General features: G+C 44.0%; 1 protein-coding gene and 1 pseudogene across 1 annotated transcript; both read left to right on the top strand.

Annotated features, from left to right (window-relative positions):
- Positions 1-30,963: 30,963 nt before the first annotated feature.
- On the top strand, positions 30,964-31,677 carry LOC121330154 (sericin-1-like). The gene is made up of 2 exons (XM_041276461.1): positions 30,964-31,072; positions 31,424-31,677. Exons 1-2 carry the CDS (start codon positions 30,964-30,966, stop codon positions 31,675-31,677), a joined length of 363 nt encoding a protein of 120 aa, XP_041132395.1.
- Positions 31,678-65,070: 33,393 nt separating this feature from the next.
- LOC121330152 lies at positions 65,071-66,044 on the top strand (annotated as a pseudogene).
- Positions 66,045-67,492: the final 1,448 nt, after the last annotated feature.

Here is a 67,492-nt window from a genome sequence, read left to right as displayed (position 1 = left end):
TTATTCTAAAGGGCTTTTAAATGATGTTCAATTACCCATTTGGTAATGGAGACATCAAAATCCTTGTTCTTTTCAATAAATACAGACAGAAGTGGGAACATTTTATAACGGCATTCTGTCATTCGTTTCTGCGACACTTGCAGGTTTCCTTTGAATTCCTCAATTTTGCAGTGCTGCTCAAAAATATTACCACCTTTTCCTTGCATTGCTAAATTCAATTAGTTTAGGTGAGTGAACACATCTGCAAGGTATGCCAGCGAAAGAAGTCAATTCTTATCATCAAAAAAATCAGCAAGGGGGTGCTTTTTTCAGTGAGCAAGGTACGAGCTGCCAGTCATTTTCCCATGGGAAAGGCCATTCGCCCACCCAGCACACTTCCCAAAACGCATACAACACGCCACGTCATGATCAGCTCCTAATTCACAGTACAAAGCCTAAAAGCAACGTGCATTTAAAGCACTGGTCTCAATATAGTTCACAACCTTAACTGCTGCATTTAAAACATCATAAAGTTCATCAGACATGTTCTTACATGCCAGGGCTTCACGGTTTAGAAAGCAGTGATGTCACACAGCTTCAGAGGCACGATCTTCGTGCTCAGAATAATGCGGTTTGAGGATGGTCAGGAAGTGGCGTCGTGGTAGCAAACGTTAGGGGGCGTCAAGATGGTAAGGTTGAAACAATGACGCACCGTTCACCAAACATCACGTGCCACAGCACCACAACGTACGAGTCCTTACTGCGTCTTCTGCGGCCACTTTTCGTGAGAAATAAACTACTGTTATTATTATGGACGAGAGGTTGGACACAAGTGAGTTTTGTTGGTGTCCCAAGTCAGGGCTTTTATTATTTTGTGATTGTTCTGTGTGTGTTTGTGTTGTAACCAGTGGTCAGGTCTCACTCACAGATATTGAGTGCTCTTAGTGAAAGTGGTGATTTACAGGTGTATTCGTAAACAGTTGTGAAGTGTAGTCCGGGTTTAATTGATGACAGTTTAGCTACAGCTCCCGGAGGTTAGCCTTCTATAATGACAAGCACAGACAGTTAGAAACAAACAAACAAAACACTTAACACTCACGATATGCTTATCACAGTCTATTTCCTTTCTTGATCATTCCCATAACCACATCAAAGGAACAGACTACATCGTCACACCCCGAAAATTATACCCTTAGTCACACCCCCTGTGATAGCTAGTTCAGTCATGTCTCCTCCAATCCATGACCGACACATCACATACCCTTTTAGAGGGATGACTTCAGGCATTGTGACTCAACCCTCTTCCTGGATGGTTGGCTTCCAACTGACCCTGGAATGAACAGCCAGACCAACCAGTACAAGTCACTCTATTCCTGTTATACAGCACCCTCACAGATCGGGAGGGAGATTGTTGACTCACAGCTGAAGTTTCGGATTCAACGGAATGACGCGAATAGTTTAACAATTGATTGATTAACTTTTTTTTGTTTTTTCTTTTTTGGAAAAAAAATTATGTGTTTTTAAAGACAAGATTTATACTTTCCACCTAAAAGTGAACAAAAATAGAAAAAATAGTTCCATATACATTAACTTTAAAAAATGCATGATTTAAAAAATAAGCGATTTATAGATGTTGAATTGAACATTGCCCTTGAAAGTGCAGTTTCTTTATTTGTCTTGTCAAACTTCTTGTAATTCTTGCTTTGTTCACACAGACCCTTCTTCACAAGATCTGTGACAGTTACAGCTGACTCAGGTTTTTTCTTTTTTTTTTTTTTTTAATAGTGCTTTATGTTACCTCACTGGGCTAGTGACAGGAGGTATCCATACCAGATTAGCACTACCGCTTCACAGTGGCGAGAAAGACGTTATTTGCATTATGGAATACTTGGTCACTTGTCAGACTGACTTTGCGGTTTATGGCTGGAAAACTTGGAGAACAACTGTGCCTGTGTTAAACAATTAAAAAAAGAGATACCATCGTACCTGAAATAATTTATGTGGAGAGAAAGGTACAACTGTGTAGGTGGGGCAGGAGATGCAAGTGACCGAACAGACACACAGCAGACTAGGAGCAGCGGCAACTAAACATCCATTTAACCACAAAAGGCTCTTTTAAGAGCCACCCAAATCTTTTTTAAAAAGCTGAAAGTTTAAGATATATATTTTAGAACTATGCATTTTCAGTACCGATCCCATTGGACATTCAAAACCTAAGAAGGAACAGAGCGATCAGAATGGAGAAATTTTGAAATTATTTGAATACTTACTTTTGCTTTTTTTACTACCTGGTTTAGAGTCAGTGATGTCCCATTTAGACTCATTCAAAATGTCACCTATACTTCGATTTGCCAAAAGGTCAACATTTATATACATCTGGTTAGTTGTTTTGATTATGAATTTTACGCTTGTGTTTTTTTTTATTTATTTATTTATTAATTTTTAAAAATCTAGATCACCGTACGGATACCTACCAGTGATTGGCTCACTAAACGAGGAAAAAAGCCCTTTTTTTTTCTCACTACTGGATAACCTATAAGATAAACACCCCCATTTGACCTGTTTTGACCAATCAGGATAGAATATTTAAAATACATACTTTATAAAAAGTAGTTATCCAATGCATAGAAAATTTCTTTTGATGTTGTTCTTGGTGGAATTTTGTGGCACATTAAAAGATCCTCATGAAAGTCTCCATCCCATGTGCAGCGTACAAATACCAGATGTTAGGTCTTCAACCATCTGGGTCGTAATTAAAAACATAAGAACATAAGGAAGTTTACAAACAAGATGCGGCCATTCGGCCCATCTTGCCCGTTTTGGTTGTTAGTAGCTTATTGATACAAAAATCTCATCAAGCAGCTTCTTGAAATATCCCAGGGTGCAATCTTCAACAACATTAACTGGGGAGTTGGTTCCAAACCCCCAAAATTCTCTGTGTAAAAAAGTGCCACCTATTTTCTGTTCTGAGTGCCCCTTTGTCCAATCTCCATTTGTGACCCCTGGTCCTTGTTTCTTTCTTTGTTCAGGCTGAAAAAGTCCAGTGGGTCGACACTGTCAATAAATTTTAACATCTGAAGAGAAGAGAGAGTCGACGGAGATAGTCTAGGAAAATCTTAAACTTACGAACATTAATCCAGCGGTGCATCAGAAGGATCGACAAGGCTGCTTGTCTAAGTTAAGAAAATCGGAAGACGTTATGACATGCCTTTTAAGCCCGGGGGAATATTTTTGGTCGCTCTTCTTTGCACTCTTTTTCTAGAGCAGCAATATCTTTTTTATATATTAGTTGACTCATCCAGCTGAATAGAAAATTTGCCTGAGGATTGTACTCAATTTATAAGCGGACATTCTATATCCTGGGATAAATCATCAATCCATCAACTAATCTTATTGTTGGACAGTGGAATTACTTTCAACTTTTCTACAGTACTGGCACCTAGGATTTCGATGCACCTGTCAATTGCCGCTGGTACCATTAGTGTCTCAGCAATTGTGTGCGTTTTTTAGTTTTTTGCAATATGCTTTGCAACTAGGTCGGATGCATTCATCGTCTTCTCTGAGACAGTGCCTGATTTTTTATGAACATCTTGCTGTTTAGCTAATTAATCAGCTTTCTTCTGGAAAAACTTGTGTCCTTTCACAATGCAATCTGAATGCTGGGTCTCAAGATGCCGCTTCAGTTTGGACTGCTTAAGGCTTTCGTTAGTCAGTACTTCACAACAAATGACACACTGTTATATCCTATCCTCGTAATCAATGTAAGAAAAAAACAACGTTAATAGGTAGGTACTTCTGAGCAATAGTTTTTGTTTCTTAGAGCTGCAAGTAGGATAGGGATTTTTTCATTTTGCATCCATTTTAACAACTGAAGGGTAAGTTTACTAAATTGTTACAATGTTGCAATAGTCTCAAGCCAGTTGCAAATGAGTTGGAAGTCTTGGGTGAAATATACTAAGCAAGTGCAATGCTATTTACAACTTTTTAGGAAATGCTTTGCGCGTGTCAAAGACGAACGTCAAGGGTTCGCATCTACTTTACTCAAAATATCCGCAATATGACGGATATAAGCCGGTTTCTGCATTAGATCTCGCACAAAGGTGGAGATCCCAAGAATGGGGTTATGATTTTTGTAAAAAAAGAGATGTACTTACATTGACATTCGACGCCGTTGCAAGTTGTGATTGTTAAGAACATTTGAATGAAAGCATGTTTTAAACTGTTGCACTTGTTGCTGGCATTTCCCAGTCGGCTTCTTCTGGTGCATTGCCAGTTGTGCTCTATGCATTTTTGATGTGAAAAGTCCACAAATATCCATTTTTCCCTAAAAGCAGGGTTTACTTACAAACCTTGATAACACATTTCTATGACATTTCTGGTTATCTCAGTGTGTTGGGAACTATAGACTGCACACATGCTCTGCTAACCCATCCAGCTCATTCTAAAATATGCATTAGGAATATCGTTTGTTTTGTGTTTTTACGTTCCCTGTTTGCCTTTCTGACTGGCCAATCATAGTACACCTACCCCTGACTGTTTCAAAATCACAAGTAACCGCAAATCCTTGCACCTAATCTAGTTAGGTAGAGTATATGGGTGACTAATGTGGAAGAATATTCAATCATAACACAAGATCATAATATGGTTCACACAGTGCACGGTGAGTAAATCATAGTACACGAACATTTTTACAGTCCAACTTTAACCTACCTCACATAACGAAAGGACGTTAATATTCGGGAACCTGGTACCCAAAGACAGACTTCGTTCTAACAACTAGTGGTGTCAGAGTTATCTAAACGACCATATGATGCACGAAGTGACCCCCCCAAAAAAAAACCCACCTCCACACTCGCCGACACCCCGTCTCGGAATCATTATGGACAATTTTGGATTAGACAATCAATCTCATATACCCACTGATTAATACCTGCTTATAAGTTAGTATTGTGTTCTAGATATTAACAAGTGTGTCCGTGCCACTCATTCTATTATCATGTGCTTGTAAAAATGTAAGTTTGAAATTGTGATGGAGTGTATATGCATTCCTGCAATTATAAGCAACTTGGACCATGGGTTTCTGAGCAAGATTGTTGATCACCACAGTTCCATAGATTTGTGGTATACATACTTGCTTCACTGTGGGTGGAGTTGTATTCCCCCCCCCCCCCCCCCAAAGTCAATGACTTTGTAGAGCCACATTTTTGCAGACAATTACAGATGCAAGTATCTTGGGGTTTGTATCTATAAGCTTACCACATCTAGCCACTGGAAGATTTTTTTCCAATTCTGAAAGGCAAAACTGCTCCAGCTCCTTCAAGTTGGATGGGTTCACGCTGGTGTAAAGAAATCTTTAAGTCATACCATAGATTCTCAATTGGATTGAGGTCTGGCTTTTGACTAGGCCCTTCCAAGACATTTAAATGTTTCCCCTTAAACCACTCGAGTGTTGCTTTAGCAGTATGCTTAGGGTCATTGTCCTGCTGGAAGGTGAACCTCCGTCCTAGTCTCAAATCTCTGGAAGACTGAAACAGGTTTCCCCTCAAGAATTTCCCTGTATTTAGCGCCATCCATCATTCCTTCAATTCTGACCAGTTTCCCAGTCCCTGCCGATGAGAAACATTCCCACCGCATGATGCTGCCACCACCATGCTTCACTGTGGGGATGGTGTTCTCGGGGTGATGAGAGGTGTTGGGTTTGCGCCAGACATATTGTTTTCCTTGATGGCCAAAAAGCTCAATTTTAATCTCATCTGACCAGAGTACCTTCTTCCATATGTTTGGGTAGTCTCCCAATTGCCTTTTGGCGAACACCAAACGTGTTTGCTTATTTTTTTCTTTAAGCATTGGCTTTTTTCTTGGCCACTCTTCCATATAGTCCAGCTCTGTGGAGTGTACGGCTTAAAGTGGTCCTGGTTGGTCCTAAGGACAGATACTCCAATCTCCGCTGTGGAGCTTTGCAGCTCCTTCAGGGTTATCTTTGGTCTCTTTGTTGCCTCTCTGATTAATGCCCTCCTTGCCTGGTCCATGAGTTTTGGTGGGCGGCCTTCTCTTGCCGGGTTTGTTGTGGTGCCATATTCTTTCCATTTTTTAATAATGGCTTTAATGGTGCTCCGTGGGATGTTCAAAGTTTCTGATATTTTTTTTATAACCCAATCCTGATCTATACTTCTCCACAACTTTGTCCCTGACCTGTTTGGCGAGCTCCTTGGGTCTTCATGGTGCCGCTTGCTTGGTGGGTGCCCCTTGCTTGGTTGTGTTGCAGTCTCTGGGGCCTTTCAGAACATGTGTGTATATATACTGAGATCATGTGACAGTTCATGTGACACTTAGATCGCACACAGTTTGACTTTATTTAACTAATTATGCGACTTCTTAAAGTAATTGGTTTGCACTAGAGCTTATTTAAATGCTGTCATAGCAAAGGGGGTGAATGCATATGTACACACCACTTTTCCGTTATTTCTTTTTTAGAATTTTTTGAAACAAGTTTTTTTTAAACAAGTTTTTTTTTCATTTCACTTCACCAATTTGGTTTATTTTGTGTATGTCCATTACATGACATCCAAATAAAAATCAATTTGAATTCCAGGTTGTAAGGCAACAAAAAAAGAAAAAATGCCAAGGGGGGTCGTGATGCCCGCCCCCCCCCCGCAAGCCACTGTAGATTGGCAGGGTTAAAACACTTGATAGATTAATTAGGCCCTGCCAATCATTTTGCTTTTTTTTCAACAAGCCAACCTCCCATCCTATGTCAAGCTGCCTCTCTTATGTGAGTTTGTCCAGCAGGGAAGAGAGCTAGATTTTTTAGAGGAGGATCCTAGTATCACCACATCATTACTATTAATATTAAAAAGAGCTTGCTTTAATTTTTTAAAAAAATAAAATTCGTTCCCCCCCCCTCTATTGGGGGCATAAATATTAATAAAAACATACACTGTACTGCCCAGCCTAGCTCTTACTTTTAAAATCCTCCCTTTCTTGATTTTTTCCATATCTTTCCTTCTGGATTGCCTCCTCCTCGGTCAGCATGGGCTCGCTCTGCGGCTGCGCTGCAGGAGCCGACTCTTCCTCCCGCTCACCCCCAACACCCCCGACTTCCTCCCCACCAGCATCGCCCTGATCCTGCCCTGTCTCCGCTCTAGCCTCCCTTCTAAGGGCAGAACTGACAAACACCACACAATTCGTCCCTTCTACATTAAAATTCCAGGCTACATTAATGACTTGATTTGGATCTTTTAATAAGACAAACGCCTGCCTTCTAAATGACATTGACGTGCCTAACGCTGTTATTTTTACAACCAAGCGGGATTCCCTTAATTGGGGACACAAGTTTACCAAAACGAGCTAAATTATTTTCTAATTGCTCATTTTTTAAAAACGGAGGCACATTAGAAATAATAACTTTAGTATTACCGTGAGTTACTTGAGGGGAAACCTGAACAAATTTACCTTTCACTGTAAAGCGTTCCTTTACCAGCTTGTTTACCAGCGACACCTCCACTAAAGATATTACCAGCGCTTTATTCATTCTTGATGCTGACCTAATATTTTCAAACCCCACCACCTCTCCTACTGCCAGCAGGCATTCCTCCACCGAAACCCTGGGGTCAGGCAGGCAACGGACCCCGTGTCGGCGGGTGAGAGCCCCCAGCCCTCCTGAATGAGACCCCATTACGGGATCTCCAAACACACACCACTAACCTACGAACAAACAAACACACACCACTAACATATTAACAAACAAACACACACCCCAAAAAGAAGAACTAAGTAACTATCAAAACAAACAAATAATAAATAAATAAATAAATAAAGTTTTACATTTCCTGGACCTACAGCACCTGCGTTCCAACTCTCTGCAAGCCCTTCCCACAATCCTCCGAGAGAGAGAGAGAGAGAGAGAGAGTTTTGAGTTTTAAATCCCTTTATTGAATCAATAACAAGATTACAAAAAACAATATAGCCACAAAACGAAACCATCACAGCACAAAATGCAAAAAACACTTCAAAAATTAACAAAACCTATAATATAAATATTGTTTAGTGTGAAAGGGTTACATCACACAGCCCACTCCGCACACCACTGCTGTGTGAACTTGTCCAAGTCTTTCACCAAACAATAATAAAAAAGTCCACCTGAATCCTACTAACAAGCAGGACTCTAAAAATACTCCAGGTATCAGTAAAACCAGTGGTTAAAATCTTGTTTTTTTGAGATTTAAAAATGGCTATCTTCGCTTGACTTCCCTGTTTTGAATTATAGGGAATACTAAAAATAAATAATGTATTAGTAAAAACAACATCGAGATGCCAACAAGTCTGTTAAAAGTTTGGGCAGGGGTAGTTTGCACAGAGGGTGCTAGCGGGGTATCACTGCCTCGCTCACACCCAGGTGTGCCCTCCACTTGGTATCCACTAGGTCTCTCAACTGATTTGACACACAGGTGGTATAACTGTTTCTTCTCTGTGGCATGAAAATGCAGCTCAGTGAGGTTGTACACTGATTGTACACTTGACAGGTTGTACACTCCCAGGCTGCCCCTACTCAGCCAGGGGGTCCAAGGGGGAGACAAGTACTGTGGGTAACAGAGGATCAGGTTCGAGGGCCACACGCTGATAGGGACACCCCTCCACATACCCAGAGAGAGCTGGGCTTAAGGAGGCCTTCAAGTCAATCACCATCTTCTCCAGTAACCTCTCTGATCTGATACCCAGCAGCATGCTCAGTTCCCTGTTGGACCTCCACCTAAAATCTGTGAATTCAAAAAAGTGGCCCAGTTTTGTAAAACCATTTAAAAACACACCACACAAAGTGACAGAATTAAAGGGAACAATTAAAAATAAGATTAAAAAAGGGGTTCTCCAAAGATCCATTAGCTGCATAGAGAGGAATCAGTCCTGCTAGTGTGGAGAAGGTTTCCAGGCATTGAACATAGTACTGTTAAATGTGTCCAGTTCTGAGTTGGGGAATCTGTCAGGGGAAATCAGAAAAATACATCTGTCTAAACCCAGCCTGCCTGCCCTGTGCAGCAGAGAAAAAGCCAGCCCCTGCCAGCACAGCCCTGTGCAATACACAGCCGCCGAGAGAGAGAGAGAGAGAGAGAGAGGAGAGAGAGAGAGAGAGAGAGAGAGATTTAATGATTTAACAAACATACAACTATTTACACAGAGTGGGGGAAGATCTTACAAAAAGTATAAATTCATGGATAAAGTAAACAAAAGAATGTCATTCACAGCAGTAGCAGTCACAGAGCACAATTTCACAGTTCTCTGAGCTTTATATCATTTCATAAAAAAAGGTTGTGTTGGATGGAAACCTATTATTATTAGAAGCTGTATTTAACAGACTTTAGCGATGCTGTGAAAATGTAAGTTAAACTCCAGTTTATTTTGAATATTGAGCTCAAATAAAGAAAGTGAATGAAATTACAAAATAGTAATTAGCCCATAACTACTGAGGCATGGTAATGAACATTCTGTCAGCTTCTGCTGCAAAGTAACTAGGGAACTCTCATCTCATCAGTCGCTTCTATCTGCTAGTGAAACCGTTTCCCCAATGATATTAAATCTACCTTTAATTCATTTAAATATATTTGCAAATATAGACATCCTTGGAAATAAAATGCCTGTAAAATGGATACCTCAGCATCTGCAGATGGAAATGGGAGACAAATATTCCTGAAAATCACAAGATCTACACATTCTGGAATCTGTTAACACTAGAATGACAAAGGTGGTCATTTTGACAGGTTTTGGAATTTAAATTTCAATTGCTGTGCATATGTTTAAGATAAGGAGCTGTGCTTTCCTGACTTTTCGTAAATATATGCAATAATTCCACTGACAAAGAAAGTTGCGTAGCTACAAAAATTAGGGAGATAAAATACTGTCTTACCTATTCCGACCAGGCGCGGTCAAATTGGCTGATACATGTAAATATTGTGGTATTATTTGTGTTTATCAGTTGCATTCCTCAAGTGAGCTGCCTGCTGGTATTGCTATTGTTTCAATGAGCTGCTGATAGCCCATCAATCACCCATGATAGCTCATGGTGCCAGGATGTCTGTCTGAACTGGTTACTACAAGTCACAGTCTAAGCAATTCAGTGTTACCTCAATACACATTGCAAATGGATCGCTAAAGAAGCAGGACAGAAAAAAGTATTTGGAATTACTGCAAGTTTTACCAAACAAGCTTCTGATGCAGCAGAGATGGACAATGAGGAGTGCACTGCATATTTTGAAAAGCGCAGGATCTGTGTGAGGAGGTGGATGATCAGCTGCTCCTCCCATCAACTGCTATGGATTCTGACATGCCGGTGGCACAGCTTTCACTTTCGGTCGAGCTTATGCCTTTAAGCCTTGCAGTCCATTTATTCAGTGCTCATCAGACACGTCAGGTCCAATTTATTTTCACATGTGCTGTTTATTTTTTTCTTTTTTAGAGTAAAACAGGTTTAAAAGGCTTTGAATCGCAAAAGAACACTCAATATTGTATCTCCAGCCAAGCCCAACTCCTTGTTCTAGGTATTTTTACATACCTCTTTATAGACGTGCATACTGATAAATCCTCTCCTGATCACTCATTTTATCACCAAACTCCTCAATAATGCAACCCAAGTCATTATTTTATTACTATAACATTTCCAAAAAGCTCTGCAAATGTCTGTGATATTCTGTGAGCGCAGCATGCAGAAGCAGCTACTTCCTTTGTGTATGTTCGTGTTATCTATGTGATGCATGGGGAGATATGTCAATTTTTCGGCTTCATTCGGCTTCTATCAGTCTCACTCGGTCATTGAAAGGTTTTCTCTGCTTTTTCTGGAGAAAAAACGACGTCTGTGATGAACAGCTGACAGTTGTCCCTGCTGCCCCTCCGGTCCACCCGGACTTCCTGTACGAGTTACAGTCCACTTGGGAATACCCAGTCATGGCTGTGGCAGTTTCCCATTCAATGGACTCACTGTACAGGGTTTCTGATGCAGACAAGCTGGGTCTTACCCACTTTCCACCAGTAGAGGCCCCCATTGCTGCACTTGTTCAGCCTGCTAGCTTGTCCTTGTTTTCCAAAGATGCAGCATGCCCAAACAAGCAATGCAGAATGGCTGAGGTCATTCTGAAGAAAGCATACACAGCTAGTGCTTCCTCTGCGAGACTTGGAAGCTACAACAGCATCCTTGTAGCTTACCAAGCTCACCTTATCAGGGCCATTGCTGAGACCCACAAGCACTCGTCTCTCCAGTTAGACAAGTTGCACTTGATCTCAAGGAACCTGCTTAGGCTGTCCAAGCTTAGTTGACAAGCAAGAGGCAGGAACCTGGCAGCATTGGTTGCTGCATGCAGACAGCTTTGTCACTCTGGATGGGGATAAGACTGCTTTGCTGGATGCTCCCATCTCCCCGGGTAACACATTTGGTCCAGCGGTAGACGAAATGCTAAATCAGTCGCAGCATGAAAGGGAGTCCTTCAGGGTGTGGGTGCGCCTTCTTCCAAAGCGCCCACCTCCACCACACAAGTCTGCAGCACAGTGGCACCTTACACAGCTGCAGAAGAAACCAGCATCACAGGCTGTTGCCTCTACAGACGTCCCCATCCAGAGACAGCCTGCTACCGCTTTCTGCAGGGGCAGGCACACCTTTCAGGTCCATGTGCCTAGTCAACAGACACAGGCTGCACTGTAGGCAAGGAGACCAGGAGACACCTTGGACTACTGGAACCAGTGCATCACGAACCTTTGGGAGAAGGGGGACCTCTGGGGATAGATACACTGGCACGCCTGTGGCCAGCATGTCTTCTGTACATGTTTCTACCTCGCACTGCTCCAGCTGTGCTTGAAGAAGGTCAGACAAGACTGGGCCAGGGTGCGTCTATAGCCCCGTTCTGGCCCAGGCAAGTTTCGTTCATCTCTCTGATGCAGCTCCTGAGTGGCCAGCCATTGGAACTGCTGATGCTTCACGACCTGCTCAGCCGGTCACGGGGCACTCTATGACACCCCAACCCTTTGAGCCTACAGGTCTGGATTTGGCCCTTGAAAGGCTGTATTTGAGCCACATGGGGTTATCAAACAGGTGGGGCGTGTAACAGACATGGTGTTTGACTCGTGGGTTTGAACCCACAACATGCTCTGTGGCAGTCTATCTGGCAGCCTTGTAAAAATCGACTCACTCTCCCCAGGAGCTTTCTTCTTGGTGGGCTCATTTTTGAAAGGCACCCGGCCACTTAGGCTACCAGTGAAGGATTTATTTCCTCGCTAGAGGTTAAATGTGGTGCTTAATGTATTGACAAAACCTCCATTTGAGCCTGTGCATTCAGCTGAGTTAAAACTTTTGTCTTTCAAGACAGTTTTCTTGCTTGCCATCACTCCACTAAGTGGGTGAGTGAAATGCAAACACTTTCAATTTTGAAAGCTTTTCTAATTTTTTTCAGAAGCCAGACCGAAGGTCACCCTTCATACTAACCCAGCTTTCCTGCCAAGGACAATCTCGGCTTTCCACATTAATCAGTCGGTAGAATTGGAGGCTTTCCACCCCCCTCCTTTCCAATCTGTCAAGAAGCGCCGGCTCCATATACTTTGCCCAGTACGAATGTCAGCCTATTATGTGGAGAGCACTAAAAACTGGAGGCAGTCGGAACAACTGTTTGTTACAGGGCTAAGTCCCAGAGACAGGCTCTGTCTAAACAGCATCTGTCCAAATGGTTAACAGGCACAACTAAGCAATCTACCTCTGCCTGAGAAGCTCACCGGCCAGTCTGGCAACTTCATGGGCATTGTTCCACGGTGAATCTATTCAGGACATATGCAGTGCAGCGGTGTGGGCTTCTTCCCATATATTTGCCAGGTTCTATTGGCTGAATGTCGTGGACCCGCAGAATCCTGGATTTGGCTTCCCAGTCCACCCTCACAACAGAACATTAGAGGTTCGTCCATCTTAATGTTTTTAGTATGTAACATTATTGTGACACAAGTGGTCCTAGCTTGCAACTGGTTGTATGCCATGTCTTTGCAACAGTTTGGGTATACTCACTCATTTTGTAATGGTTAATATTTCCTACTTGAAAGGAAACTGTCCTGCATATTTACATTGTATATCTAGGGTATATCTCCTCGCCAATTACCATTAAAAAAATACCCATTATAGCTCATAATGTAATTATTAACCATAATAAACACAATATCTCAACTAGCCATTCTGGCTTAATTATCCCTAGATTCATGATGAAAAGAGATTAACAATTAATATTATGCATTGTTAGATGTTCATAATGAAGGAGATCACGTGACCTGCAGAAAGGAATGGACGCCTGAGTCTGCTGTTCCCTTCCACCTGACAGTTATTTTTTCCTTTAAACTTTATCCAGGCATTTTTCAGCCACTTAATTCGATAAAAGTTATTATAAAATATCGGAGATGGCAATGAAATGTGATAAAAACATGAGTTCCTTACCATTAAAGAAAAAGTTAAAGGATATGAGTACCGACCTTCCCGAGTCACAGCTGCGTGCTACCGTTGTGGATTTGCTGAAACAACAGCTTGGGGATTTGCAGCCCCTAATGAGACAAGTGATTCGGGAAGAGCTTCACGGTTTAATGGAGAGGCTTAGATCCTTGAAAAAGGATTTGAAAACATTTACTACTAAGTTTGACAATATGCAGGTAACTGTTCGGGCGGTCAAATAGGAGTCAGCTGAAACTAGACTCACTGTTGATAGATTGCAGGAGAAACTGGTCCATTACAAGGACAAATAGTGCCAAAATAATCTAAGGCTTGTTAGGTTAGACGAGGGCGAAGAGAAGAATGACCCTATCAAATTCTTCCAACGCAATCTTCCTAAATGGATTCCGGCTTTGGAGGGCAGATCTATTGAGATCGAAAGAACCCACCGCATCTACACGGAAAGGAAGGCCATAGAAATAAGCAGCACACCTTGATTTTCAAGCTGTTGTGTTACAAAGACTGCCAGGCCATTCTTGCTGGAGCTCGAACCAGCTCCACCCTGCAGCACGGTGGCTGCTCACTTCGCTTTTTCCTGGATTACAGCAATGTCACAGCTCAGAAGAGATGGGACAGGGTGCAAGCCAGGAAACATCTGATTCAGAAGGGGATCAAGTCTTTCCTGATTTATCCAGCTCTGGTTAAGGTGTTTCATGGGGGGAAACACTGGCTATTTAAAACACCTATGGAAGTTGAAGATTTCGCTACTTCTTCCCTGAAGTTAACTGGGATTTAAGGTTTGACAACACTGAAATTACAGATTGCTCATTGCTTATTGACAAATTATTTGTTAATGTGGTTGCATTTGTGCTATACTGTAAAGTGACTCAGGGTGGGGGTTTAGAGATCAGAGCGTTACCTTTTTTATGTTTTAGGCAGATAAGAGAGTAATTTCTACCTCTCTGCTGACTGCCTTGTGTTTATTGTTATTATATCTCAGTCTTGACTTTCTACGAGTCTGTTCTTTATTGTTGTTCTATTTGCCACCGCTTACCTGCAATTACATTGTACTGTTTTGCATACCATATCTGTCCGATATCTATTTTAATTGGTGTATTATCTCTTTGCTATGGTATATTATGCTCTTTGCTGCAACTAGTAGAATACACCCTATGTCTGTTCTAATTTTGTTTGTTTTCCTGAGAGAGGTTCCCTTTCAATTTGAATGACAACCATTACCGAATGGGAAGAGCCTCTCTGACCATCAATCTCTGACCAAATATATAAAAGCTGCCCTATCAGGGCCCTGCTGTGAGGGGGAAGTCCCACCCACCTCCTGCTGAAGAGGGACTTCCTCACAATAGCACATCACTATTTTCTCTCTCATCTCTCTGAGACAGGTCGTACACTGCTTTTGCTTTTACTAACCAAATTTGGCTAATTTGTTGGATTTATCCCCAAATTAAAGATTAATTCAAGGTAAAAATCATGCTCAAGCGTGTCTAAAAGAGTGCTCTTGCTTTATTCTCGCATTGGTTTTCTGGCTAGAGCTGATTTCGACCTCTCTGAAGAGATTAGCGAGTGGCCATTGCTCTATTGACTACACAAGGCCTTGTGTAGTTGTTACACTGTGTGAGAGCTGTTGTGGTGCTGTAAGGAGACCCCACGGGCTCGTGGCATCGTCCAAAGGCAGACACGGGGGAGCTCCAGGCAGTGGCTAAGGCCATGATCGACGTAATAGGGGATTTAGGTCAGGCATCAGGGAGATCATTGGCAGCGCTGGTGGCCGCCGCTGGCTGATGCAAGCCAAGGTCAAGGAGACCGAGAAGGTGGCGCTACTGGACGCCCCCATTACACCGGGGCAGACATTTGGGGTGACCATTGATGTAAGCCTTGAGAGGTCCAACAAGGCTACGGAGGTCGCCTCAAAGTTTTTGCATCTTCTGGCTTAGCGTTAGTGCCCAAGGTGGCATGGGCAGCCTGGCTTGTTGAAAGGGTCTGAACATTGCCCTCCACACCAGAATAGACAAGCAGGCAGAGGTAGAGGCAGAGGCAGAGGCAGGGCCAGCAGCAGGTGACCACCGCAGTCCAGGGTTAACCGGTTCTCCAGCTGGAAACCAAGGCCGGGGCCTAAGAAAGACCCACCTCCTCCCAAGCCCAAGGGAGACCACCCCAGAGGGGCCCCGGCTGCAACAAACCCCCCCCCACCCCCCCACAACCAGACTGACCAACGGCAATGACCATGGCAAGGCTAGTGAGGTGGGTGCTATCGACAATGAGACATGGATACACTTTAAAATTCTGCATAGGCCCGCCACCCTTCAAGGGTGTGCTCATCACCACCGTCGAACTAGCGAGGGCAATACTCCTTCAACAAAAGATCACCAATCTTTGAAGGAAGAACGCTGTACACTTGGTAAGTCCAAGCGATGCCCTCAGCGGCTTTTACTCAAGGTACTTCCTGGTGCCCAAAAGGGACTGCGGTTTCAGAACAATTATGGACCTCAGGGTCCTCAACTTGTTCCTCAAACAAGTTTAACATGTTGACAGCACAGCGTCAACCTCATAGTCTATCCAACTGGGTGACTGGTTCACATTGATCGACCTGCAAGATGCCTACTTTCACGTCCTGATCCATCCCGTGCACAGAAAATATCTGCGCTTCGCTTTTCAAAGCAACGCGTACAAATTCAGCGTGCTACCATTTGGCCTGTCGCTGGCCCCACACACATTTTCAAAGTGAATGGATGCAGCAGTGGCTCCACTCAGGCTGTGGGGTATTTGGATCCTAAACTATCTGGACGATTGGTTTATGGCAGAGGGGCACACAAAACAGATCATAGATCATGTGGCGAAGTTGGGGCTCTCAGTACATCAACAGAAGAGCAACTTTGTACCGTCTCAGTCCACAGTGTTCCTGGGGATCAAACTGAACTCTATGAGCATGCTTGCCTCACTGTCGGAAGACAGGATTTGGTCAATGGAGACCATACTCTTCCCAGCGACAGCGAGTGGAAGCGACAGCGTGGGAGAAGTACAGGCATGAAAAAGTGCAGAGCAGTGTAGAAGCAGTTTGAAAGCAGGTTGACGGCTTGAGAAAAAACTAAACTTCAAAAAACCCCATCAACATGGTCTTCAAGCCAGTAATCTGTGACACCTGTTTGATGTGGGAAATCCGAGAAAACCCAGCGGAGCTAAACCAAGTGTGCGTAAAGTGCCATGCGATCCAGGACTTGCATAAACTAGTAAGTATGCTAGAAATGGAGCTGGAAGAAGTGAGACAGCAACAGGATCTTGAGGAGCTGGCACACCCACAATTCATGGAAGTCTGCATCACCCCTAACAGACTGAAAGCCACCAGGGAGATAGAAGGTCAGAGCAGCTGGGTTCTTGCAAAACAAATTCAGAGAGCTAGGAAGGAAATTAAAAGACAAGACCAAAACTGTGGCATTTTAGAACATAAGAACATAAGAAAGTTTACAAACGAGAGGAGGCCATTTAGCCCATCTTGATCGTTTGGTTGTTAGTAGCTTATTGATCCCAGAATCTCATCAAGCAGCTTCTTGAAGGATCCCAGGGTGTCAGCTTCAACAACATTACTGGGGAGTTGATTCCAGACCCTCACGATTCTCTGTGTAAAAAAGTGCCTCCTATTTTCTGTTCTGAATGCCCCTTTGTCTAATCTCCATTTGTGACCCCTGGTCCTTGTTTCTTTTTTCAGGCTGAAAAAGTCCCTTGGGTCGACACTGTCAATACCTTTTAGAATTTTGAATGCTTGAATTAGGTCACCACGTAGTCTTCTTTGTTCAAGACTGAACAGATTCAATTCTTTTAGCCTGTCTGCATATGACATGCCTTTTAAGCCTGGAATAATTCTGGTTGCTCTTCTTTGTACTCTTTCTAGAGCAGCAATATATTTTTTATAGCGAGGTGACCAGAACTGAACACAATATGAGGTCTTACTAATGCATTGTACAGTTTTAACATTACTTCCCTTAATTTAAATTTAAATTTAATTTAAAAGAGAACATTCAAAGAGGATGTTAAATGTCTAAGAGATACAAATTGCAAAATTGTAGATGAAGAAAAAAAAAAATAGCAAATATATTAAATGATCACTTTTCACAAGTTTTTACAAAGGAGGATACGGACAACATACCCCACATGTCATCCAGTTCCTATCCTGTTTTAAGTAACTTTAGCATAACCGTGGCAGAAGTGTTAAAGGGACTAGGAGCTCTTAAAATAAACAGACCCCCTGGGCAGGATGAGATCCTCCCAATAGTACTCAAAGAAATGAAAGAAGTTATTTACAAACCGCTAACGAAGATCATGCAACAGTCTCTTAAGACAGGGATGGTACTGACAGACTTGAAAATTGCAAACGTAATACCGATCCACAAAAAGGGAAACAAAACTGAACCAGGTAACTACAGACCAGTAAGCCTGACTTCTATTATATGCAAACTTATGGAAACTATAACAAGATCCAAAATGGAAAATTACCTATATGGTAACAGGATCCTGGGAGACAGTCAACATGGTTTTAGGAAAGGGAGATCGTGTCTAACTAACTTGCTTGATTTTTTTGAGGATGCAACATCGATAATGGACAATTGCAAAGCATATGACATGATACCTCATTTTGAATATTGTGTGCAGTTCTGGTCACCTCACTATAAAAAAAAGATATTGTTGCTCTAGAAAGTGCAAAGAATAGCGACCAGAATTATTCCGGGTTTAAAAGGCATGTCATATGCAGACAGGCTAAAAGAATTGAATCTGTTCATTCTTGAACAAAGAAGACTACATGGCGACCTAATTCAAGCATTCAGAATACTAAAAGGTATTGACAGTGTCGACCCAAGGGACTTTTTCGACCTGAAAAAAGAAACAAGGACCGGGGGTCACAAACGGAGATTAGACTGAGGGACATTCAGAACAGAAAATAGGAGGCATTTTTTTACATAGAGAATCGTGAGGGTCTGGAATCAACTCCCCAGTAACGTTGTTGAAGATGACACCTTGGGATCCTTCAAGAAGCTGCTTGATGAGATTCTGGGATCAATAAGCTACTAACAACCAAACAATCAAGATGGCATCCTCTCCTTTGTAAACTTTCTTATGTTCTTATGTTCTATTTGGAATAAGAACCATTTACTGACAGGAGGTAAACCTTTTATTTACCCTGTCTGGTCAAATAGCTGTGTGCATAGTTTTAAAGATATTTTTAACAGTAAAGGCCTTCGAACGTTCCAGGAACTCAAGGAAGACTTCTCTCTCCCAGGTTTTTCTTATTTTCTATATTTAAAACTAGGGTCTGCTTTACTTGCCTATGGGGTTCCTTGGGACTCAGATGTATGTCCTCATCCGTTGATAGACTGGCTGGTGACAGATAGCTGTTCACGAGGGACATTCTCAACTCTCTATGGTCAATTGTTAAAACAAGCATGTAATACTCTGCCAGTTACAAAAATTTGGGAGAGTGAAATGGAAGAGCTGGGCTTTTCTCCTGATCGGGACAATATATGGAACAATACGTTTTTAGCTTGCAAGAACCTAGCTCACCAATTAATACACTTTAAACTTATCCATAGAGCATATGCTACTCCATATATACTGTTTAAAATGAAAAGGTCCCCTAGTCCGCTCTGTGCAGTTTGTCAGACTGGTGTAGTGGACACATACCTACACATGTTTTGGGAATGTCCAATTGTGGCTGCATTTTATGACACCTTAGGAGACCAGATCTAATCATTTTGGAAGGTGAGCTTCAAAGAGTTAACACAGTTTGTGTCCTGTGCCTTATCTAATCAGCTTTGAAGAAACAACCTATTCCCCACAGCATGACACACAGACGAGTTAGAGCTAAATATCTGGAAAATGCATATATTAAAATAAATTTAACCATGAATTTCCTTGACAGAACATTAGGTTATTATCATAACCCTGGTCCCCTGAAATAGGAATCGTAACCATTAACTTCAGGGTCGCAGCGTTCAAGGTCGCAATATCTGAAGAAAATGGCAATGCTTGCAGGGCTGCTGTTTTGTGATTGTGGGGCAGTTCCTCAGCAGCACCACCCTGCTCTAGCGAGAATCTTTGGTATAGAGTTTTCAGTTTGGATGTCTTAAAGGGAAACACCCATTTTTTAATGGTTAATATTCCTATTTCAGGGAACCATCATTACTTGGGCTTTTCCAATATGGAATATTGAAACATCATCATACCTCCTTTAAATGTAATATGTCTAATATGGCAGCATCTGTATTGATAGTTACTGCATGTAAACTTTAAACTAATTGTAAGATTTATTTGTTTTCTTATTTCTACACGTGAAAAAAAGTAATTAATTTGCAGCCTGGCTATGTGGTTCCATTCCCACGATACAGTTTATGTTATTCATTATGGTAACCCACTGCTAGCAACCTCCTTAAATCAAAATCTCACATTTATAATTATTATTATTTAGTCATTTAGCAGACGCTTTTATCTAAAGCGACTTACAGAGACTTGGGGGTGAACGATACAGCCCAACTTCTGCTGCAGAGTCACTTACAATAGTACCTCAGTTTTACTTCTCATCTGAAGGATGGGCTTCATGCTTCATGCTCTTTAAAAATAAGAATTAGAGCTAGGAAGCAATTTCCACAAGACCACTTTGGGTCTGTGTGCTTCTTCTCTGTTGTCTCTGTCTCCTTTCTCCTTTCAATATTTTCATCATGGTGAGGGATTATCCTATAGGATTTTTGAAGGCTGAAGTTGTGCTTTGAAGAAAGCACATTAGCAAATGTCACAAACTCGGCTCTCTATCCTCAGAGATGATCATTGAGAGGAATGCGCTGACCAGCATTAAACAACACTAGAATCCCGCAGTGCAGACTTCATTTGAACTTTAATGAGAGTCAATAACTGTCCCCTGTCAGCAGTCTTTGTGAAGGATTGAAGGTGTGTTGGTGGCTTGCAAATCACCATTTCAAAAGCTCTCCCCACCTGTGCTGCTTTTCACCAGAGTCTCATTTCAACGGACTGTCACAGAATGAGAAATACAACAGCAGATTACAAAAGAAAATTAATCTGGACATTAGAAAAAGTGAATGTGACTGTTTCTCATCTTAGCCTTTATTTTGGCTTTTTGAAGAAAGCTACACTGAAGTATTGCACATTGAGTTAAACTGAGGGACTGGGCTTGTTTGATAGTCTTTGTACGTTCATTTCTTTACAAAATGTAACCTGCATAACACCTCTCTCTTACTGACTTTTTATAAAATAAACTAAACCAGTCAAAACCTGGCAGGAGTATCTTGAGAGGACAATGCAGCATCTTTCGTGATAATTCTCTCACCAGCGCTACAACCTGGTGAGAGAATTACACTATGTAACACAATTTTTGTTCCTGGGTAGTAAGTGTTATTTCTTAATTGCTTATGCCTCATAAGTATAGAAAATGGCTATTATTCCCCACAAACTTTGCTTTTGTGACCAGGACAGTGATATTTTGAAATTTACCTATTTCCAATGAGAAAAAGGTCTTTTCGTTCACATAAAGTCAGAAAAAAACAACATATGAATCCAAATTAACATGTATTTATACTAAAGTAATACAAAAGTGACTACAAAAGATTTAGAAGTGAGTAGTTTTTCGGGATTTACGATTATACTGTAAATCACTTTCACGAATCAGCCCCCAAATGTAGTCTCCCATCATGTTCTTGTTATACTGTCCTTGGTAGCAGCGTTCAAAGTCCAGTATATCCTGGTGGAAGCACTCGCCTTGCTCCTCCGAGTAAGCTCCCATGTTCTCCTTGAATTTATCAAGATGAGCATCAAGGATAAGGACTTTGAGGGACATCCTACAGCCCATTGTGCCGTAATTCTTCACCAGAGTCTCAACCAGCTCCACATAGTTTTCGGCCTTGTGATTGCCCAGGAAGCCCCGAACCACTGCGACAAAGCTGTTCCAAGCCGCTTTCTCCTTACTAGTGAGCTTCTTGGGGAATTCATTGCACTCCAGGATCTCCTTTATCTGTGGTCCGACGAAGACACCTGCTTTGACCTTTGCCTCAGACAGCTTAGGGAAGAAGTCTTGAAGGTACTTGAAGGCTGCCTTATCTAGAGCTCTGACAAATTGTTTCATAAGGCCCAATTTGATGTGCAGTGGTGGCATCAGCACCTTCCGGGGGTCCACCAGTGGCTCCCACTTGACATTGTTCCTCCCCACAAAGAACTTGGTCCGCTGTGGCCAGTCTCGCCTGTGGTAGTGCGCCTTGGTATCCCTGCTGTCCCAAAGGCAAAGATAGCAGGGAAAGTTGGTAAAACCGCCTTGGAGACTGTGACGGAAGCATGAATTCTGGTGATGAATCTTCCTCACGACCTGTGAGGGCGCTAGAGAACGAGAGGAGAAGTATCTGGAAGGGCTGGCCTGATAGTTCGTTTCTGGGTCAGGGAAGTAGGTCAGCCTGGAAAGAAGCGCGACTCTGTTGTAAGACCTTATTAATTTGAAAGGTAAATGAGAGGCAGCTGCAAGTAATAAGGCAGCTGCAACCGTTTACCTAGATATCATGTGGGATTACATATAGGGGCCAGGGTAATGCTGATCTTTTCCTTCGTTTGGGTAGAACGTTTGGAGGAAGAAGGAGCGAGAGTGGAACTCGCAGTGTTTTTGTGATTACGTGTTGTGTTTGTTTATTAACTGTCTGTGTTTGTTTCACTGTAGACAGTTAGAGCACTACTCCGGAGCTGTCTCAAAGGGCCAGCACTGTCCGGAGCACCCCTGCACACCACCGTATCTGTGTATTCACCACGCACCCTCACGTCTGCACTCACCCAGGACTGGTGACCGTGGTTTTATTTTTGTTCTGGACTGTGCCCTGTTTTTTTTTATCTCCTCGCTTTACACATTGTTATGTATCGCCAGGGATTTATTATTTTATGGTCACCAGACCTGAATTATAAATAAAAGCACCTTTTCACTGGAAACGGTTGTCTGCCTGTCACTCCTGCATCGCATCACCGCTGCACCTGTTCCCCTCCACTAGCCACTTTGCCACAGAGACCCATCAGGAATGCCACCATTGCAGCCTCTTGATGCCATCTCAGAAAAATGCAGATATGTATCCATTTAGGCAGCTGGAACTAAACTGAACTGGTGGGCTTAAGGCCCCTGTATTTATACTACTATTTATATTACTGGAAAGTTCTAGAAGTTACTCCAAGTTTACTGAGCACTGAATCTATCTGGAATGTTCTGGAAAATAGGTAAATTTCAAAATAGCACTGTCCTGGTCACAAAAGCAAAGTTTGTGGGGAATAATAGCCATTTTCTATACTTTTGAGGCATAAGCAATTAGGAAATAACACTTACTACCCAGGAACCAAAAAATAAAAAAAAATGGTTACACGGTGTTATCACAGCAAAGCACCATCACAGCACTGTGCTTTCAGAATCCTGCCACGCCAAGCGACTTCACAATTCCTTTTCTACTCAGTCTGAGCAGGAATCAGAAAATAAATCTCTTGGGAAGCTTTCCAATTCACTTCCTCTCAGTAAGAGCAGTAAATTAAAGTGGCCCCGGATGTTTCATTACTGCGTCTGTGTGAGCCCATAAACTGTGCTTCTCTTTTAACAAGAGCTCAGAAGAGGAAACAGGTCTCTCTTACACAATAATATGACATATTCACACACAATAGGCAGTATATTAGTGATTTAAATTGAGATGCCACAACCATGAAACAATGAATTATGCTCTAGTTTTGTTTTGTGGGTCTTAAAAGATAATACAACACAATCCACTTACTAGTGCATGTATTCAATTACAAACTTAAGTGCAAAAGATAAAAAGTCATGTTCATTTCTGTGGGGAATCGATTTGTTGAATCAGAAAAGGTCACATACTAATTGACTTGCACTGCCATGGGCTAGCTTATACTGTATATGCTAGAATTGTTTTGGACTGCTCAGCTTAAGGACCAAAAAAAGTGTTATTTTTTTCGTGATAGTTTTTGCTGCCAGGATCATCTGGGAAATGCAGCCTATGATCTAGATCTCCGCTTGACCGACAAGAGTGAGACTGGAACTGGAGCAGCTGTAGTATGTAGGAAGAGATTGATCAGTGAGATTATAGCTAGCTAGGGATCAGTCAGATTTTCTTATATTTCACAAAGAGTGTCATCTAACAATTCGTTTTAAAAGCATTTTCCTGTATAACAATGCAAGCTTGCAGTTTTGAACGAATGGCTTCAAATAAACCATAATATCCACTAGACTGTCAATTAATCACAGTTAATGTCTGCGATTAGCGGATTCATCTTTTTGGAAGAAACCAGGGATCGCAAGCAGTTTGATATCCACAATATTTATGTTAAACAATTTATTTATGATCTAAAACAGCACATAGGCAAAAACTATATATATATATATATATATATATTGGTTATATAATATATATTATATAATATATCTATATATATATTATATTATATATAGAGAGAGAGAGAGAGAGAGAGAGAGAGAGAGAGAGAGAGAGAGAGAGAGAGAGAGAGAGAGAGAGAGAGGGACTATTGAAATTGAAATTAGAAATTAGTTAGAAGAACTTGTTTGAAACTACTGAGAGTGTCTATACAGCTCCAAGAGTTTTGTTATTTTCATCATATTGCAACGGCAAAACTAAATCACTTAGAATTACCATTTCTACCAGTACCAAATGTTTGAAACTTTCTTACATCAAATGTGAAAAAAAAAAAACGTAAATACCTCTTATAAACAATGAGATATAAGTCGTCAAACTAAGGTAAAATTGCTATTCTCCTTCCTCTTCTGCTTACTTTTTAAGTGTGTGTAGCGACTTTTCAAAAAGACTTTTGAAAGCTAATCATCTGTCACCTATCAATCACCTGATTCCACATGTAGGTCAACGTCAAAATAAACCAGGGTTTGCAACCAGTTTGATATCAATTTATATTAAACACTGTATTTATGTTTTAAAACAGCACATATCACAGAAAAAAAAAAAAAAAAAAAACTGGTTTGAACTTGCAACATGACGTCCTTGAAGAGCACATGGCCTTACCTGTCGAAATGTATAAATTTTTTAAGCTTACATCCATGCCTGACCAGCATTTGCTGAAAACCTGAAGGTTCTGCTTGATTCTAGAAATGCTCTATTTCCTGTTTGGAAATATCTAGTTTCCTTTTTTGTAGATACGATAGAATGGAAATATACTCAAGTGGCATGTAGCTTCTTTGTCTAAATATCTGATCTCTGATAAATTGTAGCTCCTTGTTTAATTAAAAATAAAGGAATAATGTATTAGGTAGAAATAAATGATTAAAAAAATACACAGAGGAATAAATATATTTAGAAATGAATATTTTTAAATAAATACATGCCAAAATTAATATTTATATTATAAATGTATTAATAAACTAATAAATAACAAGCAAGAAAAATATGTCATTGTGGCAGGATGGCATTGCAGTGACGTCAGGCCAGAAGGAGGAACAACACACGGGTACTGCAGTTGCCAAATCGCGGTGTGCGCCATTTATTAAACAACATAAATAAAAATAAAATATTTAAACAAAAATAAACACTGGCTTACAGAGCACAAATAAAATATTTAAACAAAAACAAAATAACAAACATAAACAATAACAAATATAAGTCAGGCTGGGCGATCGCCTTCACTGTTCTTATATTGTTTTAAATGACTATCGCTCTCCGCTCTCCGCTCTCCACACCCACCCTGAACATGGAGGGCTGCGGGCTTTTTATACATGTGACAATCTCCCACTTTAACAACAAATGAATCACTTAATTTATTCTGAGATGGCCACCTTCTGCACGAGGTTTTAAATCATTTCTGGTAGAGGATGAGTTTACTAACCTCGTCGCTACCAGAACACGTTTCAACAAAAAAAAAAAAAAAAAACACATCATATATAGTGTATATACACACACACACACACACACACACACACACACACACACACACACACAGATAAACAACACGCCATCATATAGACAATAAATGCATGGCTTTCATCATCATTTACATATATAAATACAATAAATCATAAAACAAACAAATACAAAATAACACAGGGGCGGAGAGGGAAACCCTGTACTAAAAATAAACAAAATACATGTAAGTTGGGCTTTCCTACAGACATATTAATTGATTTTGCTGATGCTTTTATCCAGAGCAGTTGACATCTGTATATCTATGCAAAAAGTATGTTTCATGTAAACAATTGTAAATTGACCTGGATAAGGGTGTCTGCTAAGAAATAAAATAATAATTTTCAAGCCTGGTTGATACTTGGATTGGAGACTGCCTGGCAATACCAGGTTCTTCACACTTTTCTTTGGAGTTTTACTCAGTGGTGTAGTCGAGGGTATATGCAGGTAAATGATGTTTACCCACTTTACATTTGGGCCATATATTGTTTACCCACGTCTCATATATTCCACTCCACTCTCCTGCTCCAGACATAATTGTATTAGAATCTTTTATATATATATATATATATATATATATATATATTTATATATATATATATATATATATATATATATATAGTGATGGATTGCCCTCCAGTCACACTTTTTCCTTCTTCAAATAGACGTTTTAAACACAGGATTCCAAGAAACGCCGTAGCGTGTGTTTATTGTTTACAATATTAAAAAAATAAATAAACAAAACAAAACCTAACCCATTCTCGGGCCCTCGCTAAAAAGGCAGGCTAAGGCTAATTCACAATCCAAATCATAATCCCAAATACCTTTTCCAATAGTTTGTTTTTCCAGTCTCACTATAATCCACTTGCTCTCCAAACCAAACCAAACTCTCACCCACACCCACACCCACACCCACCCTTTTAAACATTATTAATTCGTTAATTGAATTAACCTGTAGTTGGTAACGACTCCAGCAACCACTACTGGGTCCTAATACCCCCAGTGTATTGTCTCTACAAAATAAGTAAATTTTATTTTAAACCTGATTTAATTGATTTTAATTTCCCTTATTTAACAAACCATTATCAATTAACATTGTATTAATTAAACCATCTTTAGTTTTGATCCGAAACACTATATTAATTGTATTTTACTTTTTTAACCGACCAATCCCGTTAGGGAATATAATATATATATCATATATTATATTATATATATATATATATATATATATATATATATATATATATATATACACACAATGACTTGCAAAAGTATTCAGACCCCTGACCAATTCTCTCATATTACTGAATTACAAATGGTACATTGAAATTTCATTCTCTTCTATATTTTATTTTAAAACACTTAAAATCAAAATCAATTATTGTAAGGTGACATTGGTTTTATGTTGGGAAATTTTTTTAAGAAAAATAAAAAAAAGTGAAATATCTTGCTTGCATAAGTATTCAACCCCTGTGCTGTGGAGGCTGCCAGTTTGCATCGATGAAAGAAATTGCCCTAACAGGGACACAATTACCTTACCATTGGCCTCCTCCTGTGAACCATTAAAGTTGCTGTCACATTTTCTGGATAAAAACACCACTGTTGAAGGATCATTGATAAGGCTGTGAATCTGAAGGAAAATGAAGACCAAAGAGCATTCTACAGAAGTTAGAGATAAAGTAATACAAATGCATAGATTAGGGAAAGGGTACAAAATAATATCAAAGTGTTTGGATATCCCAGTGAGCACAGTTGGATCAATAACCAGGAAGTGGAAGCTGCATCAACCCACCTAGGTACTGCCAAGAAAAGGTCGTCCCTCAAAACTCAGCGCTCAAACAAGAAGGAGACTTCTGAGAGACGCCACAGAAAGGTCAAAAATCACTTTGAAGGAGCTACAGAGTTCAATGGCTGGGAGTGGAGTAATGGTGCACCAGTCAACCATATCAAGAGCTCTGCATAACACTGGCCTGTATGGGAGGGTGTCAAGAAAGAAGCCGTTACTCAAAAAGTACGATCTGAAAGCACGTCTGGAGTTTGCCAGAAAGCATGAGAGTGACCCAGCTGTGATGTGGGAAAAGGTTTTGTGGTCAGATGAGACCAAGATAGAGCTTTTTCGCCAAAACTCAAAGCGCTATATGTTGCGCAAACCTAACACTGCCCATGCCTCAAGACACACCATTCCTACAGTGAAGTATGGTGGTGGCAGCATCATGCTGTGGGGATGCTTCTCATCAGCAGGGACTGGGCATCTAATTACAATTGAAGCAAGAATGGATGGAGCAAAATACAGGAAAATACTGCAAGAGAATCTGCTTCAGTCCACTAAAAAACTTAAGCTTGGGAGGAAATTTACCTTTCAGCAGGACAGTGATCCCAAGCACAAGGCCAAAGCAACATTGGAGTGGCTCAAGAACAAAAAGTTGAATGTCCTACAGTGGCCCAGTCAAAGTCCTGATCTCAATCCCATTGAGAATCTGTGGCACTATTTGAAAATTGCTGTCCACAAGTGTCGTCCAACCAACCTGAACAACCTGGAGCAAATCTGCCAAGAAGAATGGGCCAAAATCATAAGAACATAAGACTCTGACACTGTGTGCAAAGCTGGTACATATTTACCCCAAAAGACTTAAAGCTGTTCTTTCAGCAAAAGGTGGCTCTACTAAATATTAATGTGAGAGGGTTGAATATTTATGCAAGCAAGATATGTCAGTGCCTCAGAGTTTCATGCATTTAAATGAGGATTTTTTTCCACTTATCTACACACCATACTCCACACTGTTAAGGGGTAAAAAAGTTTTATTGAGAAAAAAATTATATATTAAAAATACAAAACTGAAAGATCATAATTGGATAAGTCTCCACCCCCCTGAGTGAATACTTTGTAGAAGCACCTTTGGCAGCAATTACAGCTGTGAATCTGTTGGGATAGGTCTCTACCAACTTTGCACACCTAGATTTAGCAATATTTGACCATTCTTCTTTACAAAACTGTTCAAGCTCTGTCAAGTTCCTTGGGGAGCATTGATGGACAGCAATCTTCAAGTCATGCCACAAATTTTTTATTGGATTTAGGTCTGGGCTTTGACTGGGCAACTCAAGGACATTCCCCTTTTTGTTCCTTAGCCACTCCAGTGTAGCTTTGGCTGTGTGCTTTGGGTCGTTTTCATACTGAAAGGTGAACCTCCATCCCAGTTTCAGCTTTCTTTTAGTTTCAGCAGGCTGTCCTCAAGGACTTCTCTGTACTTTGCTCCATTCATTTTCCCTTCTATCCTGAAAGGTTAGAGTGCCCCAGTCCCTGCCGATGAGAAACATCCCCATAACATGATGCTGCCCCCACCATGCTTCACAGTGTGTTGGGTTTGTACCAAACATAACGCTTTGCATTTAGGTAAAAAAGTTCCATTTTAGTTTTGTCAGACCACAACACTTTTTGCCACATGGGAACAGAATCTCCTGAGTGTTTTTTGCATACTTCAAACGGGATTCGAGGTGGGCTTTCTTGAGTAATGACTGACTTCTTACCACCCTATCATACAGGCCAGGTTTGTGGAGTGCTTAGGATATTGTTGTCACATGTACACTTTGACCAGTCTTGGCCATAAAAACCTGTAGCTCTTGCAAAGTTGCCATTGGCCTCTTGGTAGCCTCTCTGATCAATCTCCTTTCTCGGTCATCCAGTTTGGAGGGATGGCCTGATCTAAGCAGGGTCTTGGTGGTGCCATATACCTTCCACTTCTTAATAATCGTCTTGACCCTGCTCCAAGGGATATTCAAGGCCTTTGATATTTTTTTATATCCATCCCCTGATCTGTGCCTTTAAACAACTTTGTCCTGGAGTTCTTTTGAAAGTGCCTTGGTGCTCATGGTTGAGTCTTTGCTTTGAAGTGCACTACCCAGCAGAGGGAACCTACAGCATTGCTGATTTTATCCTGAAATCATGTGAATTTGATTTTGATCCAGGTGGAGGCCACTTAACTTGGTGTGTGATTTTGAAGGCGATTGGTTACACCTGAGCTAATTTAGGATTGCTATTACAAGGGGGGTGGACACTTATCTAACCAAGCTATTTCAGTTTTTATTTTTAATTAATTTTCAACAAAAAATCTACATAATAATTCAGAAAAAGTTACAGAATCTTGACAGAGAACCTCTATCCCACAATACCCCTGATTACAACCATGAAGCATGCTACAAACCCAGTTCACTGGTTCAGTGGACCCATGACCCATGCTAGGTCCAGTAACTGCATTGAAAAAACACACAACCAGATGACCTGAAGACCTTGCCTTAGTGTGAAAACGCAACTCTGAGCATGTGAACTCTGTCACATGATGAGTGGATTACCTTCAGGCGACTGTAGCTCCGGTTAGGAGTACAGCTTACAAACACTGCATATGTCATTGTAAAGTGCCGGGTCTGTACGTTTAAACAAACTACAAAGGGCTTTTACCATGCCTTGAGGGCAAATGTAAAACTAGTTTTTAACTGCTTAGAAAGTGCAGATAAAGGTCATGTTTACAATTGAACACAGATAGTAACCCAAAACAAAAGACACAAAATAAAAGGGCACGTTGGCCAAACAAACAAACAAACAATAAAACACTATCAAGTATTGTGCTGTTTAATAAACCATCATATCTAGCAATTGTTATTTTAGTGTTTTAGAGACACGTCTCGCCTCTGACACTCTCCTCTCCATGCAGCCCAAGCTGCAGGTTCTTATAGTGGTGATCGAGGGATTAACTAACTAACAATTATCTTATTATCCTTCGGTCATATTCTGCATAAGTTAAATAAGTATGTGTGACTGTCGGCTAGTTAACAATCAGCAGCTGATCAGCCACACATCCTCACAAGGTTTTATAAATAAAACAATAAGAAATAATATTAGCTTTTGCCATAAATATATAGACATAAATCATAATATAAAATAAATAATAAACAAAGGGGCGGGACACTGACACAGATGCTCACCCTTCTGCGCGGCACACATGGCCTCAAAAGGCCACCTCCCCCTTAGTCCCAAAGTTTCGGTTTCACTGTCCCAGTCCAGGAACAGGGCAGCAATGGGCCAAGAGTGACAGCCACAGTGGTAGGTCCTCCTCCCACTTCAACAGCTGTAGCAGCCAGGCTGACCGCACCCTGGCCAGGTCCTCCGACAAAGGTAATCCTGGAAAATGGCCGGCTGTCTGTGGGGGTGGTCTCCTGACCATTCCCTTCATATAGCCGGCAGCTCCCTCTTGTGGGGCTCTGGCCACCAAATTTCCTGCAGCGAAAGTGCTGCGGGGAAAGGTGGTGTCCAGACCTCTCCCCCCTTCTTCACAGCCAGCAGCTCCCCTCTGTGGGGCTCCAGCCACAGTATTTACTGCTGCCATGCAGGACTGGCAGTGACTCCAGGCGAAGCAGAGCCAACAGCGACCCCAGGCGAAGCAGAGCTGACAGCGGCCCCCGGGTAAAGCAGAGCAGACAGCGACCCCAGGCGAAGCAGAGCTGACAGCGGCCCCAGGCAAGGCAGGACCATCAGCAACCCCAGGCGAAGCAAGACAGTCAGCAACCCCAGGAGAAGCAAGACAGTCAGCAACCATGGGAGAAGCGGGACCGCAGGCAGCCTCAAGCAATGCAGAGCAACAGGCAACCACAGGCAATGCGGGCATGGCATCCCTGAGCGGAGCAGCTGTGGCATCCCCGACTGGTCGGGTGTGGAGGTAGAGCTGACGACCCCGGGAAATGGCTGCAACGGACCCTCTGGAGGCGATGGCAGCAGCATACCCTCTTGAGGCGATGGCAGCAGTGGACCCTCGGGAGGCGACGGCAGCAGCGGACCCTTGGGAGGTGATGGCAAAAGACGCTTGGGAGGCGACACTGGGAGGGGAGCCCCCGGCCAAAAAGGTGGCAACGGGAGCTCCACTTATCCCTCTAGTGGTGGAGGTGGAGAGCAAAAGACAACCCTCCCATGGCAATGGAGGTGGGACCAGCAGGCACTCTCCCACTGCTGGCGGTGGAGGAAGAGTCAGCTTCTGCTGCTCTGCTCCTGGCATTGTAGATGTCAGCGAGAATTCCTTTGCCCCTGATGCTGGAGACGGCAGCGATGGTTCCTCTCTTTCTGGTGCTAGAGACGGCAGCGATGGCTCCTCTCCCTTTGGCGCTGGGAAAGGCAGCGATGGCTCCTGTCCTTCTGGCGTTGGAAACAACAGCGTTGGCTCCTCTCCTTCTGATGTTGGAGACAACAGCAGTGGCTCCTCTCCCTCTAGCTCTGGAGATGGCATTGGGGCCTCTCCAATATCTGCAGTCAGGTAGTTGAGCACCATGGCTGTGATGTCTGGAGAGATGCTGGGTGGTGTTGCTGTTCCCACAGGAGGTTGATCACAGCAAGAAGGACCTCCTCAATATCCCTCTCAGCCTCCGTCAGCCAGTCCCAGATCCCCTTAGTGGAGAGTAGACCAGTTCACCTCAGAGGATGCAGAGGCAGCTCCTGCTCCTCTCTCTCAGATGATGGTGGTGGATGGTGAAACCATCAGGTATTCTTCTCCTGCTGGTGGAGCCTTGGGCTATGGACCTATGGATTTCCCTTTCTTGGGCTATGATGCTCGGCCTCCCCCTTCTTGGTCTGGAGATGCACCGACTCCCCCATCCTGGGCTGAGGGTGTTCAGAATCCCCCTCTTGGGCTATGGATGCACTGGCTGCTCATCTTCCGGTTCTTACTCTGGACAATTCTCCTCCCACATGGGTGCAGAACATTCAGGCTCCTCCCTCTACTACCATGGAGGGGGTTGTTCGGGTGCTACGTGCACGACCTCACCAACGGTGAAGCACCATTCCTCACCTTTCAGACAGGTGAGGCACATGTCCAGCATGGTGGAGACCTGGCGGGATTTGCGGCCAGTCCCACTCTGCTGTTGTTGCTGCTGCTGTTGGTGTTGCTTTCTCTGGCCATTTCTTCCCATTTGAAGAAAACACTCCTTTTGAAAAAAAAGTGCAGTATTTCTGGCCTGACGCTTGGAGGCGCTGTATCTCAATTCTGTATAACAACTGTGAACAGGATAGTTGCAGGGGTGACATCAGACCAGAAACACAGACTTAACTCCAGGAAGTAGTGGGGCAAAACTGAGACGATATGGAGCTCTGTGTTTATTAAATAATAAACTCTGACAAAGTGCCCTCCCCTGTGTATATTATTTGTTATATGTTGCATGTGGTGTGTTAAATGTTGGTGTATAGTCATTGGTACACGGGAATATATAAAACGGGAATATAATAAACAGGTCTGTGTAACACGAGTGTTTAAAATGTATATTTGTATTTAGACACGAGGATTGCACATCACTTCACGTGCAAGTAAAAAGTAATAATATGTGAGCACGGGGAATTGCACTTTATTAATTTACGTGCAGTTGTACCGAGACTCCAATTGAATGATTGATTAGCAATCGAGTCTTGGTACAGCTGCATAAAAACAACATGTTTTCACCCACTCGAGGTTAGGTGTTCGGTGAGTGGAGAGCGTTATAATTTCAATAGCTATTGCGTGCTGGTGGGACCAGCACGATACTTGTTTATTTAACTCACCGTGTTTGTTTGTCGATCTGCTCACCGTCTGTAAATTGTTATTCTGATTTTGTTTGTTTTTTTTTATTTTGGCGAATGTGCTGTGTCCTGTTTCTGTTTGTTAAACCTTTTATTTTTCAATAAACCGGCACCAGTAGGCGTCACCATCAATTCACCTCATCTGTACTGTCTGTGTATTTCATTCCTTCCTGGTTCTGACGTCACCCACTCGGCCGTCTTTGTGACATAAACCAAAAGATTTTAACAAAACAAAAGACAAAAAACAAATGGGCATGTTGGACAAACAAACAAACAATCAAACACTAACAAGTGTCATGCTGGTTAATGGAACCAGCACATCTAGCAATTTTTATTTCAGTGTTTTAGACTCACGACACTCTGACACTCCTCTCGTGCAGCCCAAGCTGCAGGTTCTTATAGTGGTGATGAGGAATTAACTGGCTAACAATTATCATATTATCCCTCAGTCACATTTTGCACGAATTAAATAAGGATGCGTGACTGTCAGCTTGTTAACAATTAGTAGCTGATCAATCAGGCATCCTCACACTGTTTTTTATTTAAAATAAAATAATTTTTATTTTAGTTTTAGTTTATTAAAAGTAAAGTTGCTGTATCAAAAAACATGGAGGCCATAAGCAAATCAAATTTCAGCATATATTGTACTATTAATTTATGGTAAAATATAGTACAGTCTTCAAAGTTCAAAGACTAGTAGAGGTCAATAGGGTGCTTTGCCACAGGGGAAATACGGTCATAGGTCACATGGTCTGGCACTTGGCTCCCGGTCCCTAATGCTTGCAGCTATATTTTATTATTATTATTATTATTATTATTATTATTATTATTATTATTATTATTATTATTATTATTAATATCAATTAAATATGTGATTAAAACCAAGTTTAACTGAGATAATCTCAAAATTAATCACAATTAATTATCCTACTAAACAAACACACATATAGCACACTGTAAAGAATACAGTTCAAACCTAACAGAGTGCTCCTCTTTATATAATTGCATGCACTGTCTCTGGCATGCTGTGGCATTCTTCCATACACGGCCATTACTCCACCACTACTCTCTATGGCATCGCTGCATACTGGAACCCCCCTCATTTTTGTGGTAGTCTCACAACTGACATCTATGGAATCGTATAAGTTGTAGAATTATAGTAGGTTTAAAAATAAGGAAGACAAATTTACGAAACACCAAAACATTGATAGAAATATCTTTAAAAACAGTTAAATATTATCAACAGTTAATTTTTTGTAATTGAGTCCACTTTTATCAGAGTTCAATCAATCAGAGTTTTATCAATTGCATTTTTTTGGGGGGGGGGGGTCAATGGGGGGGGTCAAGGCTACTTGTAGATTAAATAGCCTAAACCAGTCTATGTAAAGCATTATTTTGATGTTCATCTAACCTGCTGTACATTTGGCAGAAAGTAATTTCAATTCTGGTAAATTTCTATAGCAGAACTGACAATAATAGAGAAGTCTTCAGTGTGGGATATGGAAGTCAGCTAAGCATGTATCATGCACTCCCCAGAATGTGGGTGTATGACATTTATCATTGATGACATCCCAATCCTAAAACAGTTCATGCATAAATGCCATACAAGAATTGAAAAGAGTAAAAAAATGTGTCTATACTCAGAAACTCACATCACAGCTTTTTGTATGATTTGCTGACCAGGAGAAATGGCATCAAGAGCATATCACAGGAGCAGGTGTCAGTAAAGAATTGTGCTTTGGCCGTAAGAAAGGAGATAGAATATGAGAACATCATCTCTGCCTCAAGAATGAATGGTAACACTTTAAAATAAATGTCTGTAATTCTAATGTAACTAACACATGATTTCCTACTGATTTTAAATGAAATTCCGATTGAATTCAAGTCACAAACATGAGTTCATGACATGCTTTTCATAACATTTCTTTTAATACACATGAAATATTTATGAACAGACACATTTTTCAAATTGTTACTGAATGAACAAGAGTATTGTGATGTTTTGAAAGACTGAAGCCCTTGTTCATGATATTGTCATACTGGTATGTTATTATTATATAATGTTAATATTACTGAAGCGAGGGTAGGCAAATCCACACAACAACAGTTATTGTAATGCTGAACTGGCTTTATTAAGTAAAGGATGGTGCTACAATTACCTTTCAACAATGGTAAATTGCTCTAGCTCCAGTGCAGAATGAGTGTTTTTGTCACCGTCCACACTATAACCTGTGAGCAATCTACTGAACTGGAACAGGAACAGTATCCCCTTTTACTTTAGCTTTTGACTACATCCGGTCTAAACACATCCTGCAATTGGACAGCAGACAGGAAGTATCGGTAATATCACAATACAATAATAAACCCTACAGGACAACAAACCCCAGTAACACCACTCCCCCCCCCCACCACCTCCTCCAGCCGTGCTGAGTCCCTTCGGCACTCCTGCCAATAGGACTTGTACTGTTGCCCAATTTAACAAAACGTCAGCGATTAAGGCTGTAAAGAATTAGGAACATTAACAGTCAATTTAAAAAAAAAAGTTTTTCCAATGGGCTGGTGGGTTCATCCGCTGTGGGTTTTCTTCAGCCCTGGATCTTTCTCAGGGATGATGTTGAAGTCAGACACTTGGGCTGTTACTTTGCAACGCTGGCGATGGTGATGGGCAGCTGGCTGGAGTTTCTTTTTGGACTGCAGCTGACTACTGCTCTTTTCCAGGAACATCAGACTCGTCATTGCCACTATCACAGTTGGTTGGTGGGTCCTCTAAGTTGACAGAGTTCTGATGGTGGGAAGATTGTGGGGTTGGTGTCCTGGAGCCATACCCTTGTGTCTCAAGTGCCTCATCCATCCTGGGATCACATCACTGGTTTATGACTGTAGGCGGTCATTGTGCATAACCTTTTTCTCTATGCGACCCCATACTTCGTACAGCACTGCTCCATGGCATGCAGAAATTACAAATGGCCTTTTCCATGGTGCTTGAAGCTTTGGACTGAAGCCCTTCTTTTTAGTACTGTCTCTAAGATAGACTAAATCTCCAACACTGTAGACATTTTCTTTGGCCCGAACGTCATAGGTTTTCTTCTGCCATACTTGAGCCATACACAGGTGTTGTCAGGCTGTGTGATGGACTTGTCTGAGGCCTCCCTCCAGATCTTGCAGAAAATCCGGGGCATTCATCACGGTTCAACTCTGCAGCATGCAACCAGATGTGATGGTGCTGGTGAACTTATCTCCCTAGCATCAGTCTGTTTGGTGTGAATCCAGTACTTGAGTGTGGCATACTGCGATATGCAGCCGTGATCAGCGGCAGGTATTCGAATCAGTTCCCTTGACTTTGGTCAACATAACAGCGAATCATTTGAAGAAGGGTACGGTTAAACTGCTCAACTTGCCCATTAGAAGCTGGATGGTAGGGCGTTGTTCTGGTCTTTGTTATGTGTAACAGCCAACACACTTCCTTGATCAAGATCCTCTCAAAATTTTGCCTTTGATCATTATATAGTTTGAGAGGAGCCCCAAAGCAAGCAATAAGGTCATATACCAGCTTCCTGGCTGTTGTTTCAGCCCCTTGATGTGGTACAGGGAAGGCTTCCACCCTTCGGGTAAACTGATCAATAATAACTAAAATGAATTTGTTTCATGCAGCAGATATTGGGAGCGGGCCTAAAATATCCATAAGCAGCCAGTCCATAGGTGCTCCTGCTTGGTAATTTTACAGTTTAGCTCTATTGATGGGACCTACTGTTTTACTGCCTCTGCATTGCTGACATTTCTGAATGAAGAGGTGAACATCCCCTCCCATTCTGTACCAGTGGTAGTGTTGGTGGAGATGTTGAAGAGTCTTCCCTTCCGTTAAATGGCCAGACTGAGGAGGATCGTGGCAAGCCTGTAGAACTTCCTTCTGAAGTGATACTGACATCAGAAGTTGTAGGGATGGGTTGGATTCATTGGCACTTTCCCAGTGGTATTGAAGGACCCCATAGAGCAGTTCAAATTGAGGCCAACACAACCAGTACTTTCTCACTGCTGGACTTTCTAGGGCCACTTGTTCTCGAGTAGGTAGGATACCTTGATCTTTCCAACGATGCAAGACTGAAAGATTAGGGTCCATCTTCTTCTCTATAGCTAATTGTTGCAAATCAAAAGGCTGCATCCAGTTGACAGTTGACACATTTGGCTGCTTGCTGGTCTCTGGCATTGCGTGGCTCATTCTATTGGAGTTCCAAAGTCCCATCGTGTTCCAGGTACCTGCAAGCCAAGGGCACCACATCACCCACATCGCTGTCAAACCTTGCCCACTGCTGATTGAGTTTTTTGCAATATGTGCAATCTTGACATAATAAGTTGGCTAAATCCTTTCCTGCCTGGTAACAGGCACAAGTCACAAGTGTTAGGACCTTCTAGATTGCTTCATGACAGTGCATCTGCATTTGAATGGCAATGGCTTGCTAGGTGTTCAGTACTGGCTAAATTCTTTGAGCCAGTGGGTTAGCTGCCCTTGGGTGCTTAAATTAGAACAGCCATGTCAGACTGTTGTGACGCAATTGTACGCAATAGGAACCTTCACCCAAGGAGGTAGTGGTGGAACTGATGAGTATACCACACAATGGCAAGAAGTTCTTGTCTTTTCACGCATTATCATTGCTGAAATTACTCTCTCCTCCCCCATTGGAGCTAAGACAAGATGAGGCATCCATGTTAACGATGAACTTTCCCTCTGCTGTTGGTTATACTAAAAAGTTGTCAATTTTTTCTTCAGCTGCTCAAAGGCACAATGTTGTGTCCCACCCCACTGGAACTCAGTTCCTTTCTTGAGGAGGTTATTTATGGGGTTTGCAATCTCTGAAAATGCAGGAACAAACTTGCAGTAATAGTTGCACAGGCCAAGAAAGATTGTAATTCTTGCACTGTGTGAGGAGGTTGCCAGTCCTTAATGTCCTTTATTAACCTCTTACGCCCCCCTATTCCGCAGGCGGAACATGGTACTGCTGTTACACATTATATTTCAAAAATCATTTGTAATATTATTACAAAAGCAAAACAACAAAAAACTGACCCAATATCAAAAACATTGTTTTCCTACCGTCAAACAGTGAAGGAATTTTTCGAATTTGGCATTTCACCACTGAGATATTCCCTTCGCAACTTGTCTAGTACCTCACAATTCAAAAACAACTCCGATCGACTAGCTGTGTGTTTCGCTGCTCTGGCCTTACATGTATCTGTTGAAGGTGAAATCTCCCCGATCACTTTGTAGAGGAGGTGACAAGCTGTCCATTCATACCTTGACTTTGTTTGTAGCCTAATCCATTGAAGGGTTATCGATGTGCGTATGTAAACAAGACACATATTAGCAAGCGAGAGTGCAACATTACGCAAAGACTATTGAGGTTTCTTACCATTTTCTGATTATTTTTCAATTTCTAAAATTTCTAAAATTGAACGAAATGGCGAGCAGTGTTCCAAAGCATCCTAAAAGAAGTCGCTTCAGTCTTTTTGAAGTTTTGGAGGAGATGGATAGGTGAAAGTGACGGTGAAAATTATCAACTTTCTGGGTTGGAGAGTGCAAATTCAGCGTCTGTAAAGCAGCATTTGAAGATGGATTGGAGCCTCTTCAAGATTTGTAAGTATAATGGATCCACACTACATTATTATTATTATTATTATTATTATTATTATTATTATTATTATTATTATTATTATTATGCGTAATTTTCAATGTGCATTTTTACTGTAAACGTTATTAGAAAATGCAACCATTTGACTCTCAAGGGGCACATAGAAATAACATTTTTTTAACAATTTTTATTGCATAGTAAAGAGCAACACCATGTCTCTCTGTACTGTACTGCTGTATACGGTCCCTAATCTTTACGATGCAATACAAGTTGCTGGCTTTATTATTTTCTGATTGATGTTCATTTATTTAGATTATTGCATGGGAATGTTTAGCAAACTTTTTATATTTCCATGAATACAAGGAGTGATGTTGCTCACCTAGAGGCAGTGTAGTTTTTTTTAGGCCTGCTCCAACCATCAATCATAAGAAAATAAGAAAGTTTACAAACGAGACGAGGCCATTCGGCCCATCTTGCTCGTTTGGTTGTTAGTAGCTTATTGATCCCAAAATCTCATCAAGAAGCTTCTTGAAGGATCCCAGGGTGTCAGCTTCAACAACATTACTGGGAAGTTGATTCCAGACCCTCACGATTCTCTGTGTAAAAAAGTGCCTCCTATTTTCTGTTCTGAATGCCCCTTTGTCTAATCTCCATTTGTGACCCCTGGTCCTTGTTTCTTTTTTCAGGCTGAAAAAGTCCCTTGGGTCGACACTGTCAAAACCTTTTAGAATTTTGAATGCTTGAATTAGGTCGCCACGTAGTATTCTTTGTTCAAGACTGAACAGATTCAATTCTTTTAGCCTGTCTGCATATGACATGCCTTTTAAGCCCGGAAAAATTCTGGTTGCTCTTCTTTGCACTCTTTCTAGAGCAGCAATATCTTTTTTATAGCGAGGTGACCAGAACTGCACACAATATTCAAGATGAGGTCTTACTAGTGCATTGTACAGTTTTAACATTACTTCCCTTGATTTAAATTCAACACTTTTCACAATGTATCCGATCATCTTGTTAGCCTTTTTTATAGCTTCCCCACATTGTCTAGATGAAGACATTTCTGAGTCAACAAAAACTCCTAGGTCTTTTTCATAGATTCCATCTCCAATTTCAGTATCTCCCATATGATATTTATAATGTACATTTTTATTTCCTGCGTGCAGTACCTTACACTTTTCTCTATTAAATGTAATTTGCCATGTGTCTGCCCAGTTCTGAATCTTGTCTAGATCATTTTGAATGACCTTTGCTGCTGCAACAGTGTTTCCCACTCCTCCTACTTTTGTGCGGAGAGCGTGAACGAGAGGGCCAGGGCCTTCTACTCTGCCCTCTTCTCTCCGGATCCCGTCGACTCCAACGCGTGCAGGGTTCTGTGGGACGGGCTTCCCACGGTCAGCGGGGGCGTGCGGGACAAGTTCGAGGGCCACCTGACCCTGGCCGAGCTCACCGACGCCCTCAGTCAGATGCGCGGGTCCTGGAGGAAGCCTACGAGACCGGGGAGATGCCCCTTTCGATGAGGCGGGCTGTTATCACGCTCCTGCCCAAGAAAGGGGATCTGCGCAGCCTCAAGAACTGGCGCCCGGTCTCGCTGCTATGCACGGACTACAAAATCGTGGCCAAGGCCGCCTCCCTGAGGCTCAAGTCCGTGCTGGCAGACGTGATCCACCCCGACCAGTCCTACACGGTCCAGAACCGGACGATTTTCGACAACATCTTCCTGGTTCGGGACCTCCTGCACTACTGCAGGAGGACCGGTCGGTCGGTCGCCTTCCTCTCCCTGGATCAGGAGAAGACGTTCGACCGGGTGGATCACGAATATCTCTTCGGAACCCTGCGAGCATTCGGATTCAGGCCGCGCTTCGTGGGCCTGTTCCAGATGCTGTACGCCTCTGCCGAGTGCTTGATCAAAGTCAACTGGTCCCTGACCGCGCCCCTCGCTTTCAGGAGAGGAGTACGTCAGGGCTGCCCTCTGTCCGGACAACTGTACGCGCTGTGCATCGAGCCCTTCCTCTGCCTCCTTCGCGGGAGGCTCACGGGGTTGGCGCTCGGCGCGCCGGACACGAGGGTGGTCCTGTCGGCTTACGCCGACGACGTGCTCCTGGTGGCCTCGGATCCGGCTGATCTGGAGAGGATGCGGAGCTGCCAGAGCATTTTCTCTGTCGCGTCCTCTGCCAGGATCAACTGGACCAAATGCTCTGGGTTACTGGTGGGTCCCTGGCGGGCGGACTCCCTCCCTACCGCGCTCCAGCAGTTCCAGTGGAGCGCGGACAGCTTCAAATACCTGGGAGTCCACCTGAGCCCCGCGGAGGCCTCGGTCGCCGCCAACTGGACGGAGTTGGAGGACAAGGTGGCTGCGCGACTGAGGTCGTGGTCGGGTCTGCTCAAACTGCTTTCCTTCAGGGGAAGGGCTCTGGTCATTAACCAACTGGTGGCGTCGATGCTTTGGCATCGACTCACCGTCCTGAGCCCGCCCCCTGAGTTTGTGGCCAGGGTCCAGAGGAAGCTGACGGACTTCTTCTGGGCCGGAAAGCACTGGGTCTCTGCGGCGGTTCTGAGCCTCCCTCTCGCCGAGGGGGGGCAAGGGTTGGTGTGCATCAGGAGCCAGGTGCACACCTTCCGCCTCCAGACCCTGCAGAGATACCTGTACGCAGACCCGGCCCCGCAGTGGTGCACGCTGGCGTCCCTCCTTTTGCGCCAGCTGCACGACCTGGGCTACGACGGTCTTCTACCAGGACCTGAGCCGCCGGTCTTCAGGACCCGGAGCATGTTTTCCGTCGGCCGAGACGCCGTTCCGACCGAGGGCCAAGGACTCCTGCTGGAGCCCCTGCTGCACAACAACTACCTAGGTGCGCAGGCGTTGGAGTCCCCCTCGGTGCGGCGCGCGCTGATCTCGGCCAAGGTGACCAGAGTCTGGGATCTCCTGGATCGCGAACGCTCGGCGTGGCTGGCGCCCGAGGCGCTCGTCGCCAGGGCGGCTCGGGTGTCCGTCCGGACGGCCGGCCGAGCGATCCGGGAGTGCAAAGCAGCGTTGCACCCAGACTCTGTCAGGTATCTCGAGGGAGTTCTCAGGACCGGCGAGCCATCTACCCCCACCCCCCCGACCCCCGGCTCTCCGGTCCTGCTGATCGAACCCAAGGCCCGAGCCCCCCCTCGGCCCCCCCTCGAGAACAACCTGAGCAGGATCTCGCAGTTCTCCTCGACCCCCTTGCCATCGGCGTCGAGGAGGACCCTGTACGCGATGACGCTCCACACCCTCCATTTCCCCGCCCTCGTCTCCCACCGAGACACTGCTTGGCGGGAGACCCTCCGACCGCCGGAGGGCGTCGGTCCCCAGTGGGAGGCCCTGTACTCCCCGCTGGTCTCAAGGGGAGCTGGGGACCTGGGCTGGATGGTCCTGCACGGAGCGCTCGCGTCAGGAGAGATCCTGCGTCACTTTACCGACTCGGACGCCGCATGCCCTTTCTGCGGTCAGTCCGAGTCGGTGGCTCATATTTATTTTTTATGCGCCAGGCTGCAGCCGTTCTTCCTGCTGCTGAAGAACCTCTTGCTGCAGTTCTGGCTGCACTTTTCACCCACCCTCCTCATTTTTGGGCACCCTGTTCGTGGCTCCAGCAAAAAGAGAGACCTCCTCGTCAATCTGCTCCTGGCTCTTGCTAAACTGGCCATTTACAAGACCAGGAAGCGGAAGATGAGCGGGGAAGGTCTCTTTGACTGCGGGGCCATGTTCAGGGCCCTCCTCCGTTCCCGGATTAATTTAGAGCACGCCCACGCGGAGTCTGCTGGCGACATGGCATCATTTGTCGACCAGTGGACCCTAGGGGGCGTGCTCTGTACCACCTCCCCTTTTACAATTCTTATTTAATTTACAGTCCTTTTGTTTTTCTTTTAATTAATTAGTTAAATGCCTATTTATTTAGCATCCTCTTTTACGAGGATGCTAATTGGAATTTCAGAAAAGTGACGTTGGACTTTTAGGCATTTAAATAGACCTACTTTTGTGTCGTCTGCAAATTTAACAAGTTTGCTTACTATACCAGAATCTAAATCATTAATGTAGATTAGGAATAGCAGAGGACCTAATAAATAAATATTTATTTTGCCAGCTAAATCTGAAGCTAACATGCAAATGAGCCCCTGTCCATTGAAGCATTTCATTTGGCATTGCATGCTGCGCAGTTGCCCTTACACTGGAGAGCCAGTCTACCCGCTTCTCTGCCTCTTCTGCCTACAATACCAAAAAAGTTACAGATTTCAAAACTTTTAAGAATGTCTATCAACATTTATGTATTTTTCTGTACTTTTTTTTGTTAAATCTAGGAAGGAAAATAATTGATTTACATTAAATCCAGGAAAAAAAAGAAAAAACACCAATGACCTTGGACCAATTATTTATGTATCTGTATTTATTTAAAATGTCATGTCCTTTTTAATTAATACAGAACTGCCACTTTAGTTATAAGAACATAAGAACATAAGAAAGTTTACAAACGAGAGGAGGCCATTCGGCCCATCTTGCTCGTTTGGTTGTTAGTAGCTTATTGATCCCAAAATCTCATCAAGTAGCTTCTTGAAGGATCCCAGGGTGTCAGCTTCAACAACATTACTGGGGAGTTGATTCCAGACCCTCACAATTCTCTGTGTAAAAAAGTGTCTCCTATTTTCTGTTCTGAATGCCCCTTTTTCTAAACTCCATTTGTGACCCCTGGTCCTTGTTTCTTTTTTCAGGCTGAAAAAGTCCCTTGGGTCGACACTGTCAATACCTTTTAGAATTTTGAAGAGTGAAGTCCCTCTTACTGATGCCCCACACTTTCTGCACCACTGCTCAAATGGGGGGAGGCCGAGAGTCCACAGCCCAAGAAAGGGAAATCCTTAGGTCCACAGCACAAGGCTCCACTGCAGGGGAGAAATACTTGCTGTTCCCACCTCCACCAGCAGAGGGGGAATACCTGCTGGTTTCACTTCCACCACCAACAACCAAGGGAGAGGAGTAGAAGCTGTCTTTGTGTTCTCCGAGACGAACTGGTCCACTCCCCTCTGAGGGGATCCGGGACTGGCTGACGGAGCCTGATATGGATATCGAGGAGGCCCTCCCTGCTGTGATCAACCTCCTGTGGACCCAAGATGGGGAGCGCTGAGATGCCTGGGAACAGCAACACCAACCAGCATCCCTCCCAGTTATCACAGCCATGGTGTTCAACTACCTGGCTGCAGTTATGGGAGGGGCACTGCTGCCATCTCCAGCGCCAGAGGGAGAGGAGCCATCACTGCCATCTCCAGTGCCCGAGAGGCGTCATCTCCAGCGCCAGAGGAAAAGGAGCCATTGCTGCCGTCTCCAGTGCCAGGAGGAGACTGCTTGCTGCTCTCACCACAGCCCAAAGATTACCTGCCACTCCCTCCTCCACCGCATTCGGAGGACTGCTCCAACCTCCACCAGCAGAAGGTGAATACCTGCTGGTTCCGCCTCCACTGCCATGGGAGGACTTCTGACCACTCTCACCTCCATCATCACAGGGTGAATACTTGCTGGTTCAGCCTCCACCATGGTGGGAGGACTACTTGTCAATCCCACTTTCCCCAGCAGAGGGTAAATGACTGCAGGTTTCAGTTCCACCAACAGAGGGAGAATGCTGACTGGTTACACCTTTACTACCACCTGAGGGAGAAGAGCAGGAGCTGCCTCTCCCTTCAGCGCCAGGACCAGCACAGAATGCTGGTGGTCCTCAGCAGCTCTTATATAGGCTGCTGAGGGGAGCACAGGGAAAACTGCCGAGCTGCAGTGGCCAAACCCCATACCCCAGCTAGTCCTGACTACATCACAGGGGAGCCCCACAATGCGGAGCTGCGGGCTATGAAGCGGGGGAGAGATCAGGAGACCAACTTTCACTGCAGGAAATTTGGTGGCCGGAGCCCCAGAAAAGGGAGCCTCCGGCTACAGAGAAGAGTGGGGAAGGTCAGGAGACCACCGCCACAGGCAGCCAGACGGCAGCAAGATTACCTTGGCCAAAGGAGCCGGCCTGTGCAGGGTCAGCCCTTGCCACTGCCAGCAGGAGCGCTGACTGTCTTGCCAGCCATGGGCCCACTGAAGCCTCCCTTCCTGTCCCAAGATTTTGACCTGGACTGCTGGGTTTTTAACGGGGGAGGTGCCCTTGTGTGCTACGCACGTGGGTGGGCATGTGTGGCGGAGAAACCCGCCCATATGGATATTTGTGCTCTTTTTTGTTTGTATTTTTTATTTGTGTTATGATTTAGATTATACATGACTGTGAAAAGCTGTGTTTTAGATTTACTGTTTGGCAAGGATGAGCAAGATGCCATCCACCAGGTTATTGTTTTGATTTTAAAAACCTTGTGAGGATGCGTGACTGGTCAGCTATTGATTGTTTAACTAGCTGACAGCCATGCATCCTTACTAAACTCATACAGACTATGGCAGATGGGTAATAAGATAATTAACAGCTAGCTAAAAGCCTGCAGCTTTCCTTGTTCGGAGATAGGGGGTTAAGAGTGGAGAATGAGTGTGAGAGGAGGTGTGATGAGTCAAAGGGTTTTCGGTCTGTGATTCAGCCTCCCGACAGTAGATGGCATCAAACCAACTCGGGACTTCCCTTACCAAGATCTCGTGACCATGGCAAAAGTCATCTTTTGAGGGGCGGCACCTTGGTGAGGGGCGGAAGTACGAGTATGTAACTTCCAGCCACTGGAGTCAAGTGAAGGAGAAGGACACGTGTCGGTTGGGGATTGGTGTTCCACTGACTACAGAGGCGGGACATTACATACTAAAGGGAACGTACTACTGTGTTCGGGGTTGGTCCGAAAATAAAGTAGGAGGAGTAACGGGTGAAGGGAGAGACTGGTTTTGTGCAGCGGGATTTTTGAAATACTAACATTTCTTTTGTTTTTTTTTTGTTTATGGTCACCACGAAGACAAATTAAAGACGAGTCATCAGTTTGTTTTGGATTTCACCCCTGCACTCCTTCCCTCACACCATTTTGTTTTTTTGTTTGTTATTTAATCCTTTTGTTGTGTATAGAAAATAAAAATAAATTATTTTATTTCTGTACACATAAATTACTGTCTGGACATTCCATTTAATACACTCTCGCCTCACACGTGGTGTCAGAAGTGAAAATGGATCCAGCTACAGTTTTGACAATGTTTAGGGAGCAGGAGGAGAAGCGAGAGGAGAGAGAGACACGGCACCAGGAACAGCTCGCCCAGTTCTTTGGACAGCTGGTAGAAAAACTATCAATATCAACATCAGAGAGAGCGGTTGCCCGGATGTTTGCAGCTCAGCCTAATCTTCAGAAGATGACCTCGGAAGATGATCCCGAGGCTTTCTTGATTACGTTTGAGAGAGTGGCAGAGGCTGCAGAGTGGCCTACGGAACACTGGGCCATGAAATTGGCACACTGCCTGACAGGGGAAGCTCAGGCAGAATATCGAGCCCTGACGGCCACGAATGCAGGGGACTATGTCAAAGTTAAAGAAGCCATTCTCTCACGCCTCGGGATCACGGAGGAAACATACCGGCGCCGTTTTCGGGAATACCAGCTGTCCAAGGGGATGCGGCCCCGGGTTGCGGGACAATATCTTTTAGATCAGTGCACCCGGTGGCTGCGGCCAGAAGAACATACACCCCAAGAACTGGTGCAGAAAATAGTTATAGAACAGTTTGCGTCTATACTACCGCCAGGGAATCGAGAGTGGATTAAGAGGAATAGACCTACCACTCTCGAGGATGCCCTCCTCCTGGCGGAGGCCTACGAAGACGCAAACGAAGGTGCCGGGTCAGACCCCACTCCTGCCCCTAAACTAACTCGGACCAACCAACCAATGAAGCCCAGAGGGGGTAACCGGACCTTCAGACCATGGAGGTCGAGGTTAGCCCCATCCTGGGCGAGAGAGAATCCCCCTAACCTGCCGGTCGCGGACTCGCAGGACAGATTAACTCCGTTGATGCCTCCTAACCAAGTGTGCTACCAATGTAATGAGCCTGGACACATTGCCAGGAATTGTCCAGTAATAAAGGTGGACCTGGCGACAAGATCCTGGTCAGCAGTAACAGGTAGGAACACTGGGGAATGTCGGGAGGGCCCTTATCAGTTAAGAGTACAGGTCGGGGGAAAGAGTACTTACGCATTTGCGGACTCTGGGTGTGCACAAACATTGATTCGGCAAGCTCTCTTGGATGGGGTAGCCTGGGAGCCACAGGGTAAAGTGGCTATCTCCTGTATCCATGGAGAAACTCGGGTTTATCCCACCACTAAAGTTAGACTTACTGTAGGTGATTATTCAGCTTACGTTAAAGTGGCTGTAGCGCAATGTTTACCATACCCTGTTCTCCTGGGAAGAGACTGGCCGTTTTTTGATCGTATTTTAGGTCGGGAAATGGTCTTAGTTTCTACCAGGGGACAATTAAAGCAACAGGAGAAAACAATTGGCGAGATTTTTCCGTTGCAATCCGACCTGTTTAACCCTAAAATCCGCCCAAGAAAAACAAAAAGAGAGCGTCGGGTGGAAAAATATGAGGGAACTCTGAGACGACAAGGGGAGGGGTCTGACACAAAAGTAAACCAATCGCTGAAACGGCAAGGAAAGGGAGTAGGTATTCAGTGTAACCGGGGCTGCGAGGTTACTGAGGTGGAAGGTCATGTAATAAAAGACACTCCTCTCTGTGTACCTAACCATTGGGACCGAGATATTGACTTGGGATATGAACAACAAAATGATCCCACGTTACAGTATGCTTGGAAACGGGTTAGATATATCGAGGGGAAGGATATGCAGGAAGGACAACCGGTGGTATTTCCGCATTTTTCTGTATCTGGGCACTTATTATATAGAATAACCCGGGCTCCCGGGACGGGACAGCTCGTAAAACAGTTATTGGTTCCTAGGCCTTTTCAGTCAGAAGTCATGAGATTGGCGCATGACATTCCATTTTCAGGTCATTTGGGAACTGAAAAGACTCAGGAACGAATTCTGGCCCGTTTTTTTTGGCCTGGGGTTTATGGTCTTGTGCGGAAGTATGTATCGGAGTGTCCTGAATGTCAATTAGCTGCCCCTAAGTCAGTTCGCCCCGCACCTCTGGTTCCACTTCCAATTATTGGGGTACCGTTTGAAAGGATTGGTGTAGATTTAGTAGGCCCTCTGGAGGGAACAGAGTCAGGATATCGGTATATTTTAGTAGTAGTGGACTACGCAACGAGATATCCAGAAGCTGTTCCCTTACGCTCTATGAATGCAATAGCTGTAGCGAATGAATTGGTAAAAATATTCTCTAGGGTGGGAATCCCGAAAGAAATTCTCACTGATCAGGGCACTAATTTTATGTCAGACTGTATTCAGCAACTATATAAATTATTGAAAATTCGTTCAATTAGAACCTCAGTTTTTCATCCACAAACGGATGGGCTTGTTGAACGATTTAATCAGACTTTGAAAAATATGTTGCGCCGCTTTGTAGATCAAGAAAAACGCAATTGGGCTAAACTGCTTCCCTACTTGCTCTTTGCAGTTCGCGAGGTACCACAATCCTCAACGGGGTTTTCCCCGTTTGAGCTCTTGTACGGTCGGCAGCCGCGGGGTATCTTGGATCTCATAAGAGAAGGCTGGGAAGAACAGTCAAAGGAGTCTAAAAATGTAGTAAAATACGTGTTGCAGTTACGCGATCGCTTAGAATTAGTCGGTCGATTGGCACATGACAATCTCAAAGCGGCACAGCAGAAGCAGCAACAAAGCTACAATAAAAATGCAAGAATTCGGAACTTTCGACCTGGAGACAAAGTGTTGTTATTGTTGCCCTCATCGGAATCTAAGTTGTTTGCTAAATGGCAGGGTCCCTTTTCAGGTTATTCGAGCAATTGGTAAAGTCAATTATGAGATCCGACAGCCTGGGCGTCGGAAAGAAAGTCAAATTTATCATGTTAATCTCCTGAAACCGTGGAAAGAACGGGAAGTCCATTTTATATCTCCTGTACAGGAGGGAGAGGATTTTGGACCCTCAATTGAGTCAGAGTCAGCAATTGAGGTCCCGATGGGGGAACAATTAACTCCTGATCAGCGTGAAGAGGTAAGCAATCTAATTAAAATGTTCAGTGATGTGTTTTCTAACGTGCCTGGAAGAACGCATTTGATCGAACATGCTATTATCACTCCGCCAGGTCTAAGAGTTAGACAGAGACCGTATCGCATTCCAGAGAGTCGGAGAGATTCTGTTCGAAGGGAGGTGGAGTGTATGTTGAAACTTGGGGTAATTGAACCTTCCCGAAGTGAGTGGTGTAGCCCAATAGTACCAATAGACAAGCCAGATGGGTCACTACGATTATGTATCGATTTTAGGAGGGTGAATGCTATCTCCAAGTTTGATGCATATCCCATGCCTCGAGTAGATGAACTCTTAGACAAACTGGGGCAAGCTCGGTTTATTTCAACTCTGGATCTGACGAAAGGATATTGGCAAATTCCATTAACGAAAGCCTCTCGTGAGAAAACGGCATTTTCAACCCCAGAGGGTCTTTTTCAATTTTGTACTATGCCGTTCGGACTTCATGGAGCTCCTGCTACTTTTCAGAGACTAATGGACAGGGTTTTACAACCTCATCGAGAGTATGCAGCTGCGTATATCGATGATGTAGTCATTTATAGTTCTTCCTGGAGAGAACATTTGACTAGATTAGAAGCCGTCTTACAGTCTCTGAGGAGGGCGGGGCTCACAGCGAACATGGCAAAGTGCGCTATTGGAAAAGAAGAAACTAAATATTTAGGTTTCATAATGGGTAAGGGTAGAGTGAAACCGTTGGTTTCAAAAGTCCAGGCTTTGTTGGATTCACCGGTACCTACCACGAAAACCCAGGTGAGATCACTGTTAGGGTTGGCTGGTTATTACCGCCGCTTTATTCCACACTTTTCCACTATAGCCGCCCCTCTCACTGATCTCACTAAAAAGAACGCTCCAAATAAAATTAAGTGGAGTGCAGAGTGTCAGACAGCCTTTGAATCTATTAAAACTAATTTGAGTCAGGCCCCAGCATTAATAAGCCCGGATTTCAGCCGAGAGTTCGTCCTGCAGACAGATGCATCGCAGACTGGTCTGGGGGCGGTTCTGTCCCAGGAGAGAGATGGTGTAGAACACCCGATACTATACATCAGTCGGAAGTTACTGCCCAGAGAACAGAGGTATTCGGTAGTGGAGAAAGAATGCCTGGCAGTGAAATGGGCAGTGGAATCTTTAAAATACTATCTTCTGGGACGACCCTTTGTACTCATCACAGATCACGCTTCTTTAAAGTGGTTAGACACGATGAAGGATTCAAACGCTAGGATTACGCGGTGGTACCTGGCGCTCCAACCCTTCGCCTTTCAAATAAGGTATCGTGCGGGTAAGTTACATCAAAATGCTGATTTTTTTTTCCCGGGAGGGAGGTAAAAGGGAAGGGTTAGAGGTTTCCGAGTGTTCCTTCGGCTCCACTCTGAGGGGTGGGATATGTGATGAGTCAAAGGGTTTTCGGTCTGTGATTCAGCCTCCCGACAGTAGATGGCATCAAACCAACTCGGGACTTCCCTTACCAAGATCTCGTGACCATGGCAAAAGTCATCTTTTGAGGGGCGGCACCTTGGTGAGGGGCGGAAGTACGAGTATGTAACTTCCAGCCACTGGAGTCAAGTGAAGGAGAAGGACACGTGTCGGTTGGGGATTGGTGTTCCACTGACTACAGAGGCGGGACATTACATACTAAAGGGAACGTACTACTGTGTTCGGGGTTGGTCCGAAAGTAAAGTAGGAGGAGTAACGGGTGAAGGGAGAGACTGGTTTTGTGCAGCGGGATTTTTTGAAATACTAACATTTCTTTTGTTTTTTTTTTGTTTATGGTCACCACGAAGACAAATTAAAGACGAGTCATCACGTTTGTTTTGGATTTCACCCCTGCACTCCTTCCCTCACACCATTTTGTTTTTTTTTGTTATTTAATCCTTTTGTTGTGTATAGAAAATAAAAATAAATTATTTTATTTCTGTACACATAAATTACTGTCTGGACATTCCATTTAATACACTCTCGCCTCACAGGAGGTAATAAAGTAAATGCAGTGAAATAATTGCTAAACTGATACTTGTCATTGTTTATTGTTTGTTTTGTTTGTCTGACACATTTTTATTACACAAACATATTTAATAACAATGGCATGTATTTTTGTGCACATTTCAAACTGGCAGAACATACTTGCATTTATTTAAGCTGCCAATACTGCTGCATAGGAATAGAAAAGTTTAATTGCATGATAATGGACCATCAGTTCTTTATAATGAAAGGATATTAATTGAAATTGTAGTGATTTATTTAAAAATACTCCCTCTATTCTCTGAAATAATTGCTAAACTGATACTTGTCATTGTTTATTGTTTGTTTTGTTTGTCACACATTTTTATTACACAAACAATCACATAAATTTTAGATCCCGGAGGATTATTGCCTATAATAATAATAATAATAATAATAATAATAATAATACAATGTTATATATTTTTTGTCATTGCTTTTTTTATAGTATTGTTAAAATACCATCACCCTTTCATAGTGGACCACCATCACAAAGCGCTTTACAAGATACGAGACTAGGGTGTGTGAACTATGCATCAGCTGCAGAGTCATGTGTGAAACAAATGTTGTAGAAGAGAGGGGTTTCTGCCTCGTAGAGGACCAAATGTTTTCGGACAAAAAAATTTAGTATTTGGTGTGTGGGCGGAGGATCAGATACGGTACACACCCTCCTATAACGACTGAGTACTCTAACTTGTAGAGCCGAAATACGGGTTCTTTACTGGAGCTGGAGTGGCTTTTGCCAAGATAATCACCATCTAATACATAGCTTTGCAGTAAACTAATGTGATCCATCTGCATCTCCATGTATTTGCGTTGTTTTCCATCTGATGATGTAGACATCCTTCTGTCTGGTGTTGATTGCTGAAGTGTAATGCTGGCACCAGGGATCAGCTCATTTTGCCTCACCAGCGCAACAGCACACACAGCGGCTGCGATGCTGGCTCCAGGGATCAACCCAGTGCGGTCTCCCCAGCACATCAGCATGAAAACCATCTGGATTGAGCTAAGTAGGGTACATTTCTGGGGTCTTCAAGTGGGCACCTTCCATCCTCTGTGTTTCGTTGACTAGCCCACTACACCTCAAGAGGGCACAACAGTGATTCTGGCATCCCAGCATCACCCCCCTCCATCCCCCACTCAGCTCAGTCCAGCTTACTTACCTGTACATCAGCGTTGCTTTTTTTCTATTGTGCTTGAGATCCCCAGCCAGAATCTTCCCATCTCAACCACAACCAGTTGTTGCTCCTTTCTGCTGCTTCAGATAAGTTCTTCACTGTGTGTCGCAACTCCACTGAACCGACGTCTCTGAGAAACCAGGTTGTGGAGCGTGCCACAAATCCTCGACAACCCACCTCCACCGGGTAAACTCGGACTCTCCATCCTTTATATTTCACAAGACTTTATTCTCACTGATCTGACTGCCCAAACATGATGGACAATTTTTTTTTACAGAATAACATTTTCAGATGTACTTGTCATTTTAGAAGAAAATTGTAGCTATCTCTGCAAAACATTCTAAGCAGTAAATGCTTAGGACAAGCAAGCGTACTAAGTTAGTCTTATCCTGTACAGTGCTAATCCACTTGAACAGTATCATCATGAATCTGATTTGGTATGCTGCTTGTTTATAAGACTCAATCGTCTTAAGAACATAAGAACATAAGAAAGTTTACAAACGAGAGGAGGCCATTCGGCCCATCTTGCTCGTTTGGTTGTTAGTAGCTTATTGATCACAAAATCTCATCAAGCAGCTTCTTGAAGGATCCCAGGGTGTCAGCTTCAACAACATTACTGGGGAGTTGATTCCAGACCCTCACAATTCTCTGTGTAAAAAAGTGTCTCCTATTTTCTGTTCTGAATGCCCCTTTTTCTAAACTCCATTTGTGACCCCTGGTCCTTGTTTCTTTTTTCAGGCTGAAAAAGTCCCTTGGGTCGACACTGTCAATACCTTTTAGAATTTTGAATGCTTGAATTAGGTCGCCACGTAGTCTTCTTTGTTCAAGACTGAACAGATTCAATTCTTTTAGCCTGTCTGCATATGACATGCCTTTTAAGCCCGGAATAATTCTGGTCGCTCTTCTTTGCACTCTTTCTAGAGCAGCAATATCTTTTTTTATAGCGAGGTGACCAGAACTGAAAACAAGAAACAAGATGAGGTCTTACTAGTGCATTGTACAGTTTTAACATTACTTCCCTTGATTTAAATTCAACACTTTTCACAATGTATCCGAGTATCTTGTTAGCCTTTTTTATAGCTTCCCCACATTGCCTAGATGAAGACATTTCTGAGTCAACAAAAACTCCTAGGTCTTTTTCATAGATTCCTTCTCCAATTTCAATATCTCCCATATGATATTTATAATGTACATTTTTATTTCCTGCGTGCAGTACCTTATACTTTTCTCTATTAAATGTCATTTGCCATGTGTCTGCCCAGTTCTGAATCTTGTCTAGATCATTTTGAATGACCTTTGCTGCTGCAACAGTGTTTGCCACTCCTCCTACTTTTGTGTCGTCTGCAAATTTAACAACTTTGCTTACTATACCAGAATCTAAATCATTAATGTAGATTAGGAATAGCAGAGGACCTAATACTGATCCCTGTGGTACACCACTGGTTACCACACTCCATTCTGAGGTTTCTCCTCTAATCAGTACTTTCTGTTTTCTACAAGTTAACCACTCCCTAATCCATGTACATGTGTTTCCTTGAATCCCAACTGCGTTCAGTTTGAGAATTAATCTTTTGTGCGGGACTTTGTCAAAAGCTTTCTGGAAATCTAAATAAACCATGTCATATGCTTTGCAATTATCCACTATCGATGTTGCATCCTCAAAAAAAATCAAACAAGTTAGTTAGACACGATCTCCCTTTCCTAAAACCATGGTGACTGTTTCCCAGGACCCTGTTACCATATAGGTAATTTTCCATTTTGGATCTTATTATAGTTTCCATAAGTTTGCATATAATAGAAGTCAGGCTTACTGGTCTGTAGTTACCTGGTTCAGTTTTGTTTCCCTTTTTGTGGATCGGTATTACGTTTGCAATTTTCCAGTCTGTCGGTACCACCCCTGTGTCAAGAGACTGCTGCATGATCTTGGTTAGCGGTTTGTAAATTACTTCTTTCATTTCTTTGAGTACTACTGGGAGGATCTCATCCGGCCCAGGGGATTTGTTTATTTTAAGAGCTCCTAGTCCCTTTAACACTTCTGCCTCAGTTATGCTAAAGTTATTTAAAACTGGATAGGAACTGGATGACATGTGGGGCATGTTGTCAGTATCTTCCTTTGTAAAAACTTGTGAAAAGTAATCATTTAACATATTTGCTATTTTTTTTTTTCTTCATCTACGATTTTGCCATTTGTATCTCTTAAACATTTAATCTCCTCTTTGAATGTTCTCTTGCTGTTGTAATATTGGAAAAACATTTTGGAATTGGTTTTAGCTCCCTTAGCAATGTTCATTTTTATTTCTCTCTTGGCCTTTCTAACTTCCTTTTTGACTTGCGTTTGCAGTTCTGTGTACTCTTTCTGTGTACTTTCTTTTTGGTCCCTTTTTTAAATGCTCTGTAAAGTGCCTTTTTTCGCTGAATATTTTTTTTAATTGATCTATTAAACCATTTTGGCAATTTAGTTTTACATTTAGATTTGTCTACTTTAGGGATATAATTGTTTTGCGCCTCTAGTACTACATTTTTTAAGAATAACCATCCTTCTTCTGTGGGTGTTTTCTCTATTTTACTCCAATCTACTTCTGTTAGTCTCTGTTTCATGCCTTCATAGTTTGCTTTTCTAAAATTGTAAACCTTAGCTTTAGTCTTTACTTTTGAGGATTTAAAAAACACTTCAAATGAGACCATGTTGTGGTCTGAGTTTGCCAGTGGTTCTCTGACCTCTGTTTTAGTTATTCTATCTTCGTTATTTGAAAAGACTAAATCAAGGCATGCCTCCCCTCTAGTGGGTGCCTTGACAAATTGTGTTAGGAAGCAGTCATTTGTCATTTCCACCATTTCAATTTCATCCTTCGTGCTACCCACCGGGTTTTCCCATTTTTTTTGGGGGAAGTTGAAATCCCCCATTAGTATGGCTTCTCCTTTGCTACACACATTTCTAATGTCATTGTATAACAGATTATTTTGCTCACCGTCTGAATCTGGCGGTCTATAGCATGCTCCTATTATTATGCCCTTTGAATTTTTGTCTGTTATTCTGACCCATATTGATTCGGTTTTATTTTCTTTGTCCAGGTTTAACACCTGGGCTTCAAGACTGTTTCTTATGTATAGCGCTACCCCTCCTCCTCTTCTGTCCTGCCTGTCTTTCCTATACAGTGTATACCCACAAATATTATATTCGTCCCCATCACTCTCAGACAACCACGTTTCTGTAACACCTATCACATCATAGTTACCTGTTAGTGCAGTAGCTTCAAGTTCTAGAATTTTGTTTCTGATACTTCTAGCATTTAGATAAATACATTTAATGGTTGTCTTACCTGAGTTGTTGTTCTTGTTTTGATGCGGTCTCCCTTCTGTTTTTTTGTTGATTTCTCCCCCCTTCCTTTCTAGTTTAAATGCTTCCGAACCTGCTCGAGGATCTTTTCTCCAAGTAGACTGGTTCCCTTTTTATTTAAGTGCAGTCCATCCCGTCTATATAGATAGTCCTCGTTGTAGAATGTGGTCCAATGATCAAGATAGGTGAAGTCTTCCCGTGTGCACCACGTCTTCAGCCATGCGTTTTGATTAATTATTTCCAGCTGTCCATGTGGTCCTTTGCAGGGTGCCGGTAGTATACCAGAAAATACCGCCGTTTTGGTTTTCTCTTTTAATTTCCTTCCTAGCTCTCTGAATTTGTTTTGCAGGGATTTTGGTCTGTCTCTTCCAATGTTGTTTGTACCGATGTGGACGACTACTACCGGGTCGTCTCCTGTTCGTTCTAGGAGCCTGTCCACGTTCTCAGTGATGTGCTTGACCGAGGCTCCCGGAAGGCAGCACACTGTTGTAGTAAGGGGGTCCAAACTGTGAATTGAACTTGCTGTGTTTCTCAATATGGAGTCCCCAACAATCATAACCTCCCTTCTTTTTGCTGCCTGGTCACCACTGTCAATGGGGTCCTGGATGTTGTTCCTTTCATTCTCTTGTTGTTGGTTTTGCTCATCAAAATTCTGAAGTGACTCAAATCTGTTGGTTGTTTTGATTTCTGGTGGTTGTGTTTGACGAAGTTTCTTTTTTTCCCTGCTTCTGCCTACCTGAACCCAGCTGTTCTGACCTTCTATCTCCCTGGTGGCTTTCAGTCTATTAGGGGTGATGCAGACTTCCATGAATTGTGGGTGTGCCAGTTCCTCAAGATCCTGTTGCTGTCTCACTTCTTCCAGCTCCATTTCTAGAATACTTACTAGTTTATGCAAATCCTGGATCGCGCGGCACTTTACGCACACTTGGTTTAGCTCCGCTGGGTTTTCTCGGATTTCCCACATCAAGCAGGTGTCACAGATTACTGGCTTGAAGACCATGTTGAGGGTTTTTTTTTTTTTTTTTTTTTTTTTTGAGTTTAGTTTCTTCTGCAGCCGTCAACCTGCTTTCAAACTGCTTCGAAACTGCTCTGTACTTTTCCACGCTGTACTTCTCCCACTCGCTGTCGCTGGGAAGACTGCCTCGTTTAACTGCGTTGTTCTGCTGTGCTGTCGGCTCCTCCCCTCGCCCGTGTCTCAAAACGGCGCTGAATTTGAATCAGCTGCTCCGAGTTTCAGCTTGTTTGTTATCAGAAAAACACACGCGGCTGCTGCTGTGTTTCCCCAATGTCCTCTGTTTTCTGATTAAAGCAATTCAAGATGCAATTTCTCCTTTCTGCTTCGAAACTGCTCTGTACTTTTCCACGCTGTACTTCTCCCACTCGCTGTCGCTTCCACTCGCTGTCGCTGGGAAGACTGCCTCGTTTAACTGCGTTGTTCTGCTGTGCTGTCGGCTCCTCCCCTCGCCCGTGTCTCAAAACGGCGCTGAATTTGAATCAGCTGCTCCGAGTTTCAGCTTGTTTGTTATCAGAAAAACACACGCGGCTGTGTTTCCCCAATGTCCTCTGTTTTCCGATTAAAGCAATTCAAGATGCAATTTCTCCTTTCTGCTTAAGCTACCTGTGATGATTAACTTGTGGGACGCTGCAATCGGGATTAGGTGTACTAACTTTACTCCAATCAAGTGGACTAAACCTGCTTAATCCATTAGTTAAATGTGCTAAATGTGGTACGCTGTAATTGACCTCATGTATTTTGCTTAATATGTACGCAATATTTGTGTGTTGGCTATTTCACATAATGTGTGCCACAGAGCAATAAATTTATTTACGCCTCCCTGGAATTGGGAATGAGTGAATCGGGTCCCTAAATCTTTCAAGGTATACGACAGAAAGGTAACAGCTGCGAAATTATCATTGATGCAGCTTGCTTTCAATATTTATTGACACTTCTTTGATAAATTATTTACCCTCACTCCACATAATTGTCTTTCATTCAGGGCCCAGTGATCTACAAGCATTGTTAAGAGGGTAGGCCCTGGATAACACTAACATTTGTGTTCTGCTTCCAAGCACTCAGATGAAAGCATAAATGATGCAAGACTAACAAGGTAATAATAGAGAGATGATATATAACATTATGCATAACTCCTGTGTTCCCATAAACAACAAATGCACTACCACCACATATTTAAATGTTAGCTTGTGTAGTTCAGGAGGCGTGCAGCAAGGGGGTTTCCGATTTCCTGTCAATTAGTACCTATTTACTATTTAAGCCCTGATCACTAGCACCTTTGCTGTCTAGTGTTTCATTTTGAATCCTGACTGGTACGGTACGCGTTACTCTGCTTAAACAAAAAAAAAAAAAAAAAAAAAAGATCAGCTTCAAATATTTACTTATTTGCAAGCTTACCTGCTTTCAAATGGAAAAGCCTTCTGCCCACGTTGTTTATTCGGACTCGGACGACTTCCTCCACCGGTCCTTCTCTGTTTGACCTCCCGTCCCTCCTCTTCCTGGCTTCTGACTGCACCAACCTCACCAGCCCACCTTGCTTCCACCCAGCCTTCAGCCAGGCAACCGCGCCGCTCCAAGCGCGGTTCCGCCAGCCAGCCCCAGCCGCAGCTGCATTATAAAGATTGGACGACACCTAAACTGGTGAAAGTTCTATTCCAGAAGACTATCCCTATTCTCGTCAGCGGAGACCGTATGTCCCTGTTTCTAACTTATTGCGAAGCCTTATCAGCCGAGCCAATTTTTTCACCCCGTCTGCAATCTTCGGCCGTCAGGCACTCTCCGTCCACTTCCCCCGCAGCTCCCGCCCCGACGGCGTACGAGCAAGTCCCCGCTCACGCAATCCAGCTCCCCCTGCCTGCGCAGACAGCGCAGCCAGTGCAGCCAGCGCAGCCACAGCTTCTGCAACAGCAGTTATGTGCTTTGCCCGTCCCCTCCGCTAGCGATTCCTCTCATAACATGTTTAATCAGCTGCAAATTTTGCTCCAGCCTCTCGTAGACTCTCAGCTATCTCTCAGAGCTCGTCTTGACAAATTGGAGAATCCTTCTGCCCTGCCTGCCTCCAGTTCCAGTACTTCCACCCTCATTTCTGGTACGTCCTCTTTAGCCCCCCCCCCCATTGCTCTCCCAGAGTTCAACCTTGCCTCAGCCACTGCATCAAGCTCCTCTTCTTCTCGTGCTATTGCTAACCATTCTGTTTCCCCAAAAATTCAGAACCAAATAATTGAAGGTAAGGATATTAATCTTGTCTCTATTCTCATCGCCACCTCTGAGTTCTAGATCACAGAGTGGTCGACTGTGAAGACATTTCAGTCACGCTGAAGTCCCGAGACCCACGACTTCAAAAAAGCCTTTCAGTGGGAGAATTCTTCCTTACCTTCTCCATTTATCGTGGCATTCTCTGTTCCATTTATCCACACAGATTGCAAGAGCTAAATCGGTATCTCTTTTTTGTAAACGAATTATCCGTGCGCTATGGGGGCTCTCTGTTCTATCAATACCACCACACATTCTCAGCCAAAGCTGCTGCCATCCTTTCAGCTGACAACCATATCACAGACTGGTCCTGTTCCGACCCAGATCTATTCACCCGTGTCTTTAGCGGCATTCACCCCAATGCCTGCAGCGTGTGCACCTCCACAGCTCACTCCACCTATTTATGCCCTAAGACAGCAGCTAGCTCTCTTCAACCCAGTCCTCGTCCCTTGTCCTCTCTTCTCAGTTCAAGACAATTTACCCCTGCTTCCACCCACGCTTCAACACCACCCACCAGATCTCAAGCTCAAGACGTCTATGGCTGCCCCATCAAGTTTTCGGCGGCAGACAAATATGTAACAATTTTAATTTTTCTGTTTGCTCGCACCGTTTCTGCAAGAACCTCCACGTCTGCAGCTTCTGCAATGACGCTCACTCCCGGTCCATATGTCCTCTTATAGCTATATGACAATCAAAGATGTTTCAGGTTTTCACTCCTATCAATGTTCCGGCTCTAGCTAATATACTTCAATCTCATCCTGACAAGCCTTTTGTCTCCTATCTAATCAATGGCCTTTTAAACGGCTTCTCCACTGGCATCTATCAAAATCCTTCTAAGTCTCACATCTGTCAAAACCTCCTGTGATGGTGCAGTGGGTGTGGGTGTGGAGCAGACGTCACAGAGTCACTTCTGAATTTACAAATACCCTACCACAATGGTAGGGTGAACTTTATTAACAAAAAAAAAAAACACAGTTCAAAGCAACAAAAATATAAATCATAAGTCCCAACAGAGGAGTCTGTTGTTCGGGGTGTGTGGTGTCCAAGGTGAAAAGTGCTGGCAGTGGTGCAGCAGCTCCTTGGCGTCAGGGATCACTCTGACAATAAACACAAACACGTAGCACAAAAATAACCAAATAAACAAACACACAGCTCAGGAACCTAGCTCCAGTATTACCTCAACAAGCCTCGCACTTACAAAATGATAGCCCTTATATACCAGGGGACTCCACCCCATGATCAGCGTGACTCAGCACACCTGCCAGTTGTCTAATGCAACACAGCTGATCACAGTGATTTTGTCCCCTAATATGGTCATTCCACCCTGCACCAAGATGGCCGACTTCCTTTTCCTCCCCTCTCTCCAAGCCGGCCCATCTCTGAACAGGCATGCAGTACCTCTGCTTAGTGCTCTCTTGGGTCGGGAGGGAGATTTGCAGCTCAGATCCTCACGCTCCCTGTCAAGTATCCCTTTCCTCAGAGTGCAGCCGAAGGCACACTTGGCCAATACTACCTTCCCCAATTGGCCCCCCTCCCTAGAGAAAAAGTCTGCTTGAGTGCTCCTTACCCGCACGATGTTTCACCCAAAAGTTGAAGGGTTGCAACGCCAGATACCACCGAGTTATTTGAGCATTGTTATCCTTTATTGTGTCTAACCACTTCAACAGAGCATGATCTGTGACAAGGAGGAAACGACGCACCAGGAGATAATACCGGAGAGAGTGCACAGTCCATTTAATAGCCAAGCACTCCTTCTCGATAACGAAATAGTTACACTTCCGAGGGATCATCTTCTTACTATTGAATAAGATGGGGTGTTCTACTCCGTCAATCTCCTGGGACACGACCGCCCCTAGACCTACGTCAGACACATCAGTCTGGAGGATGAATTCTTTGCTGAAATCGGGAGATATTAATGCAGGAGCTTGACACAGTCACCTCTTTATCACATCAAAAGCCCCCTGACACTCAGCAGACCACTTTACCAAATTTGGAGCCTGCTTCTTAGTGAGATCCATTAACGGGGTAGCAATAGTGGAGAACTCGGGGAGGAACCTACGGTAATAACCTGCTAACCCGAGGAGGGATCTCACCTGGGTTTTGGTCTTCGGAATCGGAGTGTCTACCAAAGCCTGGACTTTAGAGGGCATCGGCTTCACCTTACCATTACCCATAATATAACCCAAATATTGCTTTTCTAGTTTGGCAAACGCACATTTCCTCAGGTTGGCTGTTAGCCCCACTTTCCTTAGAGACTGAAGGACGACTGCAAGTCTAACAAGATGCTCTTTCCAGGAAGAGCTAAACACTAACACATCATCAATATACGCGGCCGCATATTTCTGATGTGGAGCTAGCACTTGATCCATTAGTCTCTGAAAGGTTGTTGGAGCCCCATGCAGCCCAAACGGCATTGTCACAAAATGGAACAATCCTTCCGGAGTTGAAAATGCGGTCTTCTCGCGAGAGCTTAGAGTTAAGGAAATCTGCCAGTATCCCTTCATCAGGTCGAGGGTGGAGATGAACCGAGCCCCTCCTATCCGGTTCAAGAGCTCATCCACTCGAGACATAGGGTATGCAACGAACTTGGAGATGGCATTCACTTTGCGGAAATCCACACAAAAACAATTGGTGCCGTCCTTCTTGCCAACCAAGACAATCGGGCTGCACCACTCGCGCCATGAAGGCTCTATGACTCCAAGCTCTAACATATCTTCTCGGCTCACCGTCCCCCTCCGACTTTCAGGGATGTGGTACAGTCTCTCTCGCACCCTCACATCTGGGGAAGTAACAACAGCATGTTCGATTATATTCGTTCTACCTGGCAAATCAGAAAAAACATCACCGAACTTCCCAATTAACTCTTGTATCTCTCACTTTTGACTGCGAACTAATTGATCCCCCACTACCATCTCCGCGTTGCTTGGGGGATGAATGTCAGGACCAAAATCATCCTCGACACTGTCTCTCGCAATGAACAGGGCCTCCCTTTCCCTCCAGGGTTTCAACAAATTAATGTGGTAAATGTCATAATTTACCTGTCCCATTGCCCGCACCACCTCATATGGGCCCTGCCATTTAACAAACAGCTTTGATTCGCTCGAGGGCAGGAGCAACATTACCTTATCCCCAGGTCGAAAGGTCTGAATCCGTACATTTTTGTTATAATGTCGCTCCTGGCGACGCTGAACCTGTTTTAAGTTATCATGCGCCAGTTTGCCAACTACTTCTAGCTGCTCTCTCAACAGCATTACGTGCCGGACTACATTTTTGGTGTAATTTTGAGGCTCCTCCCACCCTTCTTTTATTAGGTCAAGAATGCCTCGGGGTTGTCTTCCGTACAGCAGCTCAAATGGGGAGAACCCAGTTAAGCTCTGTGGCACATCTCTCACTGCAAACAGAAGGTATGGGAGAAGCCTTGTCCAATTTTTCTGTTCTTGGTTTACAAATCGCCTCAGCATCTGTTTTAAGGTCTGTTTAAACCGCTCCACCAAGCCGCCAGTCTGCGGATGGTAAACTGACGTGCGGATGGAGCGGATTTGCAATAATTTATAAACTTGAACAAGATATTTAGACATGAAATTAGTCCCATGATCAGTCAAAATCTCTTTGGGGATACCTACTCTAGACATAATCTTTACTAATTCAATTGCAACCGCAGCTGCAGTAGTGGTCCTCAAAGGTACTGCCTCAGGATATCGCGTTGCATAGTCCACCACTACTAAAATATGCGTATATCCTGAGTCAGAGGGAATCAATGAGCCCACTATGTCCATTGCGATACTTTCAAAGGGACCCCCCACCAAGGGCAGTGGGACCAGCGGGGCAGGGCAAACTAGACCCGGCGCCACCTTTTGACACTCAGAGCATTCCGCTACATATTTCCTCACTTCGCCACATACTCCAAGCCAATAAAACCGAGCCAATATTCGCTCCAGCATCTTTTCAGAACCGAGGTGCCCCAAAAAAGGTATATTGTGTGCCAACCACATCACCTCAGCTCAAAAAGACCCCGGAACTAATAATTGTTTACAGGAGAACCTGTGCCCAGGGCTTGAGTTACCCTATACAGTAACTGCCCGGATATGACATAGTGAGGAAATGTGTATCATCAATAGCCTTCCCCTCGATAGACCAAACCTGCGCCCGGATGTTAACTAAGGTGGGATCATTACTTTGCTCCCACGCCAGGTCAACATCCTGGTCCCAGAACTTCGGTATGTCGAGCGGGGTTATGGTAGCCCGTGAACTGGGGTTCTCAGTAACTCTGACCCGCAGGTCACACTGCACCCCTATACCCTTTCCTTGGCTTTTAACAGACACAGAAGTTTCTCCAATCAACTCCATCACCCTTGTCTCATTGCTATCCCCTCCCACTTCTCAGCCCGTCGCTCTCGTTTTGTTTTTCGGGGCCGGAAGCGAGACGAGAACACTTCAGCTTGCATCAGAAAAATCTGGCCAATACGATCTTCCTTTGCAACTACTACCTTACTTGGGGCTGGACCTGTTTCACCCAATAACAGCTGTTTGAAACATGGCCAGTCCCTCCCCAAAATGACAGGATAGGGCAGACTATCCGCAACAGCCACAACTACGCGGTCTGTCCGACTTCCCACAGTCGCATATAATTTTGTGGTCGGATATACCTTGGCTTTTCCATGAACACAGGAAGTAGCCACCTGGGCATGTGGCTGCCAAGATGTACCTTCCACGAGAGCAGACCGAATCATAGTTTGCCCACATCCTGAGTCCACTAAGGCGTGGGTACTCTTATTACCAGTCTTCACAGCAATGACACAAGGCCCCTCCCAACCCTTTCCCCAGGACTTACCTGCTTCGAGAGCTGGGTAGTGGGAAGCCACATCACACTCCATCGCCGCAGGGCAGAATCGTTGAATGTGACCTGGCTCGTGGCATCTCCAGCAGACCGTGGCCAAGGACATCAAGGGAGCCGACCTGTCCCACTGCCCTTGAGCAAGCGGAGGGGATGAACCCCCTGTTATACCCCAGCTAGGGGCCATCCTCTGCCTCCACTGTTTGGGAGGGAGGTGGCCCATCGGGGCACGTGCTGGAATGGGTGTCAAGGATGGTCTCGGTGAAGGTGGAGGTGGGCTGGGGAGCTGGATCCGACTCTTGGGAGGGGGAGGGGTTGATGCTGAGGAGGGCGACAATGCGTCTTCAAAGGCCTCAGCCAGATCGATGGCCGCCTCCAGCGTGGTGGGCCGGTGCTGTACAATCCAATTCTGGGTCTCTGCCCCCATCACGCTTGTGAACTGTTTGATGTTAATCAGCTCGGCCACTTCCTGGCCCGATTTTTCGGTGGGGCAGAGCCACCAGTCAGATTGATCTTTCAGCTGTTGTGCTACCACGCGTGGGGCGTGTAGCCGGAGGCCTTCGGTACTCACGAAACCGGTTGCGGTAGGTCTCCCCAGTGATGTTGTACCGCCGGAGGATGGCCTGCTTAATCAGTTTGTAATCCTGAGCGGCTGCGTTGTCCAGAGCCCATTAGGCTGCCTGGGCTTCGTCTGTTAAGCATGGGGCCAACATGCAACATGACCAGGTAAGACTCCGGGTCCTCCTCCGGTAGCATCCTCTGCAGCTTCGGCTTGGGGACCGAACTTATGGAGACTCCATCTTCCCCTACTGCCGCTGGCCCCGCGCCAGGTTGGTGCAGCTGGGCCACTGTCTGGATGAGTGAAGTGTAGTGGGCAGTGAGCTCCTCCTGCCTCTTCACCTCCCGGGCGTCCCTCCTCCGCTCAGCATCCTCCCTCTGTTGGTCCAGCATTAACAATAACGTCGCCAAGGTAGTCGGATCCATCTCTAGTGATCCCTCTTCTGAACACCAAATGTGACGGTGGGTGTGGGTGTGGAGCAGACGTCACAGAGTCACTTCTGAATTTGCAAATACCCTACCACAATGGTAGGGTGAACTTTATTAACAAAAAAAGAAAACACAGTTCAAAGCAACAAAAATATAAATCATAAGTCCCAACAGAGGAGTCCCTCTCAGCTCCTTGGGTGCACTCCTGGGGTGGTGAAAAGTGCAGGTGCTCAGGTGCTTAAGTGTTCAGTTCTGTTGTCCGGGGTGTGTGGTGTCCAAGGTGAAAAGTGCTGGCAGTGGTGCAGCAGCTCCTTGGCGTCAGGGATCACTCTGACAATAAACACAAACACGTAGCACAAAAATAACCAAATAAACAAGCACACAGCTCAGGAACCTAGCTCCAGTATTACCTCAACAAGCCTCCCACTTACAAAATGACAGCCCTTATATACCAGGGGACTCCACCCCATGATCAGCGCGACTCAGCACACCTGCCAGTTGTCTAATGCAACACAGCTGATCACAGTGATTTTGTCCCCTAATATGGTCATTCCGCCCTGCACCAAGATGGCCGACTTCCTTTTCCGCCCCTCTCTCCAAGCCGGCCCATCTCTGAACAGGCATGCAAGTACCTCTGCTTAGTGCCCTCTTGGGTCGGGAGGGAGATTTGCAGCTCAGATCCTCACGCTCCCTGTCACACCTCCGCTCTGCCATTTCAGAGCCACAAGTCATCAGTTCCCTTATCCAAGCCGAAGTTGACAAAGGCTTTATGGTTGGTCCCTATGGTTGGTCCCTTCACTACCTTCCGCATTAATCCCATAGGCATTGCTACCCGCAAGTATTCTGGTAAGAAATTCCCTATCATTGATCTATCTGCTCCTCGGGGCAGTTACACTCGCACGATCAACTCCCTCATTTCAAGCGAGGAGTCCTCTCTTCATTACATTAAGTTATCAGATGCCATTAATTCTATCAAGGTCGCAGGTCACGGAGCCTGGCTTGCCAAAGCCGATATTTCTGATGCATTCAAGGTTATGCCTATTCACCTTTCCCTTCGTCATCTTTTTGGAGTCTGCTGGGCAGACAAGTTCTATTTTTCCACCCAGCTAACTTTTGGTTGCCGCAGCAGCCCAAAAATAGTTGATTCTTTGTCAGAAGCCCTCTGCTGGATTTTGCTCAACATCTATTGTGTTCCCTGCCTTCTCCATCTCTTGGATGACTTTCTGCTCATCTCCCCCCTTCAGATCCTCCAGCCCAAGCAATTAATCAGCTTAAGACCCTCTTCTCATCATTCGGTGTCCCCCTCTCCAAAGAGAAAACCATCGGCCCCGTCAATTCTCTGGAAGTGAAATTCGAAGCCAGTCTACCTTCTACCAAACTCCAGTGCATTCTCTCACTCATTAACTGTTTCCAGATCTCCTCTACTATTAAGAAGCGTGACCTCCTGTCTCTCCTTGGTCATTTCAATTTTGCCATCCGTATCATTCCTCAGGGCAGAACATTTATTTCATGTCTTCTAGCCCTCTCATCAACTGCCAAGAAATTTAATTCCCACATCAATATCTCAGCTGAGGCCAGAAAAGACAAAGGGATGTGGATTAATCTCCTTTCTAACTGGAACGGCCTCTCTCTATTTTATGATGCCTTCATTTCTGCTCCTCACGATCTCGCCCTCTTCACTGATGCCTCGTCCACTGGATTCGGCGGCCTCCAAGAATCAGAATGGTTCTTCAGCGCTTGGCCTCCTGAAATTTAGATCCTTCCCCCTCAAGAGAAATCCACGGCTCTCCTAGAAATATATCCAATCGTAGCTGCCGCCTTCCTCTGGGGTCACCAGTGGTCAAGGAAATCAATTCTTTTCTTCAGTGATAACAAAACCACAGTGCACATCATAAATAAAGGGCGTTCTTCATCTCCCCTCATCATGCGATTGCTCCGCCATCTCACATGGTCTTCTGTATCTCTTCTTCTTCTTTATACAAGCCCGCCACCTTCCTGGTACCCATAATAACGCTGCAGACGCTCTCTCTCATCTGCAGCTATCCAAGTTCTGTCATCTGGTTCCAACTGCTTCCCCAGACCCTCTCCAATTCCCTCAGTTTCATCAGCTGTTATTAGATTGAACCCTACCCTCAGCAACCTTCTACAATCCGCCCAACACTACATGTCTGCAGCCCTCGCCCCTTCTTCAAGAGCTTCTTATTCTACAGCCTGGTCAGCATTTCTAACCTTCTATGCTCATAATCACCTCTACCCTATTCTTTTTAATCAAGACTGGATCTTAGCCTTCATCGTCCATGCTAAGGAATCCCTGCATCTCTCCCCAGCTTCCATTAAATATTACATTTCAGGAATACAATATCACTACCGCATCATGTCCGTGCCTTCTCCCTCCATCCTCTCTATACCCGCAGTTCATCTGACCCTCAGCGGAAACCTCAAAAGCTTTCTCCCTGACGTACCTTCACGCCTGCCTATATCAACGGACATTCTCCATTCATTCATCTCTACTCTTCGGAAAGGCTGCTTCGCCCCCTACGAGGATCTACTCAAGGAGACTATCTGCCTGACAGCTTTCTTCGGCTTTCTCAGACGATCCGAATTCACAGTTTCCTCAGCTTCTTGCTTCCCCTCGGCAGTATTAGTTTTTGTGACCTCTCTTCTATTTCCAACTCCTATTTCCTTATTCGGCTGCACACTTCAAAGACAGACCAACTCTGGCGCTGTCAGTTCATTCAGCTTTCAAGGACCAAATCTGCTCTCTGCCCTTTTTCAGCAATGTCAAGGTATATCTCATGCAGGAAACCCTGCCTCCCTCCCGGACCCTCTATTCATCAATTCTTCCCGATCTATCATCACTCGTCACTGGTTCTCAACCCACCTCTCCACCCTCCTCTCCAGGACAGGCTTCTCTCCTCAGCTTTATTCACCCCATTCTTTCCGTATCAGTGCAGCCACCTCCGCTGCAAGGGCCAGCATCAATCAGAGCCTGATCAAGACCAATGGGCACTGGTCCTCTTCTGCAGTGGATTCTTATGTTCATTCATCTCCCTCCGACATAGTTGCAGCTCATTCCAAAATTGCTAGTATGCCTGAAGTGGGGGCTACCTGTCTGCCGGAGCCACTAGAGGTTTTCCCCTACTTAGCTTCAAGGGGTTTTTTTCCTCTCCACTGAGCAGCAGGTATACACATAGTCATATCCTA

Source organism: Polyodon spathula, chromosome 17 (assembly GCF_017654505.1).
Source record: "Polyodon spathula isolate WHYD16114869_AA chromosome 17, ASM1765450v1, whole genome shotgun sequence".
Classification (NCBI taxonomy): Eukaryota; Metazoa; Chordata; class Actinopteri; order Acipenseriformes; family Polyodontidae; genus Polyodon; species Polyodon spathula.
The sequence above is the reverse complement of the archived record's forward strand: the minus strand, read 5'-3'. Positions and strand labels throughout refer to the sequence as shown.

Excerpts from the sequence above, each read along its gene's own strand:
- LOC121330154 (XM_041276461.1), top strand. The coding sequence starts at position 30,964 with ATGGGAGAAGCGGGACCGCAGGCAGCCTCAAGCAATGCAGAGCAACAG. Across the intron at positions 31,073-31,423 it reads AGCTGTGGCATCCCCGACTG|ATGTCAGCGAGAATTCCTTT; the intron begins GTCGGGTGTGGA and ends CTGGCATTGTAG.